Below are 72,089 nucleotides of genomic sequence, written 5' to 3' on the forward strand. Positions count from 1 at the left end.
GGCATAACAAAATTCACTAGCGACGAATCTTGCCCGATAACTTTGTTGTGGCTATCACATGCAATTAAGCCAAGCAGCGAGATAGCGAGCAGAGAAGTGGGGAACAGAAGAGGCCATTTGTCATATTTCTATAACACTTTTCAACATTGCTCACACCGTTTGGGCAACACGCAGCATAGTTACATAAAAAGTCACACTTTGTTGAAGCTGAAAATTCCCTTTAACTAAAAATTTGTTATATTCAATGGAAGATATAAAATGCTGAGTAAATAAGCTTGTTTGTTTCAAAGAGTACTTATTTTATCTAATTTTGTTAAATAGAAAGAACCGTTTATAGGAATAACACCAGCCAAATTTTACATTAGAGAAAATAAAAGGTTTTCATTTGAAATTATCGACAGTTAAATGTGAGCAAATTATTTTCATAAATTAACCAAAAATTCAACAAAAAATCTCCTGAATTTGTTATTGTTTTGTATTTTAATTTATAGGAACTATTTACCCACATGGAATTAATGATTTGGATATAATAGCTGCTCTCGATTCACCAAAAGTGAGTAGTGAATACAAAAAAAAAACTCAATTTCGTTTTTGTACAAAGTTACATACATATGATTTGGATTATTTTCGTTTTAACAACGTCGTCTGCTCGTTTGTCGAAAAATTTGCCAGTGAACTTTCCCTGTAAGAAACTAACTTTCGTGTAAGATTGATTGCTAGCAAGTATGCTGCCAACTCTCTTTCTGAACAGGTCTATTTATAAAGCAATTAATTTGTAACTAACTATCAAGTTTTCGTGTTCATGTATCCAAAAAACTTGCAAAGTAGGGGAAAGTGAGAGAGCAAAATAGCATTTAATATTGAAGGGAAGTGGCAAGCTTTACTGGATAAATTTTTACTTACAAGAATTTGTAAGTGAGAAAAACAACTGACCGCAAAGTACAGATAAATAAACAAGAATTAAAATTTGTGAATTGAGTCTAAGTTATAAAAAACAGGAAAAAGGTGATTTAAATAGAGGTATTTTTTGTATTTTTTTATTGTAATTCTTGGTTATTAACTAATTTGGCTATATACATATATAAGTATATATATTTGTAAGTACATAAATGCATAGACGGAAACAAGGAAAATATGAAGAAAGGTGTGATTGCCACAACAATACACTTGCTAATGGAATATTCTTCATCTGACAGCGATGATGAAAAGAAAAAAAAAAAAAATTTGGACGAAATAAAATCATGTGATTTCGAAGCTCGTTATTTTGCATTTTATTTGCTTTAATTTTTTTTTCTTCATACGAGGTAGCACAACCGAAAAAAAATTTAATTTTTGGGATTTTCCCCCCAACAATTTAAACAGCTGTTCGTAAAATTCGCAAATTGTTACTGGTTGACGTGTCTCTTTGAGCACGAATTCTCGGAAATTAAGTTAGTGACAAGTTACTGGATAAACTTTGCATGAACGGACCTAATGGCAAATATCCGAATGTAGTTTTGCCATGAAAAAGTTTCTACAAACAATCTTCACTTTTTTAGACCTGCATAAATTTGGTCCGCACCAATTATTGAGGACTTACTGCATGAATTGGAAGAGTAAAATCGGCGTTGCGAAAATACAGTTAATAGTATTTTATTTTTGACGTTAGAAATAAATAAACCACAACCTATCAAATATTTTGTGGGATGACTCACACCTTATTATGTCTTCCGAAAAATAAGTAAAACATGCACATATGCACTCGTACATATTTGACATATGGTACCTACTGATGATAACATTTTTAGCCCAGTATGTAATAAACGTGCACGCTTGTTATAAAGTAGCGATAGTTGCAAAATTGATTTTTATTCCTAATTTCAATTTGAATTTTTATATATTTTGCACTTATGGATTGAGTTTTCACTGTGCATTAATTAAAATATTTTAAATACCGAGCTCATTCTCCTATTTGTGGTGTGCGTCTTAATGTTGCTCCATAAATGGAGGGACCAACAGTTTTAAGTCGATTTCGAACGCAGATGGTTTTTTATGAGGAGCTTTTTAATGGCAGAAATAAGCTCGGAGTTTTGCCACAGCCTGCCGAGGAGCGAACGCTATTAGAAAAAACGTTTCTTCATTTTGCAGTTTCATGCACGGAGACTCGAACTTACTTAAATACTTATGAAATATGGATTCATTATTACTTCGTTTGCAAGGTTTTTTTGGGAAATATTTAGAGTTTTTTTCTCTTACATGATTTCTTAAAGTTGTGAAACCCCTATCCTCAAATTTACCGCGTGCCGCATGCATTTTTTTACGCGAGTTTTTTGCATGTATTTCAAAGGAACCTACTCGTATCTATCGTTTAAAAACAGAGTAGGGTGCATATATTAGGTGTGCAACTAAGTTCCGTCAGCAGTATGTGCTAGTCGATTCTAACATAACCTAAACATCATAAACCACGCTTAGACATATGGTAAACAAACTGCTTCGACACTTTAGTGATTTTGTTTTGGTATCATATATTATACTTTTGGTTTTGTGAAAATGTTTGGTTTTGCCGAATAACCGCCATATGCGGGAAGTGTTGATTTTCCTCTTTTATTCGAAAAAAACGGCGGCTGAAGTGCATCGAGAGCTACAAAAAATTTATGGAGATGCTGCTTTAAGTGAAACAACGTACCGAGATTGAGTCCGTCGCTTCAAAGACGGTGATTTTAATGTTGACGACCGTCCGCGTGAAGGAAGGCCAAAAACCTTCGAAGACGCTGAATTGGAGGCATTGCTCAATGAGGATCCATGTCAAACGCAAGAAGAGCTTGCAGTATTAGAAGTTACCCGCCAATCCATTTCCCTGCAATTGCATGCTTTGGGAATGATTCAGAAACAGGGGACTTGGGTTCCTTATGAGTTAAAACCAAGAGATGTTGAACGTCGTGAACAACTGCTCCACCGGCAAAAAAGGAAGTGAGGATTTTCTTAATCGCATCGTGACGGGTGATGAAAAATAGATTCATCACAGCAATCCAAAGAAAATAAAGTCATGGGGACTACCCGGTCATGCTTCTACGTCGTCGCCTCGGTCGAATATTCACGCTGCGAAGGCTATGCTATGTATTTGGTGAGACCAAGTTGGTGTTATTTACTATGAGTTGTTAAACCAAGCGAACCCATCACTGGGGTTCGGTATCGACTTCAATTGATGCGATTGACCCGAGCACTGCGCGAGAAGCGGCCGCAATATGCGGAGAGGCATGAAAAAGTGATTCTACAGCATGACAATACTCGGCCTCACGCTGCCAAACCCGTTAAAACCTACCTGGAAACATCCTACCCCACCCGCCATATTTTCCAGATATTGCGCCGTCCGATTATCATCTGTTCCGATCAATGGCATATGGTCTAGCTCCATTCATATGAAGACATCAAAAAATGGCTTGATCCGAATCTGAAAATGGCGTGATAGCCTCAAAAGATGAACAGTTTTACCGCGACGTAATACGAGATATACCAGAAAGTTGGGAAAGAGTAGTATCCACCGATGGACAATACTTTCAATGATTCACTTGTAACCAATTTTTTCAGAATAAAATTGTATTTTCATTAAAAAACCAGCGAGAACTTAGTTGCGCATCTAATATATTGACGAAACTGTAACTATTGTTTACAGAAGGTATAATGGCATAAAATCACTTTGCCTTTATACATCATAAATATTTTGTTCTTCTTAATATTAATATGATAGAGGTCAATTTTGCATAAAAAATATTTGCAATTGCAACTCTCGGCAACCCTGAAATTATATGTTGTTACATGGTTGATTTGTTTTACGTTGTTGGTGCAACTTATGTATGTACATATGCACGTATGTGTGCATGAAGCTTGACAAAAACAAATTTACTTTTGTGTTGTGATAATGCGCAGTAGCAACATAAAAGTGCATACATACCCATACGTACTTATACATATATACATACATATATATATACATTCATATATATGTGTAGATAGTAACATAGCGCATGCAATATACGAGTACAGACACACGCACATTCATACATATATATCAACATATGCACATCTATGTATGTATGTACATATGTACGTACCTTGAAAATCGGAACTAAAAAATGCCGCCATGTGATAATACGTAAATTTTCACCCCAAAATGTGAACACATTCATGCTCACACCCAAATTCAGCCCTCCTCAAGACTTCGTTGTGCACTGCCATGTTGGATACAAAATTTAACTGATTTAAATATCAACAAACTTCCATATGCATACATACACACATACCTACATACATGTGCGTTTGTCTTCACTTCATTTTGTGTGTGTCCTTTACTATCAAGCGTAATAAGTCCCACTATGAATACTTACTACCTTAAAGCTCGATTTCTTTTGTAATTTCGCCTGACTGAATGCTGCCTCCTGCGGTTTACCACTGTGTATGCCAGCAGTGTCTCGAAAGGGAACACACATAATCTCTCAAACTCTTTTATTTTCGTTTGCGGTCAAAAACCTTCAGCTTACACAACAAACTCTCTTCTCTTTTCTTAGTTAAAAAACAAAAAATAACTGATATCCATCCGCTTGGCTTGTCGTCATACACACGTATCTATGTATGTGTGTGTGAGCAACTTGGTCGTAAATGTCACCAGCGCAATAGGTACACGCTCCTCCTTCTCCTCCTTCTCCGCTAGCAACATTCCATTGCCCATTAAGATTTTCATTTTCAACTTTTCTCCTACAAAAACATGCTTTGACTCGTACTTCTCCTGTTCGATAGCCGCCGCCCATTTGCATACGCCTGATTTTTTTCGTTATAGTTTCACTATTTTCGTTTAACGTGCATGTGTGCATTTACGCCTACATACAAACATATTTTCTCTTACACTTTTAACTTTTTCGACCATTAATTTTGATTTTACTTTCAGTTTGGTGTGATACAAAATTGAATAGAAATACTAAATGGTGTCCACCGCAACCGACTGTGTTTGCCTGTGATTGCCGTTCGGTTGGTGCTGGGTTTGATACTTACTGTGGGCATGAAGCATCAAATGGTGGGAAAAGCAAACCTCCGAGTGCATTTCTGTTCGCATAAAAACCATCAGCTGCCCGAGCAGGACTTACAAATATAGACTGTCTTCAATTCGTAACAAAAAATCAGGACACACAACACAAACTGGCGAAACGCGACCAAACACCTTAAATACATAGACATACAAGTATGTGTATTATAATATATAAGTACATACATATATGTTCATTTATAAACAAAAATAGTCTCGGTTTTGCCTCATTCATTTATTTTTAAGCATTTTGTTTTGTCAATATACATACATACATATAGTAAGTTTATAGAAAAGTGTACTTGCATTTGCGCCTTTGTTTATGTACATAGACAAATCAATAAGTTTACCTTCCTAATATACTTAAATGACTTTTTTAGGCCGCTCAAGTGGATCATTAGTCTTTGTTGGCCTAAACTGTTATTTTTATTGCTGTCTTCGTGCCACTTGTATTTTATTCTTCTTCTTTGTCCAAATCAATATGCCGCGAGACATTGTCGATGCACGTAAATATGTACATACATACATGCATACATACATACATATATATGCACATCTATACTTACATGTATAAGAATTTTAAAATCGATTTTTCGACGTGAATTCGCTTTAAGAATTTGGCGTTTTTTCATTGTTGTTGTAGTGAAAATGCTGACAGTAGCCTATTCTTAAATTCATATTTATTTTTTGAACGTACGCAATATTTTTGTACTAAAGTCGGAAAAGCAGTTGGTTGAAGCAGTCTAATTTATACTTCGCTTCGAATAGTAGCAAAACGAGTAGGTACATAGGTAGGTGGGGTGGCAATGACACACTTAGACCTGTCGTAGATCCATTGAGATGCCACCAGAACTTATACTTACACTATGGATTCCTTTTTAAACCACTCCGTTGCATTTATAAATGATCAAGTCTTCGTCAGTTTTAGATGGACTATATCCGCTACATCTGTTAAGAGTGCGAAGCCTGCAAATATAGTTATGTATGCACATATGTGTGCATGTTATGAAATATGCAACTATTATAATGAGTCTTTCAAAACCCGCATCTGAAAGTTGACCCCTTAATGCTAGACGCGTAGAGTAAGAAGCTTCATCTACATGTGGTATCAGAAATAATGTATGCATGTATATTAAAGTTAATTTTCTTCTTCTTCTTGATTGGAGCGATAAGCGCTTACGCGTTTTTGGCCGAGTTTAACAAAGCGCGCCAGTCAATTCGTTCTCGTTGTAGCCGTCGCCAGTTGGAAACACCAATGAAGCCAAGTCTTTCTCGACCTGACATTTCCAAAGCAGAGGAGGCGTTCCTCTTCCTATGCCACCTCCAGCTGGCAGCGCATCGAATACATTCAGAGCCGGAGCGTTTGCTTAGATTCGGGCGACATGACCCAGTCAACGAAGCCGCTGGATCTTTATTCGCAGCACTAAGTCTATGTCATCGTAAAGCTCATATAGCTCATTGTTCCACCGCCTGCGATACTCGCCGTTGCCAACGTGCAAAGGTCCGAAAATCTTCCCCACAATATTTCTCTCAAATACTCTAAGGGACGCCTCATCGGATGTTGTCATCGTCCAAGCTTCTGCGCCACACAATAGGACGGGCATAATAAAAATAAGGATTATGAGTTAATGCAAATAATTAATAAAGATCTACATACCAAGTTCTGAAAAGTTACATTTCGGTATTCGCAAAATTTTGTAATAATTTCTATATACGACTGACCTGATATAACGGGTGATTTTTTAGCTATTATCTTTTTAAACATTTGGTTTAAACAGCTGACGCACTTTTCGTGTTTTGTTTCACTGTCACACATCTTCAGTTTGGTCTATAATTTAACCATGAATCGTCTTACAAACGAACAACGCTTGCAAATCATTGAATTTTATTATAAAATTGCGTGTTCTGTTAAGAAAGTTTAAGATCCACTTTTTTATCGAAAAATTGTGTTCAGCGACGAAGCTCATTTTCGGATCAATGGGTACGTAAATAAGCAGAATTGTCGATTTTGGAGTGAAGGTCAGAAGATCCAGAAAAGGTCACAGTTTGGTGGGGTTTATGCGCTGGAGGTATCATTGGACCATACTTCTTCAAAGATGCTGCGAATCGTAACGTAACTGTGAATGGTGAGCGGTACCGTGAAATGATATCCAACTTTTTTTTGCCCAAAATGCAAGATCTTGACTTGCATGACATGTGGTTTCAGCAAGACGGTGCCACATGCCACACAGCACGCGTAACAATGGACTTGTTGAGAGGTGAGTTCGGTGAACATTTCATTTCACGTTCGGTACCTGTCAATTGGCCACCCAGATCGTGCAATATAACGCCTTAAGACTATTTTTTGGTGGGCTATGTTAAAGCTCATGTCCATTCAGATAAACCTGCTTTAATTAACGCATGGGAAGACAACATTAAGACATTTATGTGTATGTGAGATACCGGCCGAAACATTAGAAATAGTATGTCAAAATTGGACTAAGCGGATGGACCATTTGAAGCGCAGTCGCGGTCAACATTTGCATGAAATAATATTCAAACATTAAATTATATGGACTGTACTATCGATTTAAGTAAACATTTCATGCATTTTTCTGAATTTTACTTGTGTTTTTTTGAAAAACTTTCCTATAGCTCTTAAAAAATCACCCTGTAGTTTATTTATTTACTTTATTTATTCATTTAATTGTATAGCTAAAAAACACAAAAATTCTTACTGACTATTGACTTAGCGTTAATATAAATCATTTATTAAAATAAAATAACAAATACAATGCGCTAAAACTAAAATACAACTGATCGAAAAAATCGCATTTTAGCGAATTAAATGATGCAATCGACAAAGAAGATAACTGATTTTTGGTAATTGTAAAATCTAATGTTATGGAATTGAAGGCCTCAGTAAATTCGCGAAGAGTCCATTAGGCGCATTAAACTCGAAAGTCGTTTTGAATATTTTGAGATAAAAATGCGAAACATTCATTTATTCTAATTATTAAGTTGCACCTACAGCTCCAGTGAGATATTGAAATGAGTAGCAGCAAAAATTTAGTTTATGGCATGGAAATGTATTCAAAAATATTTAAGTTTCAGTTGATGTGTCGGTAATGACCGTGTTACCAAATCGCAGAAATAGGTTCTGAGGCTGGCAACAATATTCTTGATATTTTTATTGTGTGTTAATTCATCAGGACTTATTTGACAGAAGATACAGGCGCGTTTATTTTATTCATTCGCTTCTTATTGAAAAAACTGTAGTTTCCATGTATGTACGTACACACATATCTTCTTTAATGATTACATACATGCAAATATTCTGACGCATACAAACATATGTATGTATGTATGAGCATACGCATATAATTTCTTACAAATACATACATACATATGTACATATGTAAGTGAATAAGCATAAATTTATGCCGATGACATTTGTCGCCTCTTGACGAGCGCGCATGCGCGCTCACAATACCCCACTACTCCACTGTGAAAAGAGAATTGAGCTTTACTCCCCATCCAGCGCCAGCTACACAGCTCCTTTGCCATGTCACGTCTGTGCAGCGCCATTTTATCGTAAAATCGAAAATCAAACATTTCATTGATGCCGATTTGTTTTCGTCTTCGAATTGCTGTTGCTATTACTGCATCTACTTTTGTTGTGATTTGTGTTTGCTGTTGTTGCGGATTTTGCTGTTGCTGTTGCTGTTCCAACTAAATCGTTTATTTATTATTTGTTTAATATTTTCACACAAATTAAAACATATATTTTATTGACAACGAAACACCTCTATCACCGAAACATCTGCAAACATATTGACTAACACATACAGACACGCACGCACAGCTGCAAAATGCCAGGTAGGTTATCCAACTGCTCCTAAACTAATTATCGATACTCATTAGAGATTATTTAATTACTGCCAACATTTGGACTTTTTTTCACTCGTCGGGTACTAATGTGCCAAATAAACAAAACAATTTTCTGTGTTGTAATTGATGCAAATATAAAGTGACGTGCAGGTGTATGTGCATACATAGACTCATACGCATATATTTGCACACTTTAGCTGTTGTATTAGCCTTACTGAAAATTTTAAGATTAAAAAGAAAAAAATTAAAATTAAAAAAAAGAGATTTGCGTGGCGCTGATGCTGCTTGTGATTCTCGTATAAATTAATTGTTCAAATAAGAATGAGTAAATAACTAATGTCAAGTGAGAAGAACGAAAAATAAGTATGTATGGCAACTTGCAACTCAATAGCAAACCAAATAATTAAAACAATAAATAATGTCAATGATAAACAAAAACGACAATGGGCATAGAATAAAATACGCTACTTAATTAGAGATCCATGAGAAAAATAAGTGTGTTTGTATGCATGTAGGCACGAATATGCATAGGTGAAAACATACATGTGGACGAACATACATACATACATATACCCTGCAGAGAAAATCTTAACTAGTTAGAAACTGGACTTCTCGATTTTGTCGCAAATGTTTTAGCAACCCGGGCAAAAGAACAATAAGTACCCACACATCTGCTCGATGCTTATTACTTGAAAATTTTCGAATAATTCAAGCAATACTTTTGATTATTTTGACTTTTTTACAGATCTTTTATACACAGTTTCGTTGGAAGATTAAATTAATGCTATAATTAATTTCACAATTTTTGTTTAGCTGCTCAAATTGTTCAAAAGCTCAAAAATTTCCAACAAACATTTGACCAGTTGTGCAATGAAGTGTTTGGAGCGAGTATCGAACTACTCTTACTGCTCGGTGCACGGGTACCGGGAACTGTTATAGAAACCATCTGGAATTTAACAAAAAAAATCATGCTAACATACTTCGTCACTAGAACAGTATCAGTAGTAAAATGATCGATTTGTCTGCAAATAAGTTGATTCTTTTGGGGATAAGAAAGTTTATGACTCGTCTATGGACGCACCAATACATCCTGATGATTGGGGGATTAAATATGAGTAGATAGTGATGAGCACATTTATTCGAAACAATTTAGATGCTATCTCATTACAAGTCAGTAAAATTAGAGGAACAGATTTATAATATTAGGCGACTTCTATTCGCCTCTTCTCTGCTCGCTTGAAGAAAAATTTGCACCACTTTCTAACACTTGGCGAATTACACTAGCTCAGTTTAAGCTTAAAAACGACAAAACAAATAATTATTATACTTCTTATTATTATTAGCCAAAAACAATTGGATGAAAATTTGTTCTGCAAGATTCTACGGAAGGGAACTCTACAGAAGTTTAATTAAAAAGAATGAAAATGTGTTACCAAAAAACCATACAAAGGCCATGAGTAGTATGAACTTGACGTCTGCATAGATATTGCACAGCGGCTCCGTTGACTGCGTCATAAAAGTATTCGATGCGGTAGCAGCTGGGGGCAGTAGAGGAGAGGTCATCATCAGTACAGGAAGTTCTCATCAGAGGCTTTGTTTGTGTTTTCATTGGGGAAAATTCAATAAGCGGCGGGTCCCGAACCCAGCGCACAACCAGGTATCCTGGGATGTTTCGCCTTCTTACGTTGGTTCCCTCTCGAACGGGTGTTCGGAAGCTACCCAGAGGGTACTTGGGCTAATCCCGGAAGTTGTGAGCTTCTTGAACCATATGTAGTAGAATCTTCCTAGCCACTCCCAAGTGGATGGCGATCAGTAACTTTCCCCACTTGCATGGACTTCTACATGTGGAACTATCCTACATATGGAAGGCCTCTACCACGTTGGAAAAATAAGGAGGAAAAGGACTTGCCAAAAAAAAAGAAAAAAAAAACATATTGTAATGAAGTAAGATTACCTTTGATAGATGTCTGCAATGAGAAGACTGCTTCAGGGTTCTAGCACCGATACAATCTTCGAGTACAACATAGACGTGAGCCACGGAAATAAGAGCCTCAAAAACATATAAATTTCTGTGTGGTTTTTTTGGGTAATGAACTTTTCAATAATATCAAATAAATGTGACTATATATATGTATATAGGTCTCTATAACTTCTATCTGGAGCATTGGGCATCTATTATTCTATCGCCAACCTATGGCAGGCGGGCTAGCAACCTACTTGACTGATATTTGACTTGCTAACGAATAAAATATGTATTTTAATTAATATATTTTGTTTCAGGATCTATTAGAAGCTTCATAAGCACTGACGAAACAAAAATGCAATTAAGAAAAGCACTGCAATTGAATAGAAAATAGGTTTTCCAAAAAATGGCCACCGCAGAAAGTGCTCGCCGCAACCGCACACATGATATATGGATCCAAAATTTAGTTTGTACTAATTTTATTTATATTCTTTAATTTTTTTAGGAATACTTATAGTGTATGTTTGAACCAATTTTTGATTGTTTATCCAATTACTGCACCTAAAAGTAGGTTCATTTAATTTTAGGAATCCGCAACAATTTACTTATTTACACATAAATACTAAGACCGGTTTGGACCCAGACTTCCAATTCTGGGGATGCGCTAGCCAAAGTACATCCAAACAAATCCCTGAGGAGCATAGTAAACGCGCATTGAATTTTGAAAAACTGATCTGGTATTTCAACAGATATTTTGCTAATGCATGACCGACCAGACAATTGACATTTCATAGGACATCGCCTTGTTATAAATACCACTTGCTAACATAGAAAATAGATAGAACACGGACTGGTTGAGGTGAAAAATGAACTGTTGGTATTCTAGTGCACAACTAGCATTTTTCCTTGCAGGGTATTTATAAATTGAAAATTCATGCATGGCGTATTATTAGCGTAATGACACTAATAATGAGTTGTTTTCATAAGCTGCACATAAAAATTTGTAAATGCATATACATACATACATACATATGTATGTATGTGTACGTGTGAGTTGTACAAAATAAAAATTCAATTATTGTAACTTGTAATCACTTATTGTTGTATTTATTGTATTTTTTAGCTTATTTTAATCTGCTAGTGCAAGGCTTCACTCATATTAACTAAAATACTTTGGTTATGTTACAAGTACTCATATGTATGTATGTGTGTATCAGAGAACTGCACCGGCTCAGTGTAAAACATTCATACGCTTCGCTTGAACAAAAAAACAGGCCTTTGCGTTCAAGCGATCGAACTTGTTCAAATAAGTTATTGTCATTATTTATTTCAGCTCAATCAAATCATGTGCTGCGTTTTAGCTCTCCGATATTATCACCAATCGTCTTCATAGCAGCCGTTTCGGGTATTTGCTCGTTCGGCTATACATTCATTTTTTTGAGCAAGAATAAAAGGGCTATAGAGCCAAATGAGCCGATTTGAACACGAATGATCCCGCATGAGTTTTTTTACTAACGATAGCAAAGTAAAACCAAAATTTAAAGCAAAAACACTATATTTTCATATTTGTTTTTTTTCTTAAAACTTATAATAAAACACGAAAGAAAATAATGTAAATAAGGAAACATTGCTGAAACCAACTAATCCTTTCAAATGCGAAACGCAATTTACAGCGTACATTGTACGCCAACGCTCGTTTGCTCGAACATGTGCTATTTACAATAATGACAATTACTTCTTTGAACAAGTTTGATCGTTTGAACGCAAAGGCCGATGCTAATTTCATTCAATGCTGCTTTTTGTTCAATGATTAGATTTGAGCCGAAGACATTAGATCATACGTGTTGACTGAGCTGAACTACGCGTTCGCCTGCATAAGCTGACTGCACTTGACCAAATATTTTGGTTCAATTGACTGAATGTGAGCAAGAAATTTAGCGTATGAACAACTCAAGAAAACAGTGAGCCATGCAGGTCTCTGGTGTGTATGTAGCTAAGTATGCGGTTTAATTGGAGTTAATAAGTGGTTCCAAAGCGTTTAAGTTTATTATGCCAATCTCAATTTTCTCAATGCTTTTACTTTTTATTAATATTCTTTAGCCGACTTAAAAAAACAGGATTATGAAAATGAAATGAAGTGAAGTGAATAGATATTTTATTAGGCGCTTCGGTGAGGTTCTTGTCTTCGTATTCTTCTACAAGTGTAAGACCCCACAGACCTCCGAGCGATAGATGGTTTTTATGAGAAGATTCCACACTGAAACAAATTCACTTGGAGGTAGTGCAATTGCCTGTCAAGAAGCGGTCGAAAACCCCTTTTCTTTCGTTCGATGTTTCAAATCCAGCCCTCTAAGCAGGTGGTGGTCGAGTTGTTGTCTGAGTTACACAACCCAGACCCAATTAGCACAAAAGATGCCATTTTGATACACCACTTGTAGAACCACTGATTTTTATTAGTCGAAATATTTTGATTTGACCATAAATCTGCCTATGTCGTCTATTTTCTTTTCTGCAATTCCCTTCAAGTTAACCATTGAGAATCTCCCCAGCATTCTATATCGTAGAGCACCCAGACTTGGGCACGCACACAGATAGCGAAATGCTGTTTCCTTAGTGTTTTCTTAACTGCAGCTTCTACATCTAAATTTGGACCGCATCTTCCTGGTGTGGTCTCCCAAAGTCCAGTGATCGGTTATTGTTGACGTAATTCTGAATATGTCTTCTCGTAGCTTTCTTAACAACTTTTCAGTTCTAGATTTGTTGTAGTTTAGTTTTGCAGGTAGCCATGTTAGTCCATTTGCCAATGGCCTGATACGCCTTAGATACAGCCTATTGCTATTGCCTCGGATTCGTTATGGGATGCCCCTTGTCTGGCCAGTTCATCAGCTTTCCCATTTCCTTCTATGTTTCTATGGCCAGGTACCCAGGTGAGAGTCATGTCTGACTTGAATCGGTTATAGATGACTTTAAAGCTAAGATAGCTGCTGGATTATCGGAATGAATACAAACTTCCGATAGTTCTCGTGGATGGTTTCTGATTACGCCGCCATCCATATTGAATCCGTCAGTGTAAAGTGCAGTTATATTTTCTTTCAATACTGAATTCAAATCCCATTCCTTTCGCGTGGGGAACTTTACCTTAAACTTTATTGTAACTTCTAGGGCAGCGGTAGTAAAATCTGATGAGTTGCTAGTAAGGATTTGGCTGTCTAAAATCACACTACGACCAAACATCCTAGCATTCCAAAAACGACCTTCTTTTATTCTTCAGGCGGTATTCGTTGCTGTTACTCGTAGTTGTAGGTTTATTGGTAACAGGTCCAGTATGACATTAAGTGCCTCTGCTGGACACGATTACATAACTCCTGTTAATTCTGCGCAGGCTGCTCGTTGTACTGTTTGTTTAGCGCAGGCTTCCCATACTACTCCTCCGTATGATACTTACTATGGCGATGTATGTACATCCAAAGTGCGAGTTTAGGCTTTAAGTCTTAGATTCTACTAAGTTCAAATGCAGTACCTCTCATTTATGTATGTTTAAGCATTGATTTTGCATTTCGCCATTGAAACTTAAAAATTTATCGAAAGAAGTGCAAAGTTTATGCAAGCACGTGTTTCCAAGTGGTTTAAGCTTTTTCAATTCCCTCGAAAAGACTTTGAAGATAAGATAAGACAAGGCTAAACAACTTATTTTCGAGTTTTGACCCGTAGTACTTACTTTAATCTGCTTTTTAAGGTGAAGACAGCATTAAATAGAGGGAGATTTGAGCAAGAAAGCTGCACGTGTTCTAAATTTATATGAAATAAAAAATGCATGTATTTAATAGTCATACATCGTAGCTACACACTGATGTAATCCTATTTTTTGTTGGCATAAAATGTCTGCCTAATCGAATGTGAGGTAGAGCACTGCTTAGCTCACATCTCTACTTTCCTTCGCATTTTATTAATAGTCAATGTCGTGTGCAGTTCCATTTTCTCGCTAATATTTGCTATTTCTATCTTAACGTTTTATTTGCAAACAAGTAAGGAAGACTGAATTCAGTCCGGACCGAGCTTTATAGACCTGCGCACATTTTATTCAACTTTTATTTGGGCTGGCTATGAAATTATGGAATCAAACAAACTCTTAGACAATGGAAGTTATGGCTTGTAATATCAGAAAGGCCAATGGAAAGTAACATAATATATAAAAAAGTGGGCAGTTTTTATACAGTTTCAATAAAATTTTTGGGGAAAAACAAATCCATTATTTTTTCATAAAATTCAAAAATTTATTTAATATGCTTTGGATAGTCCGATTTAGGTCAAATACACATATGAACTGTTTTATTGCATAATTTGTTGCTATTTTAAGGGCAGCTTTTTAATGCCTGATCGAACACCCCACCTCTTCTGTTCGCCAATCCTGGCCGTTTCTGGCCAATCGCTAGATTCAAACGGTTCAGTTGTTGACGGCAGAGATTTGAATTAATGTTTAGAAATATGGAAGCCACTCAAATGAACGATTCCTTTCCAGTCCCACCAAATACACAGTAGAACCTTTCTGGCCATTAGTCCTGGTTTGGCCACCGTTTGAGCTGCATCATCACTCTTTGTTCGTGATCGTTTTCGTTTTTATTTCTTAGTGTGAAATGTCACTTTGACCTTTGATGCAGTGTAATTTAATCAATCATCATTTAATGCTGTCACTTTAAAAAAATGAACATCGACAACACGAAATCAATGAAAATGAACACGAAAAATGGCAACAAGTTCATGCTACATAGCACAGAAATTGCACAAGTCGAAGATGTTACCAACCAGGGCACTATAATATCGGCTGAGAAGAGTGTGGGAAAGATATTCTGACCAGAATAAATAAAGCAACTGGCGCATATACAGGGTTGGCCATATTAAACTGACCCATTGAGTAACCCTATAACTTTTTATTGTAATTTGAAATCTAAGGTTTACGTCAACAAGCCAAAGACACTAGGCGCACTTAAGGCCAATATCCGACGGGAAATAGCCGCCATATCGCTGGCCAAAACTATGGAAAACGCCGAAAAACGGGCACATTACGCTATACGAGCTAAGGGCGACCACTTGCGCGATATCATATTCAAAAAGTGATGTAAACGAATCTCCTTGAACTAAATTAAATGTTTTTCACAATGAAACACAAAAAAATGTTTCTTTTTCCATATTTTTTTAATAATCACATGGGTCAGTTTAAGATGGCCAACCCTGTACACAGCTGCGCCAATTCTGGAACTCATCACGAATAGCCTTCCAAACAAAAATGAGACTATTTAAATCAAGCGTCATCTCAGCACTGCTCTAGGGATATGAGACCTGACTTGTAATAGACCATCTAAAATCTGGAAAAAATTAAACCTTTGTAAACATATATCCCCATCGTATTCTCAAGGTGGGGTGGCCAAACGTTGTCAGCAACGACAAGTGCAACTTGGATCCAAGGGGGCCAACTGTTTCAGAATATGAAAATGAAGGTGGATTGGCCACACACTACGACAAGATGTTACGGACGTCTGACGACAAGCTTTTGAATGTAATTACATAGAGAAGATAGTCACAAAAAAACAAAAAATCAATGAATACGGGAACTCGTGGATCGCCTTAAAATTGCTAGCCAAAAACAGAACTAGGTGAAATTCTCTTTTGGAGCCCTACGCTTCAATGCGAGATAAAGGAACGATGATGTAGCATCTTATAGCCTGGACAGACCACGGCGTTAATCGGGATTACCGGGGCAGTTAATTCTGATTAAAATTGTAGTACAAAATCAGTTGTGCAGACGCGGATTAGGGTGGTGATTTGCTTTTTTGGTAGTTTTGTCAGTGAAAGATGGGCGAATGTTGACTGCGTCATACGGAGAAGCTACTTTGGACCAAAGCAACGTTTAGCGATGGTACAAAATGTTCTCAGAAGGCCGAGAAGATGTGAACGACGAAAAGCGTGCTGAACGTCCGAGCACTGCAATAACCGATGAAAAAATTGATGAAGTGAAGAAAATGGTATTGGCCAATCGTCGAATCACCGTTAGAGAAGTTGCTGACGACCTAGACATATCGATTGGCTCATGCCATTCGATTTTTTTTCAATGATTTGGGCATGAGACGGGCCGGCGCAAAATTCGTACCAAAACTGCTCAATTTCGACCAAAAGCAGCATCGCATGAATATTGTAAATGAGATGTTGGACTCTGTCCGCGACGGCCCAAATTTGCTTTTTGGCCAAAAACACCACACTAATGATGCCACAGCCACCGTATTCTCCAGATCTGGCCCCCTGTGACTTTTTGTTGTTCCCGAGACTGAAGAGGCCCATGAAAGGACGACTCTACGAAAGACGAGATAAAGACGACATCGAAGGAGGAGCTGAACAAGATAAAAAAATGATTTTTTGAAGTGCTTCGAAGATTGGAAAAAACGTTGGCACAAATGCATAATATCTCTTGGGGATTACTTTGAAGGGGACACAATAGATATTAATGAAAAAATAAATAATTTTTGAAAAAAACACAAAATTCGTGATACTTTTTGAACACACCTCCTATGTTAAACTTGCTTTCATCTGCAAATAAAACGTGCTTCCAGCACTAGAAATTTTTATCCTCATGACATTTTGTGAATTTTATTCTCTTGTGCCGGTTAATCTCGTTGATGGAAGGTTTGTTTTGGTGCAACTCTTCCATTAAAATTATTTTTTCGCAACACTATACGTATACTTTTGGGGTTGAAGTTAATATTAAAGACTTGGGCGACTTCTGTTGCGAGCTTAGGAACGCTCAAATTTCGGGTTTTCTTAACTTGTTGCACTATCCACCGTTCAGTTGCATTGGTCGTCCTGATATCTTCTTATTTCCCACGGATTTTGTTTCTTTAGAACGTTTTATCACGTCGTATACAGTCGAACTGGGTCAGTCCACTATTTCTGCGATTTCCCAAACGGTTTTACCTTTTTTATGATGACTAATAATTGAATTTCTCACTTTCAGAATTCGACAGTAAGGAAAGGAGTTACTTGTGTGCCGCGATGTCTGAATTTTGTATCCCCACAAAACTAATACGGCTATGCAAGATGACGTTGCTCAACACCAGCAGCGTCGTCAGAATTGGGAAGGACCTCTCCGATCTCGGAGCCGTTTGATACCAAACGAGGTTTCAGACAGGGTGACTCGCTGTCGTGTGACTTCTTTAACCTGATGTTGGAGAAGATCGTACGAGCCGCAGAACTTAATCGCTCAGGTACAATATTTTATAAGAGCGTACAATTGCTGGCGTATGCCGATGATATTGACATCATCGGCCTTAACAACCGCGCTGTTAGTTCTGCCTTCTCCAAACTGGATAAAGAGACAAAGCGAATTGGTTTGGTGGTGATCGAGGACAAAACGAAGTACCTCCTGTCTTCAAACAAAAAGTCGGCGCACTCGCATATCGGCACCCACGTCACTGTTGACAGTTATAATTTTGAGGTTGTAAAGACTTCGTGTATTTAGGAACCAGCAGTAACACCGATAACAATGTCAGCCTTGAAATCCAACGTAGAATCTCTCTTGCCAACAAGTGCTACTTTGGACTAAGTAGGCAATTGAGCAGTAAAGTCCTCTCTCGACGAACAAAATTAACACTCTGCAAGACTCTCATCGTGCCCGTCCTAACGTATGGCGCAGAAGCTTGGACGATGACAACATCCGATGAAGCGACGCTTGGAGTGTTCGAGAGAAAGATTCTGCGTAAGATTTTTGGAACTTTGCACGTTGGCAACGGCGCATATCGCAAACGATAGAACGATTAGCTGTATGAGCTTTACGACGACATAGACATAGCGCAGCGAATAAAGATCCAGCGGCTACGTTGGCTGGGTCATGTCGTCCGAATGGATACAAACGCTCCGGCTCTGAAAGTATTCGTTGCGGTACCAGCTGGTGGTAGCGGAGGAAGAGGAAGGGCTCCTCTGCGTTGGAAAAATCAGGCGGAGAAGGACTTGGCTTCACTAGGTGTGTCCAATTGGCGCCGGTTAGCATGAGAAAGAAACGCGTAAGCCGTTATCGCGCCAATTAAGACTTGAATTGAGCTTTGTCAACGCTGTCTACTCATGTCTATAATTTGGACTTTTATTCAGCAAAACACGACTTTAATTGATTACATTTGGTTCTTTCTTTGCACTGTTCTACCGAGAGCAAATTAATTGTGGGAGTCCCCTCAATAAAGTGCCAAGCAATCGCAATAAAGCTAGATGTCTGACTTCTTTTTGACACCAATTTTGCGAGTGCTGCATGATAATTTTTTTATAACAAGAAGGTAAAGTATTTTTAAATTATTTTTAGAATCCTATTTGAATACCCAATATTAAAATATAGAAATAAAAATATTTAACTTGCATTTCTTATAAAAATTTTGAATTTGAAGCTGCATGCTATGTACATACATACATATGTATGTATGTATGTATGTCTGAGTTTTTTATTGAGCCACTGTACGAATTTGCCAACTGTGACTCTAGAAATGCCATTGCGGTTGTGCAATCTCAAAGTTCAATTTTCGTTACGTAAAATAAAAAAAGTTGTATTTAGTTTCAGAATAAAAGAAAAATGAGTGGTCAAAAGAAATCTCTTCTATTCGGAACTATAATGCGAAATGTTTCATATGTAAGTCATTGTTAATCCATAACGATATTTTATACATACACACATATGCACATATGTATGTATGTACATGAAACGGGTACTTATTTATGCTCATTATGAAATAGATTGCATTTTCAACGCCTTCCGTTTAAACATGTCTGTCTATCCCTTCGTCATTTCACAAATGGGTATATGCATACATACATACAAACTTAAACTCGTACTAATGGCTAGTAATACTGCTATGCATTCATGTTGTCCTCGCCGCGGTAGCAAAACGGGAGAAACAATACAATAACTAAATATTTAAAGATTTTTTCCCTTCTTCAACTAAAATTTTACCGCACTGTTGCAAGGTCACAAACGGATTATGGTCAGATTTTCGTTATCTACGAGTGCCTTGACGCCTTCACGCAGTTTTTGCACGAATAGAAATAGGAAAGAACAGAGGTATACATGCATGTTTGGATGTACATCTATATGGACATATGTATGTGTATGCGTGTGCATGCAAAAATGTTTATTATGGTCATTTAAAATTCATTCTATCGGCTGCTTATGGGCGTTCTGTTTATACTTATGCATTTATGTGGTTTGAACCATTCACTAATTTTGTGAGACTTAACCCTTTCGTTGTATTGTTTTGGCCGTCTTCTTAATAATCACAGTAAACAAAGGATACATCTGGATTCCATTGTTCGCCTGTCTTATTTTGCTGTGAGAAACCTTTTACCGGCATGTTGTTTCATGGTAGGTATCTTTGTTGTAATATAATTTGAATGTATTGCCTTTTACGTCTGCCTGCTACTGTTACAAATATTGCCAGAATTGTTGCTATTTCTGCTTACTATTCCTTCAAAATTATTCAAGTACATATGTATGTGTGTGTATACAGTCCTACAGGAAAGTACGCGTACCCCCATATAAATGTAGTTTTAGACGAAGTGTTTATTTCTAATCGAAGTTATCTTTGTGTTTACTTTTACAACGAAATATCTGCTGAAACGCATATTACAGCACAGTATAGGGTGTTTTTCAGCTTCCTGAGAACTATCGATATCGATAATTATGGTTTGACAGCTGAAAATGGCTGAAAATTGCTGTCCTGGTGTTGGTATTTCTGTTCGGTTAGTTTTGGAAACTAATCATGAATCGTTTGTGCCAGAACGACGCTTCCAAATTGAGGAAATTTGCTTTGAAAAAAAAAAAAAAAAAATGTATTGCTAGAACTAAGTATTGAAGAATACGCTGAAATTGCGATTCGCCATTGTTCTCAATTTGTTGGCCTTTGTCCTTACAATACGTGGAAAATTTTATGTAAAGATTTTGGCTTCTTGCGTGCCTATAAAATACAGCTCGTCCAAGAATTGAAATCAAATTACCATCTTTTGTGTCGCATTTTTACCGATTGACCTAATTTAGAGTTATTATTCACATTTATTGAAAAAAAATAGTAAAAAATGGAGTGATCGAATTGACCATGCAACTCATAGCCGCGGCGGACATATGCCAGATATCCAAAAAATAAATGCCATGACATTTTCTACCAGATTATTATAAAAAAACTCATTCCAACCATATTTCTATTTTATATTATCATTTCAAGTTCTCAAACTCTTAAAAAAGCACCCGACATATGTATGTACGACGCCAATGAAAGAGCAGCGTTTTTTTAATTTTACATGTTATGCAGGGTCCGGTACTCGAAGTGTATCCATTTAAAAAGCCATAAATTTAGTTTAGAAGAACGGAACGTTGTTTTTAGCCATTCTTGGTTCACTCGGGCTTTGTGAGAAGGTGCCAAATCTATGGTCTGCCACCGAAATGTTTGTCTGCCCACGGCTTCAAAGCAACGTGCAGAATACTTACTCGATAATATTTCGCATTTACCTTGATGCCAATCTCGATGAAAGCAATTGGAAAGCGCCTATCTGCGGTTATAGCGGCCCAAACCATTACCTGTGGCAGATGCTGCCTCCTGGTGGCTAATCCATGACTCAAATTCTCGTATGAACGGTCGATCAATAAAACCATATCGTTTTGGGAGTTTACGAATTGCTCGATTTGAGAAATTTTCTCGTCAGAAAACACAATGTTCAGAAATTGAGGGCTTTCGGCCAAGCAAAGCAACTCCTCGCTCTCTCAAGTCTGACTTGTTGCTGCTTTGGTGTGAGATCATGCGCCTTTTGGATCTTATAAGTCTTGACTTTGAGATCAGTTTTCAGTATGCGGCGGATGTTACGGTCAGATATTTTTTCAGTTCTTTCGCCATTTGATTGACACTTCGTCGGGGATTTGGCTTAAGTCGCTGCTTCACTTTTTGAACCATTTCACGTGAAGTTGCAGTCTTTCGCTGACCCCTCCATTACGTTTCACGATGCTACTAGTATTATTGTAACGAGTAATGGTGCGAGAAACAAAAGCTTTATTTACTTTCAGGTGCTTGAGTCCACGAACAATCGTTGGTTGTGCTTTTCCAGCCAAATGTAATGCAATCACACTATTACGTTGCATTACTGAGTTTCTTTGGTTACACTTCGAGTGCCGGACCCTGTACACAGATAATCTATCTAACAAAGTTTGTTTGTAGCCTAACTTAAAATAGGCTGCTTAAGTGGACTTAGGGTTTGAAACTATTACCCTAAACTTTTGATATAAGGACTCAGTTAGACTTTGGCTATTAATTGAAACATAAAAAGGAACTGAATAGCAACCAAATTCAAATTTGATGTTATTCCCGATGTGAAAAATTATCACTTTATTTATTTATTTACTTATTTATTTATTTATTGAAGTAAAATTAGTCAACAAAAACAAATTGGCTTTTAACAAATAATAAAATAGGAATTAAGACTACTTTTAAGATTAATGTTGAGAATACAAAGCAAAACTTAATAAATCAAATTATTTATTGGAATATTTAAAAAGTTTAATGAAAGAGTGTTTACAGAAAGCAAAGCCAATTCCAATAGATTTGTTAATAGTATTGAGTTTGATTGGAGCGACTGCATTCCTCGCTTATAGGACAATGTTCATTAGGGTGTCCGTTATTTACCAATTTGATTATTTTTCTTGCGACGCCCCCTTAACTTTTAGTTTTCCGTCTAAGAAAAATTATCATCAAAATCAGCTCTTAATATTCAGAATAAACCTTGCCCCAAACACGATATATTTGCCATTTACATAACATGGGATTTTTCTACTTTTTGGAATAAATTTTTTTTTTCTCTAGTGTGCTAATTTACAGCTATGAAAAACATATATTCTGATGGCAATTTTAACTCTCTACAAAAAAGATCTCTTATAATTTTTCGATAAATTGACTCCTTTAAAAGTTAATCGAAGTTAAAGTTGTAATCTTGTAATCAACCGACATTACGCAGACAAAAATTTTTCATTAAAATAAGTTACTCCGCTTTGCACTTACCTATTTTTAACGAAAAGAAAGAAAAATTAAAATTTGAAGTGAAAAAGAAAAAAATTACACTTTTTTATAAACAAATTGATCAAAACAATATTTTTAGAGATAATTAATATAAAATTTGAAGTACATTCAAAGATCAATACGTTGAAAAATATCTCTGTCAAATTTTAAATTGATATTTTGAATACTTTTTGAGTTATATTCGACAGCGCGGAAAAAACGTAATTTCGAGAAAAACGGGATTAAAGTTTTTGTTCTTACTCATTTTCCATTCGACGCTCATCGCTTCACTGACTTTATAGGAACTTTTTAGACTTTCTATTCAGCTTAAAACATTGATTGATTTGCTCCCGAAGGTAGGGGAAATCCACAACACCTTGAATAATATCGGAGGAGACGAAAGATAAAGGCAAAATAGAACACCAAGATTGAAGAGGTTTGAAATAGATAAGCAGGCAATTGTTTGAGGGTAAGGAATCAAAAAAACGAAGTGGACGAAGAGTAATTCCAAAGAAAGCTTCTTGAATATTTGCAATTCAAGTTATGGTCTCCAGATGAAGGAAGCACCTTTACCAAACGAAACAATGACTAAACTCGAATTACAGGTAAGCTGAAATTTCACGTCTGAATACATTCCTATTTCTAGTCTAGACTTTTGAACGTTGGTGACGGCGAGTATCGCAGGCGATGGAACGATAAGCTGTATGAGCTTTACGACAACATAGACTTAGCACAGCGAATAAAGATCCAGCGACTACGCTGGCTGGGTCATGTCGTCCGAATGGATACAAATCCTCCGACTCTGAATGTATTCGATGCGGTACCAGATGGTGGTAGCAGAGGAAGAGAAAAGCCTCGTCTGAGAAAGATCAGGTGGAGAAGGACTTAGCTTCACTTGGTGTGTCCAACTGGCGCCGGTTAGCACGAGAAAGAAACGACTGGCGCGCTTTGTTAAACTCGGCCAAAGTCGCGTAAGCGGTTATCGCGTCAATTAAGAAGAAGAAGAAAATACAATTTTGAGTGATGGTTCATTTCAAAGCAAGGAATACAAAGGTATGCGTAATAACAACTCAACTTAGTTCTTATTCGACTTATTCCTTGTGGGTACAGTTATTATGTTTTTTATTCAAAGTGTTTGTATGAATTGATTTTTTGCTTCCTTTTAATTATCATACATATGTATATACAAGGTGGCACAAAATTAAACACCCTATCGGAAAGTTTGTAATTTTAGCAAATGGCGTTGTGCGCCAATCACCTTTGTGAAACAGACAAGCGTAAAGCGCGTAATGGTCAAAATAAACAATAAAACAAAAAAGTTTGTCAAAAACGAAGTTGGATAATTAATTTTGCGCCACTTTGTCGTACAAATATAATTCTTTGGATTGAGGACTGTGGCTGCTGTTATTCATTTATGCAAAGAAGCTCAAGCGTTTCACAAATTGTGGCACAAAGGCTTAGTTCACAAAAAACGAAAAAAAAAAACAAATACATAAAAAGCTACACAACCCACCGAAATTTCTGTATTAAATATGACAGTCATTGTTCAGATATTCCTCAAATAACTGCAGTCGTTCCGCAAGGAAGCGTTCTAGGGCCACTGCTATATGTTTTTCTAACTGCAGACATGCCACTGAACCACCACCTGAGTAATCAATTGCTACGTTTGCAGGCGATACAATACTATTGTACATTAGACAAAACTTAACTATCGCTACTAAAAAACTGCAGTTAAGGAACGTTTTGATAACTGGTGCCCAAGAATAAATGAGAACAAATTCGTACAGGTCATATTTACTACCAAAATAAACTTTAATGCAGTTGTACCTAAAATAAATGGGAAAGAACTAACCGCTAAGTACCTGGGAAACCACCTGGACTTGAAACTAAATTGGAAGTACCACGTCAACCAAAAAGTGAGACAAATAAAGGAAAACTTCGACGTCTTCATTGTTAGTCTGAACAGAATCGAAACTTAATATACGGAACAAGCCTTTGCTATGCAAAACAATAATTTAACCAATGCTCATATAGCAAAAATCCAAAGACAACAATCGAAGATTCTTTGACGGTGATTTCATGTCTGACGGATACACGAGAATGGATGACATCTATAAGACTTTTAATATAGCAATAGTAGACGAAGAAATCAAAAAGATAACCACAAGACACTTTGATGAAATACACAAACACAGTAATGCCGAAATCAACAAATTTAAAAAAAATTACCTTAATTACAAACTTTAAAAAAATTAAAATACAGCTAAAGAGAACTGGGCCAAGAGATCTTATAAATGCTATATAAGAATAAATATGTGAAAATAGTTAAAGGTTAGTCAAATAGTTAGGCTTGTGCGTGTTAATCATAGGGTAGGGCCTGAGTTCGTAATCCACTGTGCGCATGAAACACCGAATTATAGAAAATGGCAATATGTATTGGCAAGCAATGATACAACTCCGACTGTCTAACTGCCATGAAAAGCTCCTGATAAAAAACTAAATATCTGGTTATGGAAATAAAGTAAGCAAATTGCTTTATTTAGTTAAAAAAATGTCTGGAATATTCTTAACTTGTGGAAAAAATTCGAAAAATATAGTAAGAGTATCAACGTCTACAAAATACTAAAAAAATATAAGTGACGACAGAACTTTTGCCCTAATGCAAACAGGCCGCCTTCGTCATCTAAAAATAAACAATATTGGCTCAGCGAGACTGACAATAATGTCAGTACAGAGCATAATTTCTGAGACACTAAATTGTACGGACAGAAAATTGTAGAAATATAATAATAACATAAAAGAAAAGGATTCGATATCTTCGCCGAATGTGACCGGAAGAAAGGCATATACCCTCCTCTCAACTCAGCTCAGTTCAGTTTGGATGAGGTACTGCAATGAGTAGAGTATAAAATACCGTGAGGTCGAAGTACAAACCTCATTTTAATTGATTCATTCATTCATGCAAATCTAATTTCAGTAACTAGTTTATTTTGAACAGATGGTGGATTAGCTCAGGTTTCCTAGTGTAATAGAAGGGCTGCTACCTTCGATAGCACAAAGCTATTACTTGGCCTATGGGCATGTCATTGATGCACGTTTATATGCAATAGCGAAGCGCTTGATACAAGACAGACGCCCGCTGTAGCCGTCACTACCCTGTAGACAGACGCTGCATTCTGCCTTGCGGAAGAATTGTGTTATGTGGATTGTTCTAAGCTTCGGTGCACGCTCTCCACTTTACCGGCTTGGGTGTCATGGCACTCGAGGATCATTGGACTTACTGAGCCCCTCATCACGACAAGATGACAACCCTTAAGGTCCTACCGGAGTTAAGGAAAATTATATAATTATATTTATATATATATGTATACATACATATATGTATACATACATATAGGTATATGTTATATATGCAAATTATTAAGTTTTTCTTCGGTTTTGTTGAAACTCCCATAAAGGTGCGGTTTTGGTTCTGTCGCGTGATTGCAGTAAGACATTCTTAGCTAATTGCTGTGGAGTACCAATAAATAGCCGAATGGGTTTGTGTGTGACTAGCCTTCGGGAATCTCTGTGCATGAAACATCAAAATGGTAGAAAACGTTTTTTCTAATAGCGGTAGTCTATGGCAAACCTCCGAGTGTATTTCTGCCATGAAAAAGCTACTCATAAAAAACCTTTTCCATTCGGAGTCGGCTTACATCTGTAGGCCCCTCCATTTGTGGCAATAAGACGCACGCCACAAATAAGAGGAGGAGCTGGGCCAAACACCTAACTGAAGTGGCGCGTACACTAATTATATATATATTTTTTTAAATATGCAAATTATTATTAATAGCATCCTTTTAAAACAGAAAAATATTTAATAAGCACATTTTTGTAACATTAACTTTTTTAAAAGCCGTTTTCTTTTGTACACGAGTTGCTAAAGAATATTCCAACAACTCGGTTAACTCAGTTATGGCAGTACTGATATAAACTGACATTGATTCACAAAATTAAACAAACAGAAAGCAAATTAAAATGATCTTTGGAAGGAAATGTTCCAAAATATCTCAGGATCATTCACAATGGTGCCATAATCGCACTCACACCAAACACTCGCATAGCGTACAAACGAATACGGCTATTGCGGTTGAAGTTTTATACTAGATCATATGTGTTTTACAACTTTAACATTGAAAACTCTAAACAAAAGCAACCGAAACCGAAAAAATTGTCTTCTATTTTTCTGTAAAGTCACGTCTCTTCTGGATAAAGAAGCGAAGCAATGAGTCTGGTGGTGAACGAGGACAAGACGAACTATACCGTATAATCGCGTCTCGACACCCACGCCAGTTCTAATTTGACATCGTTGGCAGTTAAAATTTCGAGGTAGTAAGGGACGGCGCTTATTTGAGAACGAACATTAACACCGATAACAAAGCCAGCCTTGAAATCCAACGAAGAATCTCTCTTGCCAACAAGTGAGGCTTTGGACTAAGTAGACAATTGAGTACTAAAGTCCTCTCTCGATGAACAAAACTAACACTCTTTCATCATGCCCCCCATATTGAGAGCTTGGAGGATGACAGCATTCGATGAAGCTCCCCTTGTAGTGTTTGAGTGAAAAAATCTATGGCATATTTTTGAAGCTTGGCGCATGGCGTCGTGGCAAATGATGGAAAAATGAGCTGGAACGAGTAAAATATCCACCGGACTCGTTGGTTAGTTCCTAAACTAAAATCGCTCCAACTCTGAAAGTATTCCATGCAGTACTTGCTGGTTGGAAAGATCAGGTGTGAAAGGATTTGATTTCACTTGATGGGCCCAACCCTCGCCAGTTAGCATGAGGAAGACACGACTGGCGCGCTTTCTTTCAATTTCAAGAAGCACTGCAATAAAATTGTTTGGTAAAGTACCGTAATGAATAAATAACTACATCTGTTAGGGATTTGGCCGAGCTGTTTCTATTAATTGTGGCGTTCGTTTTGATGTTGTTCCACAAATGGAGGGACTTACAGTTTCAAGCCGACTCCGAACGGCAAATACTTTTTATGCAGAGTTTTTTCATGTCAGAAATACACTCGAAAGTTTGCCATTGACTGCCGAGGAGTGGCCATCGTTGGAAAAAAATTGTCTATCAATTGGTCTTTCGCGCTCGGTGTTTCGAACCTGTGAACTTTCGAATGGTAATCACGCACCAACGCATTCGGCTACGACGGCCACCAAGTCACTTTTTATAAATAAATAATTTCATAAAAAAAGTACAAGCCTAATGTGGCTGCTCCTTTAATTACTTTACGAAATTCCACACTTTGACGGGCTTGTTGAAGGCTTATCGTACCTCGTCTGCCAGTACCTTAAATCATTTGTTATACAAACTCGCACATATACCCACGCACATTCATAAATCCAAATGCAACTTGATTCGTATTGGAATAAATAATAAACGAGACAATACGGGATTATTATATAGAAGAATTACGAGTATAAATTCCATTGGATTGCAAATCGATATACTAAAGTAAAAAAGTAAACATATTTTTGTGTAGAAAAAAACTCGAAATATTCTAACAGCGCACCAATTTGAAATCAGTCACTTGCCTTGCACTTTCACTGCCTGCACAATATTGTTAAAAGCAATCAATCGACTCAAGTTTCGATAATATGGTGTTAAAGCGCGATGCACCACCAGTCTCTGTATGCACTGTACACCTTTATTTAATTTTGAAACGTTGCTTTCAATTTTTGCAATCCTTCAACTTGACCAAATTTCCTGACCAAGCGTCAGAGGAGCAACAAATTACACAAGACAACCCACAATACAACATAGAACATAAACAAGCAAAAACAAGTAATGTCCAGCCAGCAACAGCAGCAATCAGCAATCAGTAATCGAAAACAATTATTTTATAAGTCATTCTGCAACGGCAATTGGCGATACGATTTGCAATTGACAAGCGAACGCGTTGGAACTATTTTGGCGAGTTTTTATGTACCAAACGACAGACATTAGTCGTAAGACGAGATGCGACGAACCGCGCCGCGTGTGTGTTGCTGCGTTATACGCGCCTCGACGTTTATTCTTATGGCATCGACTGTGACATTGGGATAGCCACCTTAACCTCAAAAAGTGCTACATTCCAGTTCGAAAATTTGAACACAAGGCGATTGCATTAAAAATTCAATAATAAAAAACCAAGCAACGCAAGAAGAGAAAAAACATACAGCTACAACAGCTGCTGTAATAACTGCGTTAAATTCGATGGCAGCAGCAAAAATGTCTCATACAATTTTCAAAATCAAATGCGTCGATTTTATTTGTTATTATTGCTCTTGCTGCTGCTGCTGCGAGTGCTGTTGTTGCTTGCTGCTGCGCTGTGATAGCATTATTGTTTGATAGCTGCTGAAAGTTGCCTGTCAAAAATTATTAGCCTGGCGCTGTAGCATTCCGCCCCTCCAATTTGTTCTTACCTTTTGAGACCTGCATAGCTGCTTGTTGTTGCGACGCAGTTCTCTCTGCACTGAACAAATAATGGCGCGGCTGCAGTGTTACGCCAGCTTTGCTGTTGTTATCAACACGCTGACAGACCCAGTGCTAATGGAACGTTGGTTTCTGCAGCGAAATTGTGGTGACGATCGAAATCAAAGTAGCCATTCGAAAATCGAAAGGTGAAAAGCGACTAGAATTCAGGGTGTGTAATGGAAAGGTGCGTACGGCGCTTGGGAGCGCAAAAATATTGATTACTGAAAAACGAAGACCGCGGTAGCTGCGGCGGCACCCTCAAAAAAGTCCAATAAAATGGAGAAACCGGCAGCGGCGATATATCGAAATATGTCTACAAACATTTCACTGTAGCAGCGCATTGCACGGAGAGGAACCAGCACAGCGTAGGCCAGGAAAGTGTGCGCGTTGGAGAAGTGTTCATGTAAGTTGATATTGAAGGGGTGGATTGGCGCCCAGTATCCCCTTCATACGCCCTGCGCGCAAGGCATCATAATGGAAAACGTCAAATTGCCAAAGAGAGCGTAATTGGACTTGAAGTGCGTGTGTGTGAGCTGCAATGTTGCGTAAGTGTGAGTGCTGAATGTAGTTAGTATAGTGCGCTACTCCTGTGGGCGTGCCAGCCAGCATAGCTCCACCCACGTCGTCTTGACAACCGAAAAGCCACAGATACTAATTGCATTTCAGGCTGTCGTGCTACAACAACAATGTATGCAAGAATCCACCAGCTGGTTGGACACTGAATGATGTATAACAACAACTACCAGCCAATACGCGTGCGCTGTGTGCAGATAAAAGTACGATGAACAGAACGCTCAGCGCCACCTACACACGAGAAAAATATAGCGTGCGTTAGTGTTAGTAAACGCGCGCACGAACCTGTGTGTTTGCGTCTGCAAAGCGCTGTGTGTACGTAAGAGAGCCACTTCAAGTGGCGAACTATGGTTGATTCGCTTGCACGTACGCACTTCTACTCTGACTTGTCTATTTTAGCAGGCTGGTGTAGGAAAGGGTGGCGCGCAAAGGCAGCCAGCTAGCAAGCGCTACCGATGGAAGCATTCAACGGCAAGCGCCTGCATGAAAATAACATACACATGCTCACACGCCAAACGAATACAGAGCGCCTTTGCTACCACTAAAGCACAGATGGTTCACCAATTTGTACCAATACTTACGGAGAGTATGGCCAATTGGTATACTCTCCGTAGTTACGGTGGTGGTGCTGCTCCAACTTGTATTGGTGAGGACGGCATGGTATGGCTCTGGTGCTGTTTTAGCTGTTGCCTCTGCTGCTGCCACTGTGCGTCGCCGCTTTATATTTTTGTTAGTAAGCCAAATAGTAAGCAGGCATTCCCCTCTGCAAACAGTCACATTCAAGAGCTCAAGCCAAAGAGTACTCGAGCGCGCACAGCTGCCGAAAAAGTAGAAACGGACAACCGATAACCGAAACGCACAGTGAAACGCCTGAGCCAAGTTATAAACGTTTGCTTTGGCTTAGTTATTTTCCCTACCGATTTTTGCAGTCGTTATTTGCTAGATGCATTGTTCAATTGTAGTGTACGACTATCGGGACTGACGGTTTGACCCGTCCCTACGCACAAACCGAAAACAATTCGAGCAACCGACCATCGAAGTCTTGGCATTAGCATTAGTGTCCGTCACGAACCGTATTTGTGACCGCGTGCATCGCAACACAATAGCAAGAATTATATTTTACGTACGAATTGACATACCGCAAAATTGCAAAAACAAATAAGTTCTTCATAGAAATAATAATAGAAACGAAACAAAAAATAAAGCGAAAAAAAACCGAAACAGTGGTAGCAGTGGTAAAGCAAACACCAAAGCCAACAAGAAGTGTAAAGTGTATTGAAGTGACGTCGAAGAAGATGAGTGAATGAGGGAGTGCGCGCAATTGATTTCCAAGTCTTGAATTAAACTTACAAATTGACAAAATTGCTACCTGGCTGAATTAAAGCTGAAAATACCAGCTACTATCCAGGTGCATGCGCTCTGCCGACATACCAACAGCTCACTTCCCAACGAGTGTAACTTTTTACGCGCAAGCAGGCATAGCAAGTTAGCGCGAATAAAAATGTGAATTTCTGTATTTATGTAAAAATAATTACCTGTAATAAAAAACAAAAAAATTCAAGTAGAAAACTGATTTTTTAGTAAAGACACCAACCGAAAGTTCATCCTTTCAAACACTTGTAATAAGGTGCCGACTTCAGTCCGCCGCGAAGTCAGTGTTCGCGACGTCTAATTCCGTCGGAAGTTTGAAATTGTATTATTTCATCCGCGCGACCAGTGAACAGCCGCCAACATAACGGCGCAATTGTTAAACAGTTTCCTGAAGGGATCGCCCCACCAGACGACGATCGACATCATGCAAAAACTCTACGCGGAGGCGCCGAGCAACGGGCCTCCGGTTAGCATGAGCAGTAGCGTCGGTGCTGGTAGTGGTGGTGGCTCAAGTAGCGTCGGTGGTGGCACAAATGCGGGCGGTGGCGGAGGCGGCGGTGGGAGTGGTGGCGGAAATCCCTCGAACCCTCACCCAAACAACCCGACCAGCAATGGTGGCACAATGAGTCCGCTCGCACGCAGCGCTTATACCGCAATGAATTCCATGGCAATGCCCGTCGGTGGTATGTCTTCAGTTTCGCCACAAACCGCCGCATTTGGTGCATTGGAGTCTGCAGCAGCGGTGGCAAGCATGAGCGGCAGCATGGGCGCCGCAGCTGCTATGAATTCAATGGCAGGTAATTGCATGACACCGAGTTCGATGAGTTATGCCTCAATGGGCTCACCGTTGGCCAACATGGGCAACTGCATGGGTGGTGGCATGTCGACGATGGCTGCCATGGGTGGTTACTCCTCCATGGCAGCTGCGGCCAGTGCACGTGAGCTGGACACAGGGTCGCCGAACTCGCTGAACCGAGCACGCATCGATAAGCCGACTACCTATCGCCGGAGCTACACACACGCCAAACCGCCCTACTCTTACATCTCGTTGATCACAATGGCGATACAAAATAACCCGTCACGCATGCTCACACTGTCCGAAATCTACCAGTTTATTATGGATCTATTTCCATTTTATCGCCAGAATCAGCAACGTTGGCAAAACTCTATACGTCACTCTTTATCGTTCAACGATTGCTTCGTGAAGATACCACGCACACCAGACAAGCCGGGCAAAGGTTCCTTCTGGACGTTACACCCAGATTCGGGCAACATGTTCGAAAACGGTTGTTATTTGCGGCGCCAGAAGCGTTTCAAGGACGAAAAGAAGGAGGCGCTGCGTCAGCTGCATAAGAGTCCGTCGCACAGCAGTCTCGAGGCGACAAGTCCTGGCAAGAAGGACCACGAAGATTCGCACCACTTACATCACCATCATAGCCGCCTGGATAATCACCAGCAGCATCATCACAGTAAAGACGTGACGGGCGCAGCAGTGGGAGGGCCAGGCAGTGTGCTCAGTAGCGCCGTTAGCCGAGATCAGCTGGCGATGATGCAAGCAAACGCAGAGCTTTGTTTGGGCCAACAGGCGGCACAGCATGTGCCCAGCCATCACCATCAACAACATCACCAACTGCAGCACGAAGAGCTATCGGTAATGGTGAATAGGTGCCATCCATCACTGATCAGCGACTACCACCCTTCCATGCATCATCTGAAGCAGGAGCCATCCGGTTATACGCCATCCAGTCATCCCTTCTCCATTAACCGGCTCTTACCCGAGTCCAAGGCAGACATCAAAATGTACGACATGAGCCAGTATCCCGGCTACAATGCACTCAGCCCATTGACGAACTCACACGCGGCCTTAGGACAAGATTCATACTACCAGAGTCTCGGTTATCATGCGCCAGCCGGCACGACCAGTTTGTGACATCACCAGTACCCATTGGCTTAAGGGCGAGCTGACCAGATGCTGCGAAACGTGAATGTTAACGCCGCTAGTGGTAGCAGCAGCAGCATCTTTGGTAGTGCCGCCGCAGCTGCAGCGGCGGCTGCTGGTCTAAATACGCTGCACAACACCAACATTGGCGGCAATATTGGAAGCAGTAGCGGCAGTGGCAGCGGCACCGGCAACGGCAATGGGAATACACATGAAACACACTTGGATCAACATCACCATCATCATCATCACACCGCCGCCCACCAACTCCATCACCAACAGTTGACGCATCCACATGCGGCACATCAGCTGATGCAGCAACAGCAACGCAAGGCATATATTAAGTCAATGCAACAACACTACCAACAACAGCAACAACAGCATAGCGCCAGCAGCACTGGCAGCTCGAGTGCGCACAAGCTAAGCGCACATCAGCAACAATTGCTGCAGAGCCAATTGACGCCACCAGAGCTGCAGGATGATGCATCGAACATTACAACCGATTTGAATGAGGAACAGCAGTTGCAGCTACAGCAGGCGGCACAACAACAACACCAGCAACTTTACAATAATTACCAACAATATGCGGCGGCTGCCTCCTACCGAAACTGGAACCACGGGCTGGCGCTGAACGGTGCGGCGGCGCTGCAAAACCTGCTCTAGTGCTGGGAACACTAAGAACCGTATGCGAGTATTGACAAAACGTGGCTTTGTTGTCTGGCTGTACGCTTCTAAAAGGCGCGGAGAAAAGCGGTGGAAATACTACAAACGCGCGATAAATGAAGCAATTAGCGAATATTTGCTGGCGCGCGTGCAAAACCAGCAAGCGCAGGCGTGCGGGTGGAGTTTGCAGGTGAGCCCAAGAAAGGCGCGCATTAGGTGAAGCCGGCTCACATGTCTTCTTTGGCGAATTTAAGCTCGCAAAGGGTGATCCGCAGTGTTGAAGGTCAGCGTGCGGGCGTTTGATGATATGCGATGGCAGCCAGCACCTGCGCAGAGAAGCTGGCCGCATCTTATAGATCTCCGCGCAAAATATCAACGAAGCAGACATAGACGTATAAATTTAAGGTTTGTTGTTGCAGTTATACACAATTTTTTTAAATTAAAGTAGGCCGAACGCGTTACTAATGTACATATGAATGAATGTAGTGTAGTTATATATTTTGTTTTAATTTGTACATCCTCTTTAACACTTTCAGTTCTACATTTTTGCTTTGCGACTGGCGTTCAAAGCTCTGCTTTTGTGACTTGTAAAAATACTATAGATCGATTTAAGTTTATATCTCCGATTAGATTTGCAATGTTTGAGCTCATATGCTTGTGATCTGACTCATTTGAGCATATTTGCTTGCCTGCAGATACATATATATGCCCATATGCAGTACTTTTATGCGGAGCAGGATTTTTTCTTTATGTAAACAGCAATCAAAAGTGATGTAGTTGTAAGAGAAAATGTTTTCCAATTAACAAAAAAAAAAAACATACAAAAAAACGAACTCAAACGCAAACACGAATATAATAAATGATAAACATTCTTATTCACAGTCCGATATTTGTTACATTGAAAATCGAAAAAATTCGCTGTAACTGTATTCAAATACGTACGTCTGCTTTGGTTGTACGTATGTATGTGTGCACAAAATACGAGCATTTTCAAAAATTCATTGATAGAGCCCTGGTAGGTTCTCGGTTTGACACAAATTTCGTGCCATTTATAAAAAAAAAACTAATCTATGTATGTATATGTAAAGGAGGAAAACGCGAGCGCGAAAGTAGAAAAAAAAACATTAAACAAAAACAAGTTTTAATTGAAATAACCAACATTTTTTTATAAAAAAATATTATATAATTTGTAAGCACTGTATATTTCACTTAACTTTCTTTTTTATTCATACAATACAATAGTTTCTAAGCAAAATGTTTCTAATTAATATTTACTTATACTAGTGTAGAAATGTTATACTCCTAACACTATGCTATGTCCGCTGTAAAACACAGTGCAAGTGCAATTGATGTAATTTTACAAAAACACAAATATTTTATGTTAAGTTAACAGCCATGGGGCTGTCAATGGGAAATTTGCGTGACCGCTTGTCGATCGACGCTAGAGACCAAATTCGAATGGAAATGATCAAAAACCAAAAAATGAATCTTCAGCAAAATTTCTACAATTAAAATAATTTTACTATTATTATAATTTTTTTTAGTGTGAAGCACTTTTCATATTTTATCTACAATAAGTTAATATTATGCATATTAAGGGTGTCTCTATTTGCATGCAAACGTTTTTTTTTATTTTCATTTAATTTTTTTAGCAAAATGCAAACGTTTTTTTATTTTCATTTAATTTTTTTTGTCTGAATCATTTTTTTTTTTAATTTTATCTGGAATAAGTTAACATAATGCACACTAGGGGTGTCCTTATTTGTAAGCATACTTTGTTTCTAATTTTCATGAATGTTAAGCGAGCTAACATTTTGGCAGCCTTGCAGCTATTCATGTAAATACAGCCTTAAAAATTTCATTTCAAGCACTAAATACATTTTTATCTTGCTTTACTGGGTTTTACGGCTAGAAATTATGCTGGATGAAGAAAGCATAAAATGAAACAAAACGATAAAAATTGAGAAGCTTTGTTAGTAACTGCATTCAATTTAATGGAATTATTTGTTTGCGAACGAGAAAGTTTAAAATGCCCATTGCATCATCAAAGCTGCCGACGGAGCAATGGTATTTCCGGATACTAAAAACTCCGCGGCCGCCGTAGTCGAATGGGTCGGTGCGTGACTACCATTTGGGAGTGCGTGGGTTCGAATCTCCGTGCATGAACAACAAAAAGTTTTCTGTTATAGCAGTCGCCCAGGTAATTGCAAGCCTCCGGGTGTATTTCTGCCATGAAAAAACATAAAAGCCATTTGCCGTTTGGAATCGGCTTCAAGCTGTAATTCCTCTATTTGTGGAACAAAAACAAGACATAACAGAAGTGTACGCCCCAGTCTTATTTTTTTAGAATTTGTCTAAATTTGCTAAAAACCACAAAAGCCAAATGCTGGGATACAAACTTTAATTCTCTGTAGTAAAATATCCACTAAATGGAGAATATGCGCGTTAGCTACTTATAAAGTATACGGAATCGCCACAACTCGTAATCCAAGAGACCGACAAAATTACACGAGCATTGCGATTTTCGGTTAGCAGAATTACGAGTTATAGGTAGCAGATTCAAAAAGATTTTAGTTAATGCGATTTTTTTTTCTATAAATTTTGTTCACCATTTCGCACAGCTTTTATAATTTCTTAAAAGTCGCTTGTGCTTTTTATTTCTATTTAATTCATTACAACTCATTTCATTCATAGAACTCAATCACTGAGATTTCGAGCTGTAAAGCAAAAATAAGGATTTAGAGAAATTTGCGATTTTTTTACTATAATAGTAAATTCAATCATCAATTATGAGTTATGCAGCAATAGGAGAAATTAATATAAGCCATAAAGCATTTTTTGGCAGAATCACAGATAAGAAAAAGTTAACTCACTCGAAAAAGAAAAAAAATTATCGAGAGCACCAAATTACATAAAAATAAAATAAATAATTGGAGCGCACACTTCTGTTAAATGTTTGGCTAAGCTGCATGACGCGGGGCTCTGACTCCAGCAGCCGTCTCGCGGTACTCGCTGGTCTTCCACGTCTGCAGTTTCCTTGGGGGTTCCAGTCAATCGTTTCTGCTTGGCCTTTGTTAAGTCACCATTTCCTCTGCGTAGAACAAGATCAATCCGGCCTTATCTTCCCTTTCGGATCTCTAATAGTATTGTTTTCCGCTGGGTTCTGGCCCATAAGTCAGTATTCGATTTTTTTTTAATTCTCCAATATTTAGAGAATATTTTGCGAATTTTTCGAAAAAACTTGCAATGAGCTTGAGCGGTTAACATTTTAAAGCCATTTCCCACTTCCGAACGGCAAATGGTCTTTACAAGTAGCATTAGCATGACAGGATAACAACTCGAAGGTTCGCCATAGCCTGCCGACGCACGTTGTTGGCTATAAGAAACAAACTTTCTCTAACTGCTCATGCGTATCACGTTCATCTGTCCTAGAAATAACCGAATGATAGTCACACAATAAACCACTCCTCTTAGGCGGGGCCCTCCGCAAATAATTAGGACACCCCTAATACATACTTAAATATGTCGATGCAAATATTTCTAATGAAGTTTATTAAACATTTTTTTTTTTCATCTCCAGCATTAACTTTGAAAATCATAGCACTGAAGCTGCAATGTAACGTCGTCTCCATTAGACGCCTCCATTACCCTTGGGCGAACATTTTCCTATGCTATGTCTTAGGTATCGGAACAAATTAGTCGCTTTTGAGCGGAGGGCTGCTTTGAGCGTACAAAAGTTGGTTGACGCTGAGTGTCCGCCCAAGCGAGGTTTCACTGTATTTTAAATTACATATTTTGTAAATAATTTTTTTTTTCATTACAAAGACCGGATTATAGAGTTTTGAATATTTGGTAATTACTTTCATTTAAGACATTTGTAAATAAAAATATACCCTAAAGACACATTAAATAAATCCATAAATGCCTAACCTAATGTAAATTAATGCAAATATTGTAAAAAATGTCATTTACTAAAAATACAAGATACCGAAAGGACGAATTGATAGGAAAAGTGAAATATGAAATGTACGTAATATGCAACAAAGTTGAAAGTATGCGAGAAAAAAGTAAAATTCAAATTACAAAACACGAAATCAGAAAATTAAAAAAAAAACGAAAAAAACACCATAGGAAAACAATCGGAAGTACATGGATGTATGTATATACAGTACACAAAACAAAAATAAAAACAAAAAAAAATATTGCATATAAATTAAACATTTTTCACAAAGGCTTAGCTAAATGCAAAAACCAGAATTAACGTTGATCCGTTAGGTTACCTAAATAATATTACATACAATTAAAGACATAAAACATAAGCACACACACACATCCCTAAAAATGTAAGCAAGAAATGGTTAAATCAAAACTGTGAATAAGAAACAAATCTATATATATACATATAAAATTAATCAGAAAGCAAATTCGCGTTGTTGATACTGTGCGCAGTAGTTTTGAGCAGAAAAGTCGTTAGGTGGTACGCCTAGAAGCGATGTGATTGTCGTATTTTTCTTTTGTATGTATAAAACACAAAATGTACCACATGCAAGACATGTGATTAGTTAAGTAAGGGAAGAATATTATAAATATACCTACATATAAATAGTATATGTCCGATATGCCTAATAATAATTGACATTCAAATAATAGCAGATGAGAGAAACAAACAAAAAAAGGAAGAAAACAAAATCTAAGATATAAGTAATGATAGTGATTAACTCTAAAACTAGTTAAAATTTAATAAAAATTCTTATTTTAATGTTTGAAATATAAAAAAAAAAATTTATTTGTTTCCATTCATATTCGCTTGGTAGGCCCATTTCTAACTTTCGGCTAAATAGCGAAAAACTCCGTATCTAAGTGCGGATTTTAATGCGGAATTTTACTTACTTACTGCTGTCCTGATCTCCTCGTGGAGGATATGCGGAGTAGATGGCTTGAAAATGGCTAATAACCATACAGAAGAACGAAGGAGTTTAGTGCAGGTTAAATTTGTTGTCAAGTTTCATCGAAAATATGTACAGATCGAAGCACAAAGTAGAAGGAAAGGGAACAAAAGAAGTGGGTGATCAGGGTCTCCAGAAGGGCACTGATCCTAAGGCTGACAACTTTATACCAGTACTCATTGTCGCGCATCCACAACAGTGGAAGAAATGGGCTGCACAAGACCGAAGCGCTAATGATGATGATGGACAGCAAAGTGTATTTGAGTCAATAAGTAGGTTATGTTGGCAACAGGAAAAAGTGAACCCACAGTAATCTGTAGAGCGTTCTCCGAATTGCTGAATGACTTTGCTGATTACGGGCTATTTCCCAGCTCTGCAGCTCTTAGGTTGCAGACAGAGAGAAAACGAAGTCAAAAACGAAGATAAAGATGACGCCGAATACGAAGTCCTTGCGTTGCGGGCAAGCAGGGGAATGTTCATAGTAGAAGGCGAACGAGATATAACGCATAGGCTGAAAAGTGTCGCGCCTAACTAAGAAAACACGTGGTTTTTTTTTCAAAATTACATTTTTCATCAACGCAATTTCCATTAAGAACAACACAATCATTCCAGCATCATTCTAATACCACTTTTGTAGAATAATAAATCTTAGGCCTCAGTTTCAGCGATAACCTCTTCATTAGAACAAAATTTCTTACCGGCGAGTATATTTTTAGGTCTGCGAACAGTCAATAGCCGTTGGGAACCAAATCTGGCGATATGGGAGCAATCTGGTGGATGTGGGAGCAATTCGAAGTCCAATTCATGTAGTTTTGCCATTGTTTTGATTGAAATATGACTGACTTGTATTTGGTCTATAGTGAGCAATCACGCCACCCACTTTAAACAGAGCTTTCTAATAGTCAAATGCTCATGGAATATAAAGCAGCTATCACGTTCTTTGTCGATGATTCAAAACGTTTTTGTTGATTTTTTGATATTTTCTGGTGTTCCCGCCTCACTTGGACTTCCATTGCGCTGTGCATCATCGGTGTCTCTACGACCACCGACTACGTTTGAAGTCAGCAAATCATCATTTTATTATTGTTTCTGATGGAGCGAAGTCCCCACAACACTTTTCAAGCTTGAACGGTATTTTTTTCTATTAAAAAGCAAGTAAAATTAGAATACGAAACTCTTTTTGATCCATTGTTTTGAAAATTTCAAAAGTAACGTCACTTTTAGCACAATAACTCACGAGCCAATGAATAGAATATCACAAAATTTCAACAGCTGTCTTTTTTAGGTTAGTACTAACTGAACAAGAGGTGAATGCAATACAACTAGTTTCATCTATGTGATCGGTCCGGGACTTTTTAACACTCTTTGTTAATAACAGTCAAAATTGATTCGTCTCGTCTTCAGATGAGCAATTAATGAAAACCTTTTTTAAGTGTAAAACTAAAAGAAAAAAATCAATTCACGTAATAAATTTGTCTAGGAAAACTTTTGGAGAGTTTCATCATTTGTATGAAGAGTTATCGCAAGACGAGCAGACATTTTTCGAGTGTTAAAGAATGTCAACTAATATTTTTGATTACATTTTGCCAAAAATTGCGGAATTTATTGAAAAAAATGGGCAAATTTCAGTAAAACTCCGATCATGGCCGCTAAAAGATTGTTCGTGACTTTAAGGTAGAAATCTAAATGGAAAATGTTCATTTAGATGGCCACTGCTTTTGTAGTATTTGGGGTAGGGAGAAGAGATGTAACACTTTATACCACATAAAAGTACAATTTAAACTTAAAAAAAAGTAAACCCTATGCGATCCCTGGACACCCATTTGAAAATAATACAGAAACTCATTTGCAGTATTTTGTTAATCCAAGATAATTTATTTTAATGAACTAAATTGTCATTAATACATTTTTGAAAAGTATTTCGCAATTAACTGAAATATAATATTACCAATTCACTACAGCAAGCGATTTGTCTTTGAAATCAGTATCACATGGTTTTACCTGACCTCATGCGCAACGTCTTCATCTTCGCCTTCGCCTCCACCCTGTCTGCAAACTATGTAAACTATTCAAATATTTCAGTAGATAATTCAACAAGGCGGTACCAAACCTGTATAAGGGGTCCTCGAAAAAGTTAACCCACAGAAATCTGTAGAGCGGTGTTTGAATTGCTGAATGACTTTGCTGATTACGGCGTTTTCCTAGCGCTGCAGCTCTTATAGAAAATTTTAATTAATAATCGAGTTCCCTAGCCGTTTTAGCTGCATGAGAAATATCGATATCGATAATTAAATTGTGGAAATTTACTTTGAAAAAATAAACCTGTTCGCGAAGCTCATAGAGCGAAGTGTTGAAGAAGACGGAGAATTATCGATTCCCCCCGTTTTTAACTTGTTGGACTTTGTACTTCATCTGCGTGGAAAATTTTACGTAAGGACCTTGGCTTAGGTGCTCATAAAATACAGCTCCTGAAGGAGTAGAAAGCAAATGACCATCGATTGGCTGATTGGCCTCATTTAGATTTAGTATTTAGATTTGTTGAAAAAGTAGTCAAAAATTGAACTCTGCTAAAGGATCATGTAAATCGTAGCTGCAGTAAATAAATGTCGAATGTTATATTAAAAAATAAATCCCATGAAATTATTTACCAGATTACAATAAAAACAGCGTATTATTAACATTTTAAGTTCTCAAGCTCTTAAAAAGACACCCGATATATTATGTATAAATTGATAATATATATGTATATATAATTGACACCTTCACACTTTATTGGATGTCTCGTCGTGCTACGCTTTTTCCACAAATGCGGCACCCACAGTTTTATGCCGCTTCCGAACAGTAGATGGTTTTTTATAAAAAGCTTTTTCATAGCAGAAATACAATTGAAAGTTTACCGAGAAGCGACAGCTTTTAGAAAAAACGTTTTCATCATTTGGTGTTTCATGCACGGAAATTCGAATCCGGCCACTATCGAATATTGGTCACGCACCATTCTATTCGGCTACGGCTACTATGATATAATCGTGTGAAGATTTTGATCTTAATTTTTGAAATTATTGTGACTACAGGAAGCCCAAACAAGCTTTAATGTTTAGAAGTGACAAGTTTTGTCTCAGACCCTCTGCTTGACGCAGACAACAACTCTAAAAGTGTTCGAAATGCTAATGAAAGGATTCCTTTTCTTGGTGTTTCTAATAAGCGTCAGCTAATACCAGAAAGTAGGAATGACTGGTGATTAACAAGAAAGCGAATTTCATTTACTTGTATTCTACACTTTCCGGCAAACTTCGACTCATTTGGATAAATGATAAAAAAAATAATTTGTGTAAATTTGTATAAATTATTTTATTTAGAATTTATTTATAAGGAATTTAACGGCGGCCGCCGTAGCCGAATGGGTTGGTGCGTGACTACCATTCGGAATTCACAGAGAGAACGTCGGTTCGAATCTCGGTGAAACACCAAAATTAAGAAAAAGATTTTTCTAATAGCGGGCGCCCCTCGGCAGGCAATGGCAAACCTCCATGAAAAAGCTCCTCATGAATTTATCTGCCGTTCGGAGTAGGCTTAAAATTGTAGGTCCCTCCATTTGTGGAACAACATCAAGACGCACACCACAAATAGGAGGAGGAGCTCGGCCAAACACCCAAAAGGGTATATATATATATATATATATATATATATATATATATATATAAGGAATTTAACATATAAATTATAAAGTTTTTTTCAATACATTGATTACAAAAGGAAAGCTCATGGACTACTCCCTAATTTGAAGTATGACAGCCTTGATTCCTGCGATTTGTTCGGGAAATTCCTTAGTACTTATTTGCAATTCTCATTCAAAAACTAAAGCGCAGCTTGGTACATTCGTCAACATGGCATTGGAGATGTACGTATGGGCTTAGACTAGGGTGGCAGTTATTTTGCAAGATTATTTTTTTATTGATGCTACCCCCCAGATTGGTTCCTTTGTGTATAAAAATGGTGGAAAAAAATTTGAAGTAAATCTGGTAAGTGGAAAGTGTGCCCCCGGGCCTTCAAAGTTTCAAAAAACCCGAAAATTCGTAGTATAAGTACTAGTAGTAAGTAAAGTAGCCGAGCACTTAGTTTATCACATTACAATGATAATTCAAATTATTACTCTTAAAAAAATATATTCAATGCAGAATCTACCAAGTCGTTCGACCCTTGCTTTTTGACAACTCTGTCAAAAATTTTCCATTTTTCTTCAATTTCTGAATTACAAAAACAAAACGGAAGTTAAAATATGTGAGATAACTTATCAACTGATCACATTTTGAAATTCGAAATGAAAATAGATTTCTTCAAACAGATTTCCGCGCATAAAAAATTGGGTTCGCGTTTTGACTAACGTACACATCGTGTCTTGGATAATATCAATATCAAAAACTAGTACTAGTATCAAATAAAGTAGGCGAGCATTTCGTTTCTGAAATAACAACGGTAATTCAAATTTTTATGGCTAAAAAAGTTTTGTATTAAAGTTTTTAAAAAAAATCATTAGTTGCGTACAACATTTGACGTGAAGGCATTCGGTAGTACAATGTCGCGACCTCTATTACGAGAAAAGTTTATCTGCTCGGGTATTATTCAAATGAAATTTTTGGAAACAAACTTCTATCTGTAAAACAAACGTTACAAGTTTTTTTTTTTCAATTTACGGGCGTGTAAGTTAACAATACGAGGCAGTGCTTCACTAGCTGTGCGGGAAGTGATGATATATTGTGAGAAAGCCCGAATTCCGACGCAAGAACTAAAGAACTGTATACCAAAGTTAGAAGGTCTCTATCAGCAGTGGCGGCAACTTTTCAACTTCATGCTGCAAGAACGTCGATGGATCATAAGAAAAAAGACATAGATTTCGTTGAAAAACTCGAGGATCTCTTCGATATTGCACACGCCAATGCATTGAATATCATATCCATTGAAGAAGATAAGCAGTTCTTAAACAATCAGCGGATGAAAGGACGCCCGGGGTTTATGTATGGAATTGATTACCAGCTAAGTGCGAAAGAGACTCGAGTTTCTGAGCGAAAATTACGAGAGCAATAATGAAGTTCTTCAATTGAGTAAGTATTTATATTGATCTTCTCTAGCTACCTATTTAACATGGATATTTATTATATCGAACTAAATCGTACTTATATTGTTAATATTATTTCTAGCTCAATCTGATATACTGATGACGTCGAGTTCAAGCAGCGGAGAAGATTTAGAAGCGCGTGCTTCAGAGGAAATTCCGCAATGCTCAAAACATTTGTCTGTACCAGCAAAACAAAAAAGAGGACGACAAATAAAAGCCGTTTTCGAGGAGAAGATGGGTAAAACTACCGGCCCAACCATACCAATCTTAAAAAATTTCTAAACTGCTTGGCCTAAAATAAATGTAAATAGTTTTAAAACCGGAATCGTGAATAAGAAAATCAGAAAACATTTGGATCCGGTCGATGTTTCCCGAGTTCTTGATGCAATTTGTGATATTTACATTTTCCTTATCAGTATATATATCGAAGCGTGGTTTTGTGCACCTTCTGCAGCCAAAGCACCATTTTTGGATTTCAGTGTTCTTTCCAAAATTTATAAATACCGGACAGTTGACGAAGACATCTCTCGTGTGGTTTTACAAAAAATCAAAAATCATTTGTGGTATTTATCACCTGAATCCATCGCCTTGGCCTTCTTTGACCCAAATGTGACGGCAGAATCAAAAATTAAAATGGTAAAGGCGTTGAATCGTGAAACTGATGCTGAATGTGAAAAAAGTATTAAAAGGATAGCCGTGAAAACAAGCCAAGTTCCTGAATTATTAAACCAAGGACTTGAACAATTTGTCTCCAACAAAACAAAACGATTCTTTGCAAGATTTAACATAAATGACGAATTCCTATGCACAGATCCTGCCCGGTGGCACAAACATAAAGATTTCGTCCAAGCTTTAAAATTAGTTAATAAACTAAAAGTAACAAATGATACTGCAGAGAGAGGTGTTAAACTAGTACTCGTAGAGGATTTTAATAAGTTATATACAAAAAACGAGCGACAAATGCAGTACGTGCTCCAAGTTGTAAGTGACTATCGACAGAACTTCCCAAACTGCAATAAACAAACTATATCTAAAAAGAAAGATTTTTAATTCATTTTTATTTTATTTTCTTCAATGAGTTATTTCTTTTTTTTAGTTTTTTTTTTATATGTTGTTATTAAACTAAATTGCAATGAAGTAAGCGTCATATGGAACTATATATGCTAAATACTGTATGGATAAGAATTTCCTTCTTCAATTTATATATGTATAATTTAATATACTTTACCAATTAAATTCTTTTACTACTTATTTACGCTGTATATATACTCATGTAAAATAAAAAACACACTTTTAATGAAATTAAAATTTTTTGTCATTTTGGGGTAAATTTTGCATATTGAAAGGCTCGGGGGCACACCTTTCCCCTATCCGATTGGCACCAAATTTCACAAAGGTCATTTTTATATAGAATGGAACCAAACTGGAGGGTAGCCCGCGAAAAAATATTGTATATAAAGAAACAGGTCAAATAACTGCCACGCTAGCTTAGACAAACAAACAAAACTAATGGATCGGATTGAAAATCTTCAGATAAATCAATTGCTTCACAGGGCACGGCCGTGCCATCGTTTGGTGAGGGCTTTGGGCTAGACGAGTGCTTACAAATCTTCTATATTTGAGGGGACAGATACCTGTAAACGGCCATATTTTCCCTGATTTTCATTAAAATTATTTAAAATGAAGAAGTCAATATATTTTTTTCAAAATTGGCATACAGTTTATTTATACATTAAAACAATAAACATTTTTTTTATTTTAATCATTTAAAATGGCGGAAGGTCGCAGCGGGGCTTCGCAATCGGCGGCCATTGTAGCATCGGCGTCAGTGACCTGAATTGTTGTTTGTCTATTAATGTCATAATTTTTATATGAATTAAAAGAAAAATAAAAAGAAAAAATTCGCGGAATAAAATGCTTAAACAAAAAAAATGAATTTTTAGGCGAATTTTCCTACTATTTCTGCTTCGAAAAAATTATTTTTTTGAACAATTTTCAAAAAACTTGTAAATTCACATATAACTTTTCGAGTTATCGTCTACGCTAATTCGAAAAATATAGTTTTGAGAAAAACGCGTCTAAAGTTTGAATACAACGTAACTATACCTCTTCCAGCGCTCGAACGGAAAGAATAGAGTCGTTACGATCTACGTTGACGATCTATAATATAACAAATACTTCAAAACACGTTCTACAATTCTTTTCGAAATTTTACAGGTATCTGTCCCCTTAAAAACATATATTGGCAGTTACATATTAGGTGCGAAACTAAGTTTTGGCGGTTTTTTTTTACGAAAATAATATTCGTGAATATTCGGCCGAGGCGACGACGTAGAAGCATGACCGGGTAGTCCCCATGACTTTCGTTTCTTTGGATTGCTGTAATGAATCCATTTTTCATCACCTGTTACGATGTGATGAAGAAAACCTTACCTTTTTTACCGCTGGAGCAGTTGTTCAAGGCGAAAAGACGTCGTTAAACATCCCTTGATTTTAACTCATAACGAACTCAAGTCCCCTGTTTCTGAATCATTCCCAAAGCATGCAATCGCATGGAAAACAGCATCTCCTTAAACTTTTTATAGCGCTCGATGCATTTCAGCCGCCGTTTTTTCGAATGAAAGAGGAAAATCAACACTTCTCGCAAATGACGATTATTCGGCACAAAATCAGACATTTCCACAAAACCAAAAGTATATATATGATACCAAAACAAAATCACTAATGTGTCGAAGCAGTTTGCTTACCATATGTCTAAGCGGCATCTATTGACAAATCAACAATATCAATACCACTCTCTCACTCTTTTAGAAACACCTTCTTAGCACCCTTACACCCTTTTTTTTTGGGTGTTTGGCCGAGCTCCTCCTCCTATTTGTGGTTTGCGTCTTGATGTTGTTCCACAAATGGAGGGACCTACAGTTTCAAGATATTTTTTGTGAGGAGCTTTTTCATGGCAGAAATATATTGTCGGCCGAGGCGCGAGCGCTATCAGAAGCAACTTTTTCTATCATTTGGTGTTCGGCTATGGCTTGGCGGCCGCCGGGTCGGTGCGTGATTACCATTCGGATTTCACAGAGAGAACGTTGGTTCGAATCTCGGTTAAACCAAAATTAATAAAAACATTTTTCTAATAGTGACCGACCAAAAACCGTGCGTACACCCGAAAATATTGCTGCTGTGGCCAAGAGTGTTCGTGAATCACCAGGAACATCAGTTCACCGTCGTTCTGAGTAATTGGACATTTCGGAGACAGCATTGAGTCAAATTTTGCGCAAAGACCTTGGTATGCTAGCCGAGGCAGCCATATGAATGAAGTTGTGTTCCATCATTAACCGGAAGGATTGTACTTCAAAATAAAAAAAACAGTTTGGAAAAATATTGAGTAGTTTCTTTTTTATAGCATTTTTAATTCCGTAAACTTATATGGCGGACCCTTTATATGGCTGGGTTTTGTTACCTTAATTTTCACTGTCAAATAATAGTCACTGTGGTCCCAATTGTGTTTTTGTAAACGAAATAGCTGTTCGATTGTTCGCTGGTTTGATTATTTTTTAAATGTCTTTAAGCAGTTCAATACAAGGATGATAGATTACCGGGTTTGACTTTTAGCTATGATGAAAAACGAAATTCAGCGAGTAACTTCGGCTGCCACGTTACCGGGTACTTGGCAGCCAACACAATCTCAGTTTTTTCGTAAACAAACCACTGTCATGATTCCGCTTTCGTCGGCCAACCAGCTGATTCTTTTAAATTCGCTGAGAGCCGATTAACGGAGTGATATTGGCCACACCTTCTGAATTTTCAATACATGAATCTGAATGGTTCAATACATTTCATAACCCATTGGCTATCACCTGCATAAATATTTGTAAATTTGAAGAGCATGGAACAATTATTTTTCCGATTCAGAATTTGCAACACCGATTTGTGTCTGAAGCAGTGGAAAAATTTATGGATCCTTTTTGATCACACAAATTCCAGAATTTTACTTTTTGCATAGCCACTAAAAGGAGAGGGTGTCCGGTGACAGAATTAGGTTTTAAGTTTCTCCTTAAACGCTGAGTTGTGATTTGTAGATTTTTGTTCACGTTTGCTTATGTGAAGCTCCAAGTGAAGTTTGTATTCGTTCAAGGGCGCGGAAGTTCTGGGCAAGAAGTTCGGGTGCAAAGAGCCTAAAGCCGGGACTCAGCCAGACTTTGCTATGTGCAAATGAGCAACTACCCTGAGACTTTCAAAAACTATTTGGCATGAAATATTCAGGAAGAATCTTCGACTTCACGCCTTTCAGCTGATGGCCGTGAGTTTTTTCTGCTATTTTTGGTACATTCATATGCTTAAAATAAGACTTGATTCTGATTTACCCCTTCAAAATTCAAATCGTGCAAATACTTAGAATCTTCTTAAAAATGTCGGCCGGACAATGTTAGAGTGATTTCGTACATTAAACACAATCTTCTGAAGTGATGAAGCAGATTTCCATTAAAATGGATATTATTGATCACCTAAAGGACAGAACCTACTATTAAAACATGAACAGCCACATCACAGTCCCAAAGTGACGGTTTGGTATGCATTGACAAGCAGTGAAATAATTGCACCACATTTTTTTGAAAACAATTTCTATGGGCAATGGCACCTGTTGAACTCTACTTTTCTGCCAATAATAACAGAACATCCTTCCTTTAGAACACACACATGGTTTGAGCAATAAGACGCAAGCAAACTAACAAACTGATAAGCCGGTGACATATTCTGGGCACCCATGTCGCCCGATCTTACCTCTATGGACTTTTGTCCAGCTACCAGCACAGCACTAAAAGTTCGTTCGCGAGCTTAATGGCATCCCGAAATCACTTCTGCAGCGAGAAGCACGGAGTACACAGCCGAGATTCCAAGAATGTGTCCGAGGTAACAGTCACTATTTAGACGAAATAATTTCTAAACACAAAAGTCCTCTTTGTATTAATTGCTGAAATAATAATAATTGTAGTAATAATTATGAAATGTAGCTTTGAATTCATAATTCTATCACTGAACACCCTGTACATTCAAATAACTCTTCAAGAGAAAACGCGTTTTTGAATGTTAAAATGGAAATACACAAAAATGAGAATAGTAAAATATCAGATCACTTACCTACACCTACTCTATTTACATACATATGTAAATTAAATTATTAAACATACATATGTGAATTAAATTAGTAAAAAGTGCAGACTTTCCTTCTATTATTTCCTCAGGCTTTTATACAAATAAATATTTTCAATGTAAAGAACTTTAAAATTATCTTAATCCATGGGTGGTCAATTAATGATTTGAAGCGTATAAAGGCTTCCGTTTATTGGATATGAGGACGCTTGCCTGTATATATGCACATACACAAATATAAATCGAGGAAAACAAACAGATAATAAAGTGGAAATCAACTGACCTCTAACAATTGATTTTACGTTACTTGTTTTCACTTGAAAACGTATTAGAAGAGAAGAAGAAAATAAATAAATAATAATTATGAATTTGATGATATCTTATCGAATTTGATCGATTGATGATAACTACAACGAGGTAATAAATTTCAATCATTGAGTGCAGCCGGTAAGAATGAATGCAATCGCTGCAATTGTTGAAGGCCTGAGCAGAGGTGGCGTTCAAGTGGAATGTGAAGGGAGTGTGGAAGAAAATAAATTATAATTATAATTATACAAAACAGATTGGCGATTCTTATGAATTTGGCCAAGTGTGGTGTTTCAGGAAAAAGTTAAAATACGAAGCATTAGCAAAGAAAAAGAAGCTTCCACAGCTATGGACAGAAAAATAACGCACTTATGCATAATAAGTGTAAAACCCCGTTATTTTTGCACAAACCCATTCTTTTATTTCAGAAAGAGATATTACCCGGCGCTGCTGCAGAAAAATTAATTTTATTGAATTTTATTTTATTTAGTAGTGTTGTATTTAGTTATATTATATTATGCATTAGTATTAACTGGTCGTTGTTTAAAAGGCAGTCACGCTACAAGGTTAGGAATCCCGTACTTCGATTTCTGTAACACAGAAGAAAATGGAACAGTCAGACACTTTTTATATGAGCGTGTAATCTTAGCTATAAAGAGGCTCCGCACTCTTCATACGGCATTTTTAACTGATGTAACGGAAATAGCGCATCTAAAACTAACGAAACTTTGCTCCTTTATTAAAGCAACCGGATGGTTTGAAAAGGAACCCTTAGGGTAAGGATAAGTTCCAGTGGTGTCACAATGGACCTACAGAGGGTCTAAGTGTGTCATTGCGACAGCCTCCCTACCTACCTACCTAACATAAAATGAATATACAGTCTGTGTCAGAAGAAAATAATCGGTTGTTTTTTTCCTGCAACTGCAAGATATATTTCGTTCTGCTTTTTGCTGCGTAATAGCCCCACTCAAGGGCTACGACGCCAGTGCTAATTCAGTTTAGTGTCGTTCGAAATTTCCGGTAAAGGCAACCAAACAAAAATGAGTGAGAAGTACGCGAAGCGTTTCGAGGCGGTATTTCTATGGAAACAACAAAATGGCGTCACAGTAATGAACTGGCCTTCCTAATCCCCAGACGCCAACCCCATTGAAAATGCGTGGGGAATTATGAAAAGGCATCTTGCCGGAAAATCAGTCCGCGATTTAAAGTAACTCGTGCGTCAAGTTCGCAAAATCTGGTCCTCTTAGTCGACGAGCTACGCGAAAATGCTGGTTCAAAGCATGCCGAAAAAATGGCAGATTGTACTCGACAACTATGGAGACTACACGGCTTATTCAGTAATTGCGAATCGTAGTTTTGTACATACTTTCATGTAAAAAAATTTTAAATATTTATATATTATATCTTTTATAGTTACTTCTTGAAAAATTGTGTTTCCTTTTTCTTGATACAGACTGTGCTTGTCGAACTTTGATGATTGATTAATGAGATTCTATTCAAGTCCTTCAGGATATACCAAATTTTTGTTTTTCCATCTCGAGCATACGAATAAATTTTTTTCGCTGTCCGCCAACTACATCAACCAAAAATATTGTTGGATTATATTCTTTCAGTGCTTACATTCAGTTTGTTATGCTCTTTTTATCAATTCCCTATCACTTTTCGGCAATATCGGGCCATTGATGTTGAATGGTTTCGAAATCATGCAATATTTAAAAGTTGGTTTGTACGGGAGTTGTCATTCCCTATTTATCTATATCGTCTACTTTTTAGCGTTATTAGGTCATAGATATTTCATACGTCGCTGCGAAATCATAATACGCTACCATGAATGGTATAGAAACTCCACGCCTCCTTTATCAATGCCATTCACTTTACTGAATTGTTGAGGTATTAATATTTTATCCAAATTTCAGTATTCAGGCACGAATGGAACCAAGAATATGTAATATTAAAAAGTTAGTTTGCATGGTAGGTGCCACCCACCTTATTTAGATTAATTTACTATGCCTATATCTCTTCGGTAATCGCAAGCAATAAGTTGACGAAGTTTCATTGCAATCCGTTGATTAGTTCGTTAGCTATTAAAATACATATGAACATCTCCTCAAAGGAATAGAGTTTCACGCTGTCTGTACTCCTTATCGTAGTTCATTGGCATTTTCAATTTTTTTTTTGCCCAACTTAACCTTAATATCAAGATCCACAGATTTTCAATGTGGTTAAGGTCGGGTGCATCGACCACGCATTAAGAAAGGACGCAAACAACATTGCACATTTAGCTTTGGAATGGAACTCGATCGGTACCGGAAGCCGAGGGCGACCAAAAACTACGTGGATGCGTACAGTTATCAATGAAAGAACCAAATCGTTGAACGAATTACGATACTTGGCTCGTAATATAGATGCTTTGCAGACAGGCTAAGTTCCTAATTTTATAATGTAAATTATTTGTAATTATAACACGCCAATAATAAATGTAAGGTCGGGGCTTTGTGCGACTTTGTCCACATTTGCTATGCGCTTGGTCGTTATCATGAATGAAAGCCTAATTTAGTTGCTTGGACTGGAAGAAATATGACTGCCGCATTTTTGAGAAAATAAGGATAAGCAACATTATCCATACTGCTATTTATTCACACTATTGGTCCAACTCCACTCCAAGGAAATGGTGCCCAAACTTTCAAGCCTGTTTGTTATATTATATCGAGGCTATATTCCCAGCGCTAGCGCTCGAGAGGACTTAAAAGGGTTACGCTTACTTTCTTTAATTATGGCCTTGTTCTGCTGAATTGTAATCTTTCATGCAGTGCTGATAAATAAGTTTGATAATTTTTGTTTAGCTGCTCAAATTAATCAAAAGCTCGAAAATTTCGAACAAACATTTGAGCAGTTAAGCAATGAAAGAGTTTCGAGCGAGTGTCAAGATAGTCGCACTGCTCAATACCCGGGTATTTAGAGCTGTAGTACGCACTCATGGTCCCATATTAAATATATATATATACAATATATATATTTCACTACACGAAAAGACTTAATAAAACATTTTATTGGAAAGGTGCGGAAATAAAGAAATAAATATTCTTGAAATATCATTGCACAAGGCTATAATTGTTTAAAAAAAATAATGGGTCGAATATAATTCGGAAACAAGTAATTCAGTTTAAGTATCAGTGAAGTACATTTCGTGAGTGCATATACTTATACTGTATACTAAATGCCACGTAAGTGCTCTGAGAATTACACTTAATGAAATCTGTAATCTGATGACATAAGTCGGCTTAAGTCGAATCGAAAGTTTGTTTAATTTTTATGACAAATTGTTTCTTCCAGTAAAAAATCGTATTATTATTTTTTCTTTATATTTAAATAAATGAAAAGGAAAAACGATAATAAATAGAAGTAGAGTCGTAAGGTAGAGTGACAGCTAGTCCTTTTTGTTTGTATTTAGATATAAGCATTTTTTATATACTTGTATTAGCGACCACAGCAGCTGAGTTTCAAATCCCGGACACGAAGCACTAAATGATAAAAGAAGTTGTTTCTAAGTTGTAGCGGTCGCCCCTTGGCAGGTAATGGCAAATCTACGAGAGTATGTCGGCCTTGAAAAAGCTCCTTAAAACTGTAAGTTCCTCCATTTATGGAAAATAATCAAGGCGCACACCACAATTAGGAGGAGGAGCTCGGCTAAACATCAAAAAAAGGCTGTAGGCGCCAATTATATGTATATATCTATATAATATTACATATTTAACAAAAGCAAAAATTAGAAAATTATGCCTAAGGTTTAATATAGGGTTTTTCAATAGGTGCGCTTCAACTTTTTTCCGATAGGGAGGGCGAACGACGCAATATTTTTTATTTTTCGCTGGTCATTTGTAAACTTCATTAGTATACATTTCATCATGGAACGCTACACACTTGAGCAACGATTGCAAATCGTGCAAATTTTTTATGAAAATAATCGTTCTGTTGCTGCTACTTTAAGAGCATTACGGCCATTTTACGGTCCATTTTACAAACCGTCCCGTTTTGGGGTTATGTGAAGTCATTGGTCTACAGTAACAAGTCGGCGACGATTTGTGAGCTCAGAGCCAATATTGAACGCGAAATTCCTGGAATTTCGGCCGATTTATGCAAAAGAGTGGTCGAAAATTGGGTTCAACGATTGGACTTCGTAAAACGTGCAGGAGGTGGTCATGCAAAAGAAATCGAATTTCATACTTAAATGTATATGTTCAAACTCGGTGATAAAAAAATTAGTTAAAAAAGTCAAACCGTTTGTGTTTTATTCAAAAAAGTTCAAAAGTTGAAGCGCTCTTACTGAAAGACCCTATATTTAGAACGCTATTATGAAAACGATTTCTGGTTTGTCTACGCCTACTTAAGTTACTAAGGTAAATGACCACCGAAATTCCAAGACATGAAATTACACAATTAGCATGTAATGATGCCAGTGCTCGAATGACCCACAGTGCCACGTGGTACCCCATCAATCTCACAGTATCTTGTTTGTAATCCGGCTCTATGGTGCTACTTTAGTTGCCTCAAGTTTTTAAAAGAGGTGGGAAATTAAAAATATATGTACAAGTATACATAAGTTTTTTAAATTCTCTTATAATTACTATAATTCGGCGCAATCTTTATTATTAATTTATCCGCTTATTGGTCTGAAATGGCTCAGACGCACATGGAGCCATTCTCCTGAGTTTAAGGAACCAGGAATGTAAAGGCATTTCTCTTTTCTACTTAAAATTTTAAGGCATTAAGTGAATGTTATTATTATTCTTATATTGAATATGCTTTCATAACATCTAAACAAAATTTTGGCCAATGTGATACAACTTTTCTGGGCGTATGGTGGGACTCAAGGACGGCAGCAGCTAATTAATACTCGTATAATGGCGTTCATTGAGTGACATAATGGTAAAAGCTGCTTGGTTCAAGTACTTATTGATATGAGTTTCATTAGGCTGGAAGTACCACAAATTAAAAGAAAACTACAAATTGAGGTAACTAGAAATAGAAGCAAAGGGCCTAATGCGTTAAGCTTCATTCTTTATGGAATAAAATGGCATTGGGATCTATTGAAGCAGCATTTGAAGAACACAGTTCAATTTACAAGGATAGAATCCAATTATCTGCACGTAACGGATGTTTCATAGCTAGATGAGAACTGATATCGATAACTGTGGTCGAAAGCTGAGAACGACAAACTGACATTTCACTTGACATTTCTGTTCAGTAAGGTTTAGCAAGTCATCATGGATCGTTTAATGCCAGGACAAAGCTTCCAAATTGTAGAAATTTGCTTTAAAAAAAATGTATTGTTTGCGAAATTCATAGAGCACTGCCGGCATTATCGGTCCTTAGTTTTTCAAAATGAGGTAGTAGCTAATATTACTGTGAATTGCGAGCGCTATTGAGCCATGCTGATTGATATTTTGTTTGCACAAATTAACCAGCTAAACATGGACCACATTTGGTTCCAACAAAACGGCGCAACTTGCCACACAGGGCGCTTAACAATCGGTATATTGCAATATTCAAAGCACCACACGACAGCTACAGGCGGACTCATACCGGATCTCATATTCATAAAATAAATGACATTTTCTACCAGATTATAATAACAAAATCATTCAAAAAATATCTCTTGTATTATTATTTTAAATTCTTGAGCTCTTAAAAATACACTTGATAGAACGTAAAATTAAATTGCACATGGTGCCAATGAGAAATAACTGGAAGAAGTATGCTAAACTATATTGGTTCACTAAAAAAAATGTCTAACAAAATTTCGCTTTTTTCTTAATTTAGCGAAATTCATCATACTCTCGGAAGATTTATAATTTTTGCAAATGGTGTTGTACACCAATCATACTTGAGACTTGTGCAGTAGACAGCTACAGTATACGAATAGACAAACGATGGAATGCGTAAAGGCAAGAAAAAGGTTCGATCACTCAAAATCACTTTTTTATTTCGTAAAAAAGTAATGCACAAACAAAATTGGATACTAATAGTTGCGCCCTCTTGTAAAGGGTGGTTACATTTCAAGGGCCGAAGTTGAATATGAACCACACCTAAATGTCAAAATTTTTTTGCATTTTATTTGGTTTTTTTCAATTTCAGACTAATTCAATTTGAACCATGGAAAGATACACAATCGAGCAACGCGTTAAAGTTATTCAGGCTTATTATGAAAACGGGCGTACAAATCGAAATGCATATCGCGCACTTCGTGATTTTTTCGGTAAATTTAATCGTCCAAATGTGCGTACAATCGCAAAAATTGTGCAAAAGTTTGAGCAAACCGGGTCTGTAAGAGATGTGAAAACACCAGTGCATGCTCGTACAGCTCGTACTGCAGAAAATATTGCTCATATTCGCGATAGTGTGGTTGAACAGCCGTCCGCCTCATATCGTCGTCGTGCTCAACAATTGCACCTCTCACGCTCGTCCTTGATGAACATTATGCATAAAGACTTGCATTTACACGCTTACAAGGTGCAATTGACTCAAGAACTAAGGCCTCTTGACCATTTCAAGCGTCGTCAATGGTCAGAATGGTGGCACGAAATGGCAACAGTGAATGACCAATTTTCGAAAAAAATCATCTTCAGTGATGAGGCACATTTTCACCTCAGTGGATTCGTCAATAAGCAGAATTGCCGTATTTGGCCGAATGATAATCCAAGAGTGATTCCCGGAAAACCAATGCACTCACAAAGAGTGACTGTTTGGTGCGGTTTATGGGCCGGCGGCATCATTGGACCGTATTTTTTTCCAAAATGAGGCCGGTCAGGCAGTTACTGTGAATAGTGTTCGCTACCGTGAGATGATAACGAACTTTTTATGGCCCGAATTGGATGTATGTGGGCGATGTGTGGTTTCAACAGGACGGTGCCACTTTTCACAGAGCTAACGAAACAATGGCTCTTTTGCGCGAAAAATTTGATGGCCGAACAATCTCACGTCGTGGCGATGTCAATTGGCCACCAAGATCATGTGATTTGACGCCGTTGGACTTCTTTCTATGGGGTTATTTAAAAGAAAAGGTGTACGTCGATAAGACAGCAACAATTCAAAAGCTAAAGGACCATCGGAGGGAGGTATGCCGCCGAGGTCGCGGCAGCCATTTGGCCGATATTTTGTTCTATACGTAATTGAACTATACTAATATTATCATAATAAGAGATATGACAATAGTTTCCTAAAAAAATTGTATTTTATTCAAAATTAACACCGGCCCTTGAAACTTAACCATCCTCTATAATGCCTTAACATATTACTTACCGTGTGCACAAATTTGTGATTTTTGTTGAACTTCACGTGCATACATTTAAAGTGCCGATAAGTGTTAATTTTGATTTCGAAGCTAATAAAATTAGATCTCTTTATTTCTGCTAAAACTTTACAGGATTGCATTTTTCAGTGCTTCTTTTGTCACGTCTAATCGGTCTTTGACTAGAGTCTCTTACGGCAACGCTCATATTTCAATATTTATTTTCGCTTTGAGTATATGTATTAAGTCATAAATACTAAATAAATATATGTAGTTTTGTTAAGTTTTTCGGAAGTCGGGAGTTGTCGAAGCATTTGTTGGAAATCCTAGACTGTTAGCTATCATTAGAGATAAATATAATCTTCGTAGAATCTACACCAAGAAAGATATAGGGTGTTAGGAAAAAAGTGCCTAAAAGTACAAAATCCCCCCTACCTCCGAAATCAAGCATTTTACCCTGATTTTTTGTTCCTATCGCCATCCGCTATCTTTCCACGTGCACGCCCCCACGTAAAGCGGTACATCCTCTTTTTGATTCTCTTGAATTTCATACGACACCAGGGAAACTTTTTCTTTGCAAACATTAGCGGTAGGTAATGTGTTAAGATATTACAAATCTACTAAATCAAATACGACTCGCAACCATATCGACCACTTACCGTGCTTTAGATTATGGCAAGAATCACGACTACGCTTGACGGGAATTTCCAAGCAAATAAAATTTTCTGAAGTTCAGAGAAATATGGAAACATTAAGCGCTTTTGCAAATACATTTCTTATGCGTACAACATTTGAATCAGTTCATGGCTGATTCACAGACCACCGCCTATCCCTCTCACAGTTTTTTTTTTTTGAACCGAAAGGGATCTGCAGCAAAGCCTTGAGCTAACCATCACAACCAAGGTGTACACAGACAGGAGAATACTTTTGAAACGACGCCAAATGTTTGGGCTTTTCCGGTGATCGAATGTTAGATTGATGTATTGACAACTAATAGACAAACTACAAACTACAAACATACATACATATGAGAATTCACAAGTAGTGACACTTCTGCACTTATCTTGCTTGGACAACTCATACGACAGAAATAAACAAAATCGAAAAATTGGACAATGTGTGAAAATTCATAGGAAAAATACAGCCTATCAAGCGGGTGAGTGCATGCAGAATAGTAGGTATGTATGTACATATACGTACATATGTCTTCGTAGAATTAAAAATAGATATACGTATGTATGTATGTACGCGGCCGCCATAGCCGAATGGGTTCGTGCGTGACTACCATTCGGAATTCACAGAGAGAACGTAGGTTCGAATCACGGTAAAACTCCAAAATTAAGAAAAACAGTTTCTAATAGTGGTCGCCAGGCAATGGAAAACCTCCGATTGTATTTCTGCTATGAAAAAGCTCCTCATAAAAACCCGCGTTTGTCGTGTGGAGTCGGCTTAAAACTGTAGGTCCCTCCATTTGTGGAACAACATCAAGACGCACACCACAAATAGGAGGAGGAGCTCGGCCAAACACCCAAAAAGGGTGTACGCGCCAATTATATATTTATATATGCATGTGTATATGTAAGTATGTATGAAGAAAAAACTGCATGCGTTCGATTGCTATCATTCACATGCATTGAAAATGAAAACGCTGACTGATAAGACAGCTCACCAGTGGAGTAGTACTCATTGGAACATTTTTATTATTAAAGATACATTTTTATGAGTAGTTTCGACGGCGTGCGCACGTATGGAGGGAGAGCCGCATCGAACTATATATGTATATACATACATACGTACCCGCACAACAACTCCACCGATAATACCAGCTGCGGACCCTAATGCTACAACGATGGCCGATAAGTAATACCAATAATTTTATTTAATAAGCTGTTGTACTTTTAATTAATAATAACAACCACAAACCTCTTGAGGTGAGCACACAAATACACGCAAATGCACACATTCGCAATAGCAGGGCGCCTCGTAGAGGCTGCACCGTGGCGTGTAGTGTACTTTTAGCAATACTGAAGGACTGAGGGCACTGCCAGCTTGGAATGCTATGGCATGGCAATTGAGTAGCGTCTGAGTGTGATGTGCGGCGGCATGAGGTGGATCGATGAGTCAGTTATTGATTTTTGCGCAAGAGAAATTCGATAGTAAATTTTCAGCGTGACCAAGTTTAAATCCTCAAATGCGAGGCCTGGAAAATATCTACAATACATACATACATATGTATGCAGGTACAGTTATACATATGTATGTATGGTATGTGTGTATGTAGTATGCGAATTGTTGCTCCAAATAAAAGTAAAAAATTTATCATTGACATTTAAATGACGATTTTGATGCGTACCTTAAGATTTTGCAGGCATAAAATTAATGTCTCAGTTACAAATATTTGCATTTTTCACAAAAAACTTGACACGTTAACAGAGGGAAATCCAACAAACAAAAACAAAAATACAAAAAATAACAAAAAATACAAAAAACAACGCAAAGGAATGCCAATGTTGCCGGAGGTGGAAGCAACAGAGTCAGCCAGCAGTGCGGCAGTTTAGATTCTTCGGGCCAATATTTGCGTATATGATGTACTACAAACATAGTATGCATACACATACATTTACATGCACTTGTATGTAAGCATACAATGTGTACACAACAAATACAGACAAGTCGCTCAGCAGACATCCCCACATTCATACATCCAGCCATACATACATACGTACATACACACATACATATGTACATGCTCGTCGTACATACATTAGTACATCTCTGTCAATACTGCTTTGCAATGTCTCCGAATGCTTGCCAGCCATGTGTGTGTGTGCGTGTTGTGGCAGTGTCAGTCGAATTTATCGAATAACCAACGGCAATAGCAAAAAGGACTATTAAAAAAATTAAAATGGCGGTAAACAGAGCGCGTCAGCCTTCCAAGCGCCCCTCCTACGAGTTGGTTGGATTTCTTTTGCAAGGTACGGTAGGACATACACACATTCATGCATACTTACATGCATTTGTGCATACATACACATAGAACGCAGGGAAATTTTATCAGTAGCATAAATGCAATATTCGGTTTGTTTTCAATGCCACATGGCACAAGAACAGCCTAAATACTTGCCACATGCATGTATGTACCGCTTTCGGAAAAGGCTTTTACATTAATTTTAGATTTCTTTTATCCGCAGTGAGAACGTTTCGTTTTCTTAATATTCGTGTTAGACGTAGATATCTAATTGTTGGCTGCAAAAACCCTGGCAGCTGATGCCGAAAGGGCTGAAAGGAATACGCTCTTAATACTTTCACGTCCGGCGACACCAACGTGGTGCCATTGGCAAGCCGCCCGTTATTAGCCGGTGGCACCAACGTTGTTCCATTAGAAAGCCTTTCAAAGCCTTGTAAAAATATTCCCTGATAATGGATTACGAAGGAGATAACACCTTAGAAGATAATTAAGCTCTCTGATGTTCCTGACGACTTCGACGATTGTAATTTAGAAGATTCAAGTGAAAGTGAAGCAGAATCTGATTCAGATACTATTACTGGAGTGCAAAGCAGATAATGGATGAAGCCTTTATCGAGCGATTCGATTCGATAACTTCTCCAACTAATAAACGTTAAAGAAGAAGATGGCATGTATGATATTTACATCAAATGAGAAAACCCACAAATTTGGTGTGTAAAAGTTGCAAAGTTGCGTTACATTTGGGAAACTGGTTTGCCGCCTACCATGAAGAACAAAAATATTAAATAAATGCAGAGTTTTTTTAAAGCGGATATAAGTATTTTATTTTCAGAAAAAGCTTAATAAAAAAAATATATTATAATTGAATTGCAATGTAATTTAACGATTTTTTTAATAATCTCGATAAATAACATTTATTTACACGTATCATTTAATAAGTTTAAAAAGTTTATTATATTGAAATGAAATTTATTTTAATGAACAACAAAGAGTTCTGATGATATAGAAGACAATTTTTGTAAACCCCGCGAACGTGAAATGTTATTATAGCGCTATGCGCTGTTCTCAATTAAGTTAGCGCATCGATCTATCTCAACATACGTGAGCTCATGGTGAAAAAAATGCAGAAGGTGTGACCAATATCATACCCTTAACAGATTTTTAGCGAATTTTAAGAAATCAGCTGATTGACTGACACAACCAGGGTCATAACGTGAATTCGTGGTAGCCGCAGTTACTCTTACATTATTGTCTCACCATAGCTGAGCTAAACCTGTTAATCTATAATCCTTGGTTTCCCAACACAAATAGGAGCATGAAAATATTTTTAATCAACATACCATAACACTTATACATTTTTAACTATCTATGGCCGTGTACCATAGTAGTTTAGGTCGACGAAAGATAAAAATGAAATTATTTTCTTAATGAAATTATTTTCTTAATGAAATTCTAAATACTAAACCGATCGCACACTTTTCATTTCTCTTTTATTTATTAAGAGTTTTGCTTTTTATATTTTGTGCCTTGTGCAGCTGATACAGGTTCTTTGATCCATCTTTTTGAATAGGTAAAAATCGAAGACGAGCGAACACGGGCAAGTAAAGCAGCTGTTAACAATTAACTGAACATTCAAAATGGCATGAGTGAGAGACATGAGTACTAACATATCGCCACAAAAAAGTAGAAATTCGAATATGCATAACCTGTGAAAATTTAAAATTCGCGATAGTTTTTGAACACACCTCGTACAGTAAAGTAATAATGAAAATGGCTGTGTTGTTTTTCAAAATATTCTCCATGCAAGTCAATACAATTTTGCATGCGCTAAAACCAATTTGCAAAGTACTTTTACCACTCAGAATTGGATACCTCCAAAACAAGGTGTTCAAAGGCTTCAAAAGCTTCCTCAGGTGTAGATAATCATTAAGTGCCAAATCAGGGCTATAAGGTAGATGACTCATTAATTCAATCTTTGAGTGCTTAAAAACTCTCTTGCGCGACTCGCGCAGCGCGAGTCGATATGTGAGAGCTCGCATTGCCTTGGTGAAGAATAATTCGTCTTAGGCGGTTGATTTTCCTTAATGCTCCGACAACTTCTGACAAACAAACGGTTATGTCGCACTCGAAAGTTACTGTTTTAAGTTTTTATAGTGGTATAGTTGCGACATGACAGGATTTTTTGAAAAAAACAGGTGGCCATTTGATTTGAGGTGCTTCCTACGCGAACAAATTTTGTTGGATTAAGCTCGTCCTGGTACACACACACATGCTGCTATTTTATTACCATCTCACATGCGTAGATCTGATATTCGTCACCTGTTATGACGTTATAGACGTACTTTGAATCGCCGCCACTGAATTTCTTCCGCATTTCTTTACACCAATCCACAAATTATGCGGTATCCAGCGACAACAAATCTTCTTGACGACCAATTGTTCATGAAATATTGAATTTACGCTGGTCTCACTAATGCCCAAGGAAGCCTTTATTTTTTCGGTAAATGTCACATGGCGATCTCACTTTATCAGTTGGCGTACAGCATCGATCGTTGTTGTCACAATCACCGTTTTTTGGTTGCCGACTACACGAAATTCATCCTACAAAGATCGACAGCCACATGGATACTCGTTATACCCGCGCTTCACAGTGGCTAAGTGCGATGTTTCAACGCTAAAAGTCACAGTAAGTTGATCAGTGCGCTCCTGTGTCGATAATCTATGTCTAAAATCGTATTATAGGAGATCAATGCACCAAAAAAATGTGCCTAGTTAATTCCATATTTTAGGCGAAGATGAATTTTTCAACTCACTGAAATAAGAACAAATAAATCTTATAAGTGAAAATTTTATATGTGATTTTATGTTAACAAATACAAATTTTACTATAAAAATATCGAATTACAGCTCATCACTCGTAGTGTGGCAAAATAAAAAAGGCAACCCTCGTACTAGCGTATCCAGCTCGCATTGTTGCGCCAATATAATTTCTATCTTATATAAAAATAAATAAATTTTTCGGGTCTTCCACTCGGAAACAAGCCACATACAATTGGTCGTGTAGGTGGTCGCGGAGATTTGATATACAAACTTTTATTGACTGTCTCTGATGAACTGCGTTGAGCTGCAAACGGTTGAAATAAAATGGCATATAATTTGAGATAATAGGGATTCTAGGTGTCAGAACATCTTATCCTCTTGATTTACCGTTGAGAATGATCGTTTCGAGGATATTTGACTTACATTTTTTTACGTCAAACCTGGTTTAATGCACACTTTTGGTTGATAAATGTTCCTTAAAAGAATTACAGACATACGAATTTCGAGTGGTAAAATGTGCGGTATGTCGCACATCTAGTGAAATTACGAACGTAAATGAGCCACCATCGACCGTCGTCGTAAGTGCATGGCCATATTCCTATATTCCCAAGGCCCCTCTTCCCTCCCTTCTCTTTTCCCCTGTACGGTATCACAACGGACGTATTTTGAATATTTTTCCAAGGGGGCCACTCGCCTAACGTAACTGTATTAGGTGCACACTTTTTTGGTTGACTGCTCATCTTTCGCCGCTGTCATAGTGGTACTAAAGACTATATTGGATATTCAATTTTTTACTCTTATTTTGAAACACTATAGCACACAGCTGAGTTCATCAACATCACAACTGTCAGAGAAAATTGTATTTTTTCCGAATCTTAATGTCACCTCTACATTGCTGGAAAGCACGACCGGATGCAATGTATAAAGTGTCCTAAGATTTGTTTCTTTGTTTTTTCTGCTCGGGAGCACAGGCCCTTGACAATTTTCTTTCATCGTACGCTGTTATTTTTGCACCGTCCCTTGTGATGCCGGGATCTGCTAGCTCGCGCAACATCGAGCTTCTCCAAGTATTTTTGGATGCCCGCTACCTCTACTCCCTTCCGGGTTCTAGTCCAGTGCCAGTCTCTCCATACTGTCTGGTGGTTTTCTAAGCCTGTGACCTATCCATTTTCTCGTTGAACCCCACAGTGCGTTGTTGCTGATGGTGTTCGGCCAGAATATTCTACAGATGATGTGGAGGCATTTGTTGACAAAGGATTGCAGCCTCTGTGTGATGGTGTTGGATACCAGCCATGCTTCACTTCCGTACAACAATACTAACTTCACAATCGAGCTAAATATTCGCAGTTTAGAGCGCCAGGAGATTTGCGGGCGAGTTTGTCCTGTTCATCGTGAGATATGGGTCAGTAAATAAATCTAGCGGAGAACATTGAGAAGTTTTTACTTCACCTATTATCGTGGGTAATATTTCTTGTTCACCGAGCATGTTTTAACGCATTACTTTTGAGATTTTGGTTAACTTTTCTGGTGTTTTTTTTTATTTTTATGTATAATAATTTTTTATAAATATATATTTTTCTCAATTTTTTTTTATTTAAAATTTTTTTTTTCATTATTTGTCTTAATTTTTTTTTACACGTAACCTTTTTTTTATTTCTTTGTTAATTTTACCAAAAAAATAAATATATTTTTTTCTAAATTTTTTTTTTTCATTTAAATTTTTTTTGTATTTCTTTGCTAATTTTACTAAAAAATTTACGTGTTTTGTTTTTTTTTTGGCCTTTCCAACTTCACGCGCGGCTGCCACTTCACACATGCACAATTAAATGCCTTGCAGAAACTGGTTTATGCGGTTAGTGGCTGGCTCAAACGCATTGCCAACATAGCGAGCCAACTTGCATGCCACACAAAAGCCTCATATGTAAGTCGGGTATTAAAAAAAATGATAATAAAAAACCAAAATTTTAGATTCACCAACTTTGAAATGCCGCATCAAGCCAACTTCCTTGAGATTTATTTACCATTCATTTGCTTATTTTATTATTTCTTTTTTTGAGAAAAAGTTTTTCGAAACTCTTCAAATCCGACATTTCTTTCATCAAAATTAATTACAATACAACTCGCATTATTTTCTTCAAAGGCACTTCTCTTTCACACATTTACCCGCTACCAGTGCCCGATTTGAGCCAAACTCAACCAATAACTAAAGGTGTCGTATTTAAACAACAAAACTTCACCTCTCTACAGACTTTTTTGAGCCAATACTTGGTCGCACATACTAACATACGTACACATCTACATGCAGTAGCACGAACTGAGTAGCTCAATCCGCTGATTAACAATCTCATCTTTATTCAGGATGCTGTCAACCGATTTGTGCGTTGTACACTCTCCTACAACTTGTCCTTGAATCAGAACCATTAAATAACAACTTCGACGCGAAAATCTGCACAAACAGAAAAGTATTTAATTTTGGTATTAATTCCACATTAGTTATTGATTTGATTGGACATTTTTTAATGAAAAATAAGTAAATTTCAAGGTCACTTGGTTCAATAGGGTAACACAGCAATAAAAATAATATAACTGCCTATTCAAACTGTCACATAACAGTTGCCGTTGCCTGTCGCGGGCGACCACTATTAAAAAACTCTTTTTCAACTCATTCGGCAGGGTGATTACTCCATTGTAAATTATTTCTGATGCAGATTAATGAAATATCTTTGATATATTAAAAAAACAGCTATTTGTTCAATTGAGTCAAATTCTGCAAGTTTGGCAAAAATCTGCATAGCAGCACACTTCTTCTGACCGAAGGTTTTTTAGTGCTCAAATCCCTAGGTATCATTATGCTGAATTGGCGATCTATTCCAATGGGAATGAAACTATTTGCATCCAAATCTTTTTGAAGCTTTTTAAAAATTGTTCTGGCCGTTTGAAGCAACTTACTCGACAAATTCGTAAAACTTAAAGATGTTTCGCCATGCCGAGCATGTCCAGAAGACGTCAGAATTTACTCTATTGAGATTAAACGAAAATTTCGCTATCAATAAAAAAAAAATATACATATCGAAATTGCTTTTATTTCTTCACATAAAATATAATTATACGGCGGCCACCGTAGCTGAATCGGTTCGTGTGTGACTATCAGTCGGAAGTGTCCAGCTTTGAAACCCCAGCCAAAAAACACTAATTGATAGAAAATGCTTTTTTCTAATAGCGTTCGCCCTTTAACAGACAAGGGCAAACCTTGGCGTGTATTTCTGCCCTGAAAAATCTCCCAATAAAAAACCATCTGCCGATCGCAGGCGGTGTAAAATTGACATCAAAACGGACGCCATTAATAGGAGAAGGAGCTCGGCCAAACACGCAAAACGGGTACAAGCGTCAAATATTATATTACACAATTAATGCAGACTACCAGCAAAGAATATCGACCTGGTTTAAATATACCAGTTGATGCGCTCTTGTATGACAGACTGCATATCCCTAACAGGTGCAAAAGTCGTGCTTGTCTTGCAAATTGTGGAATGTGTTTTAAGGGGTTATATACCTTGTGGTCCGGTGAAATTAGCGAAAGTTGGGTTTTTTTTAAAGATATGTAGCAATAATTTTATTGTATAGAAGTTTTTATTATTGGATATTACAATGTTTAAAGAAAAAAAAAAGGCTTTGTTTGTGTAAAAATATTTAAAAATGGCGGAGTTATGGCGTTTTCCCCCAAGACCCTATTTTTGGAAGAGGCTTGCGGTGGACGCGATTCAAGTCCACCAAGTCAACTGAAATCAAAAAATCGAAAAGATTTCATTAGTATAGGGTTATATCTTCTTAGTGAACGATCAATATATTAAATATTTTGATTTTTGTGAAAATAGGAACATGTTTTTAAAAAACTCCACTTCTACAGTCCTAAAATTGGCATTAAAAAATTCATATCTGCAAAATAAAAATTTATACATAAAAAGTTGATCATTCACTAAGAGGCGACATCAATTACGAACAATTTAAAAAAAAGCAAGAGCATTTTTGGAAAAACACGTTTTTGAGATAATCGCGTTTAAAGTTTCAAGCGCCGCATGAGGCCGTACGCTCAGGACGTGACGACGCACAATTTAAAACGCTGTAACTTTCGATCTATTGCTCAGATCTCTATGAAATTTTTGGAAAATGTTCTCAAGGGATTGTACTTTACGATAAAGAAATAAAATTTATTTGGATTTTTTTGAAAAACACAAGGTATATAACCCCTTAAAGCCATTACACAAATACAGGAAAGTCACACAGTGAAATAGTAGGTATTGTGAGAAATTTCTTCAAAGTAGAAAAGTAATTCGTAAGTTTGAAGTCGCCTATGGATTGTTGACCTCAATAGGAAAAGCGTTTTCCACAGATCCTAATGCCGGAACAAGAACAAGCTAACGCAGTGGTTCTCTATACAATATAAAGCACGACATTTATTAAAAAACGTGCTGATATATGTATGTTTGTACTTACATATATGCATGCACCATCTAGTTTGAGTAGACGCCGCCATACAAGTTCAATTTTTATTTGCCATGCAACATTGAAAATATTAAAGCGCATATGTACGAACATTTATATGCATATATGTATGTATGTATGTATGTATGTAGGTATGTATGTACATATTATCCTCTACACTTCAATGTAAACTCGATAGCAAAGTGAAAAAACCGATTGCGTTGAAATTCTTTGAACTTGTCTGTATTTTGTGGTATTTTCAGCGTCGTCGTTGCTACCAACCAGCCAGCCATTGTGAATTTCTTTGTCGACTTGTGGGCTTATTCAGCAGCGACAGCAACAGCAGCTACAGTAGTGAAAGCAGCAACTAAGAAGCAAATTGGGGGGTATAAGCATTTAATGGGGGTTGGTGGTGTGACTGCAAACATACACACACATACGTACATAGGTAAGTAAGTGCTTACAGTAGTATTTGTAAGCAGCAATTGCAGGCATGCGCTCTGCCATCTGTACGCCATATCCTTTTATTTTTATTCGAAAAGCTGAATGTGTGCACGTCGAACACGAAGATGTGTTTATGTACACAAATGCTGACACATACACACGTATCCATTTACATACATACACACATTTATCGTACGAGTACATATGCGCCTGTCGGTAAATAAATAAATAATTACTAGATACTTAATAGATAGTCGAGAGCAAGAGCGGCTCTTTGCCTACTGCTGCCGAATATTTGAGCGTATGCATGTACATATATATGTATGTATGCGTGCACATTTAAGTAGCAATGTACTTTAAAAAATTAAAGCTGAATTGATTATTGCTCTCTGCGGTTTCATTAAATTTCATAATTACCAAATTCCAAATAATCGTGCTAACTATCTTTTTTTTACAAACCGCTTCCGTAATGGATTGTAAACAAAATTCGAAAACAGAGTTATCTCCCACCTTCGCTACTTTACCAGTAATGTTTCGACATAGAAATGTGTTTGTCCACCTCAAATGCATAAATTGTCCTTGTCTTTCTTGATTAAATGACCCATATTTTCACGCCACCTTTATTAGCTGTGTGGCAATGTGGTCCGCGCACAGGAATTTTCCAAATTCTTTGGGTGGCTATAAGTGATAAGTATCGCCATACTCGACTTCTGGCAATTAGTGATGATGTTATCAGTAGTAAATCCATATTTGAAATGACCAAAAGACATGCGAATGCTAATGATGGCTCAGCACTAATTTGTGTACTTATTTATATATACATACATATGTATATATGTACATATGCATATGCCACATTTCGATGTTAAATCATTTAAAACAAAGTGTATGTAAATGCACTTGTATGTATGCACGTATGTTTGTACGCATTTGGGGCATTTACAAAACGAATAAGTACGCTGATTTACGTCAAGCCCCGCCGTGGCCGAATGGGTTGGTGCGTGACTACCATTCGGAATTCAGAGAGAGAACGTCGGTTCGAATCTCGGTGAAAAATCAAAAAATTAAGAAAAAGTTTTTTCTAAGAGCGGTCGCCCCTCGGCAGGCAATGGCAAACCTCTGAGTGTATTTCTGCCATGAAAAAGCTTTTCATAAAAAATATCTGCCGTTCGGAGTCGGCTTGAAATTGTAGGTCCCTCCGTTTGTGGAACAACATCAAGACGCACACCACAAAGAGGAGGAGGAACTCGGCCAACACACACACACACACTTCAAGTAGCACTTACGTTCCGTTTCGCTACCATAATGTGGACCATTACCTGTGCAAAGAAAAATTATGGGAAGAGAAAACCTTCTACAGCCATCCAGTGCTGTTGATGTAGTGGAGGAGAGAAAAGGGATCTAGGCTGGAGAATTTCTTGAAGTCATCCCCAAAGGACACTCTAAGGAATCTCAAGCGCCTAACCGCCAGAGCCGGACATTTGCAGAGAAAATGTTCAACAGTCTCTTTCTCTGTAGGATCCCCACAGCTTCTGCAATAGGGGTTGTACGGAATTCCAAGCTGCTCCGCATGAGTACCGATCACCCAGTGACTAGTGAACACCGCAATGAGTTTGAAAATTGAATGGCGGGGGATTCCCATCACCTTAAGCTTTCCATTTCTATCGTATTGGGGTCATAGTGTTTTCGAAATAGCACACGATGAGACAGATCTCCATCTGTATTGCGCTTTTCTTAGAAAGAAATTGTGTAGTTTTCCTTTAACAACGGACAAAGAGACACCGATGTCTGCGAGGGCGACAGCTGAAACCGGTTTTGTCGACCCCTTCTGGCAAGCTCGTCGGCAATTTCATTTCCCTCTATATTCCTGTGCCCAGGAACCCAGATAAGGGAGATGTTTCCTGCTCGATCGAGATGTTTGAGTTCCTCCTTACAGGAGTTCACCAGAAGAGAGCTGCAATACGGCGACGACAGTGCCTTGATCGCAGCTTGGCTATCGGAAAAAATATTAATGTCGACCTCCCAACGGCGATCTTGAAGTATTTTGCATGCCTGCAGGATCGCGAAGACCTCTGCTTGAAAAACGCTGCTCGTTTCCGGCAGTTTAAAGGAGACAGAAATGCTGGCTGATTTAGAGAAAACCCCCGCTCCCACTCCAGATTTTATTTTGGATCCGTCAGTGAAAATAGAGGTACCAATATCCGTGCCGACTCTCCCCTCTTTCCAGTCTTGCCTGTTCGGAAAGATAGCCCTATCACAACCCTCAAACACAGTTTGCGGATGGAGAGATCAGTGCGAAGAACGGAGAAGGAAGGGAGATCTGCTTCAAGATGCTACTATGTCCTACAGGAAATTGTCTCCAGAGGCCAAGCTCCTTCAAAAAGGGTGTACGCGCCAACTATATATATGCATATATATTATATATATATGTACAATGTAGGGCGGGTCGATTTAAAAATCGCTCATTGCTCTGTGAAAATCGTATTCTAGGGATCAAAATAAGAAACTTTGCCGAAGGAACCATGCCTCTAAAACGAATTCTGATGTCCCCCAAATTCGAAATATAACCATTTTTGGCCTTTACATGAAAAAATCAACTAAATGGCTATGTTTTTATTTATTTTTATTTATTTATAATAATACTAGCGTACCCTCGCCCGCTTCGCTAGACGATAAATTCAATGATTTGCTGAAAGAGAATAAAATTAATACGAAACAAAGCAAATTCTTTGATACAATTTCATTCGAACTTTATTGTAACACTTTTTGGTAGACAACGTTTTTGGTTTTTTCATCTTTCGCGTGAATAATGACGATGGTTTGCCAACTCGTGAGCAAGCTACATACAATTGTCCATGAGAAAAAATTGGGTATTCTAAATTAATACCGCACATTTGTAGAGACTGTCCTTGCGCCTTATTAATTCTCATAGCGAAGGCAAGGCGAATAGGGAACTGCAAACGTTTGAAATCGAATGGTAAATCCGCCGGAATCAGTGGAATTCAGAGTATCAAAATGTCTTCTCCTTTGTACTTCCCTTTCAAAATTGTTGCTTCGATAACGTTACCCATTAGCTTCTTCACAGCGAGTCTGGTACCGTTGCAAAGTCGGGGCACATTACTATTGCGCAGCATAATAATCGGTGCTCCAATTTTTAATCGTAAATTATGAGGTGGTAAGCCTGGCAAATCGAGTGAGTTTAAGAATTCAGTTGGATAATTTACGACCTCATCTTCATCAGTAATAGTGTCCATTGACTTATACGCGACTATGTCACCAGGTATTTGATCTAAAATAGCTGAATTTATATCATTGACGTCCTTATTTTTCCCAGCTAAAATTGCTCTTTCGCTGAGTCAATCATGGTTTTTGTAATGTTGAACTATGTTTGGAAATACACTCTCTATCAATGCCTCTTTAGACTGTGCAAAAGTGCAGAAATTGTTAGGAAATGTTATCATTCCTGTTGTTTTTGAAAAAAGGTTTATTTTTTTTGGTTAAAAAGTTTTTTTTGAAGTTTTGAAAAACACTTCGCTCTAACAAATTTCTTTTCAGTTAATTGCTGAAAATTAAATATTTTGAAAAAACTATTTTTTTTTTAATTTAACGTTTTTGAGAAAATTTTGTTCTTGAAAAAATTTCATACTTTTGTAAAAGTTTAAATTGATTTGTTAAAAAAGATTATTTTCCGCTTTGAAAAACACCCCCTCGAAAAAATGTATTCTCTATTAATAGTGGAATATGAAATGCTTTGAAAACACCATTTTTTTTTTAAATTTTGTTTGGTTTTCAGAAAATTTTGTTTTGAAAAAATTTCATACCCTTGAAAAAGTTTTATTTTAATATATTTTATTTGTTTAAAATTTTTGAAATTTTTTTTTTTGTAATTTTAGAAAAACACCTCTTCGAAGAAATTTCTTTTATCTTTTTGAGGAAAATTTGGTTTTGAAAAAATTTCATGCTTTCGAAATTTTTTTATTTTACTTTATTTCTTCAAAATTTTTGAAAACAATTTTTTTTATAATTTTCGAAAAACACCCCTTTGAAAAAATGTTTTCTATGTGTCATAGTGGTATTCCATTAACTTTTAGGATTATATTCAAATACTTACAAATATCTACGCTTTCACAAATAGCAACAATAAACAAATTTCCTCAAAACCAAAAAATTTACTTTTTTTCTAAAAAAATTCTAAACAAACAACGTAATAAACTTAGAATTTTGTGTTCACGAAAAAACAGTATTGTTTTTATTGTATTAACTGAAAACCAAAATGTTGCAAAAAATCAAAACAAAACTAAATTATTTTTTTGTGTTCATTTGGTCCATATGTTCCATAAAAAGTTGATATGGTAAATAATATGCAGGGTCTGATACACGCAAATTTCCATTGACCATTATAGTGACAAAATTATCGATCACCAATTCCAACAGGATTTCAAAATCAGAATTGGAATTAGTTGTTGTGTGGTGTACTTCTGAAAAAATGAGAAATAAACAAAATAAATCTAAAAATTCGAATTCTAACTTTATCTTGTGTATGTTCTTATTACCTTTGAATTTTTCCAA

At 37.3% G+C, this 72,089-nt stretch overlaps 1 protein-coding gene across 1 annotated transcript; it reads left to right on the forward strand.

The window, feature by feature from the left end:
* Positions 1-30,818: 30,818 nt before the first annotated feature.
* Positions 30,819-35,588, forward strand: LOC129235939 (protein fork head). Its single transcript, XM_054870031.1, is given in 2 exon segments — positions 30,819-34,407; positions 34,539-35,588. A coding segment is annotated over 1 exon segment (2,178 nt). The 5' UTR covers positions 30,819-31,824; the 3' UTR covers positions 34,003-34,407; positions 34,539-35,588.
* The last annotated feature ends 36,501 nt before the right edge of the window (positions 35,589-72,089 follow it).

The sequence above is a fragment of the Anastrepha obliqua genome, chromosome 1 (genome assembly GCF_027943255.1).
Source record: "Anastrepha obliqua isolate idAnaObli1 chromosome 1, idAnaObli1_1.0, whole genome shotgun sequence".
Taxonomy (NCBI): Eukaryota; Metazoa; Arthropoda; class Insecta; order Diptera; family Tephritidae; genus Anastrepha; species Anastrepha obliqua.